We start from the raw sequence: 54,307 nt of genomic DNA on the forward strand, positions 1-54,307 counted from the left end.
CTTTTCTTAAAAACAAAAGAAAAGCAAACAGAGATCATAAAACTGAGGGAAATAAAATGAAGTTACACAAAATATAAACTTTCAGAACTGGGATAATAAAACAGCAACAAACAATCATAAAAGCTTACCGATCAAAAAACGTTTTAAGAAGAGATTTAAAAGACACTAAAGATGTTTCCTGTCTGATCTTGATAGGCAGACTGTTCCACAGTTTGGATGCTCTAACAATAAAGGCTCAGTCACCTTTGGTCACTGGCTGAGACCTGGGAATAGCTACCAGAGTGCCATCCACCGATCTAAGTGAACGCCCAGGCACATAGGGGGGTCAATAAGTCCTTGATGTAATTTGGAGCAAGGCCATTTAATGCTTTAAAAATGATAAGTAGAATTTTAAAATCAATGTGGAGTGTAACAGCCAGCCAGCAGCCAGTGTAAGTTGGCAAGTATCCGAGTGATATGTTCATGTCACTTAGTGCCAGTTAAAATCCAGGCAGTAGCATTCTGTACCAGTTGGAGTCGGTGAAGGGATCTCTGACTGATACCGGCATAAAGTGCATTGCAGTAGTTGAGGTCAGAGAAAATAAATGCATTTATGACCTTAATGTGAATTAGTAGGAGACAGAAACAATCTGAATTTTGAGATTATTTGAGTTGAAAAAAGGACAAAAGGATTGGACAACATTTTTCACTTAAGCTTCAAAACAGAGATCTGCATAAAAAATAGCAGACTGCTTAATGTTTTTGGTCAAGGGACCAAGCTTACTGTGAAGCAAGCTGGTAGAATTTGTTTGACCTACAACTATGACCTCAGACTTATCACCACTGATTTTTAAAAAGTTTTGGGACAGCTAACATTTAACATCACTGAGGCAGCCAAACAGATTTATCAAGGCTGCTGGGATTGTTGGTTTGAAGAAGAAGAAGGGACATATAACTGTGTGTCATCTGCTTGACAGTGGTGGGAGATACTATGGTTCTGAATGATCTGGCTGAGAGGAGGAAGCACCTTAGATAAAAATGATAATTTAGAAATTGGTCTGTAATTATTAATAGGGGATCCAAATCAGGCTTTTTCAGTAATGGTTGAATGATTACATGTTTAAAACATATGGGAAAATTGCCAGAAGTTAGAGAACTGTTAATATTTAAAAGAATAAAATGACCAACAGAGGGGAATATCTCTTTAAAAATCTTAGTTGGGATAACATCTACACCACAGGTAGAGGATTTCATTTGAGAAATTGTTTTGTCTAGTGCTGAGATGTTAATGGTTTTAAACTGGGAAAGTGAAGCAAGATCATCGTTGGAGGTGGGAAGATTTATTTTTTATTTTATTATCAACTTTAGTATTATTATTATTTATTTTTATTTTATTTGTTTAATTATCTTGTTAATTTCCATGCTTTTTTTGTTTGTGTTGAAGGACCCCTTGAAAACGTGATGGTGCATCTTGAAGGTATTTTCCAAAAAAGTTGCATTTTGACATAAAATAAACTTGTGCTACATAAAAACCAAAACAATGAGCTGAAAGATGCTGAAACGCTCTGTGGAGCTGAGGGGAACTACAGAGTTGATTATATGTTCTCTTTAAGTAAAAGTACTAATTATGCAGTATGACCACTTTCAGTGTTGTTTGGTTGTATATTAAGGTATTATTATTAATGTGTAAGCAACATTTTAATATTTTATTTGGTCAAGCTGTTGCTAATGTAAACTATTTTAGATTCTGTTGGGTGGTTTCATTTGTAAAAATGTATCATAATAAGTCGATCATATAATAAGTTGTAAGTTAAATATTAATCTGCAAATTAAATGCCAGCAAATACTCAAGTAAACTACATGTACAGTAAAATTGTACAATACGTGAGTAAATGTAGTTATTTTCCACCACTGGTCATTTTGACAAAAACTACAATGAAGAAATCTTCAAAGGTCCATTATGCATTATATGTTTATAACATATAAACATATTCAAATGGCAAGACAACAAAATGCATGCTTTACAGCTCTCTTGCCACTAAGTGTGGTTCAAGCCAGCTCAGACCAAGATGACTTTCCACACTGGAAAATCCAGACACATCCCTTAAGACATTTAAAAACCAGATATCCTCAGGTATTATCAACACAATATTCTGTTTGGATTGGCTTGTGTATGTTTTCTGTACAATATTGTGTATTCGCACAGCGCTGATCACTTTCACCAGGTGAAACCTCTTCTGCTCTTGCACTGCCCTCTGAACTGCTGCAATTACACTATCACATTCTGAACACTAGATTACCATCGCAGACACATTATGTTATTCCCATTTGGATACCTTACACTGATGCCACAAACTGCTCTCACACATGTGCTGTGACCAACATCCAACATCACATGTGCACATGTGACCTCATGTTGAATCCCTTTCTCATTCCTGAGCAATCAAATCCCAATTCTGACATCTGTCAAAGAAAGCAGGACTAAAAGTTGAAAAAGAGGACATGCAATTGCATAACCATGCAGTATCTTCTTCATCTTTGTGATGGCATTATTTCAAATAACTTCACTCAGGCCAGTGCTTTTTGGCACCTGAGTCAGGCCTCATGCATGGACCCCAGAGAGCAGCGCAGTATGTGTCTCCAGAAAAACCTCCCAGTGTTTCACTGACAGTCGGATGTGTCAGTGGGGCCCACCCTTACTTTGTCTAATGGACGAGGCTGCAGAGTCCAGTCACATGCAGGACAAACAGACACTGCATACATCAGGATCTCATTACTGGCTTACTGCACATATACACTGTGTCAAATAAAGTTTAGGCCCCAGGCTATGTTGTCATTTTTTCTGGTTTGTACTTTTTTCCTATATGTCCAACAGCCTGCATTCAGAAAATCTGAGCACATCATCTCCTTTCATGACATTCCAACACATAATCATCAAAAATTACTTAATCAGATTCTGTGCCTTATTTACCAAAGCTTGCACAAAACCTGAATGAACACAGCTTTTTCCATTTTTGGGTTCTTCCTGATTTATTTAGGCCATCTGCATAAATGTAGTTAGTCACAGTTTTCCAATCAGAATACCAACTAATGCAGCTGACTGTGATGTCTGCACAAATACTTTGCACCATGTATGTGACTAAACTCTTTTCCTCATACTTTCAAATCCGTTTTTACTATTACCTGCATATCTGTTACTGAGCCACACATCTGTTTTTAAACCACACATTATACTATAATAAATAAATTGACTGCATTATGAGGAATATGCACATAAGCTTCCTCACAGTGAGACCCAAACCCATTTAGTGACGGCTGATAAACCTCCACCAATTGACCTATTATTTTCAAGAGCTATGCAAAGGGTTTGAATGAGTGTTAATTTGTTTCGGGAGGAGTGAAAGCCAGTTACAGTCTGTTGATGCAGAATGGCTAATAAATCACACTTATGCAGTGATTTCACTTAATCCTCTGTGCATTCTTCATACAGCATGCTCATCCAAATCACCCCTGTGTTGCTGAGCCAAAAGTATAGTTCTCTCTGGCTGAAAGCTGTTGGCTTTGGCCCGTTGCATCAACCTGATTCCGTCTTGACTGAAAAATGTCAGCTGCAACCACTGATTTTTATAAGAGTAAATATTTCATTTCACTAAATAAATAAATAAATACATAAATACATAAATGGAACAAGCCTCGGCTATTAAAAATTTGCTCCACGTCCCTAACAGGGTGACAGCAGAGAGATTTTCAAGATGAAAGCGGATGTTTTGATGCTGAGTTGGCCGGCTTTACCACACGTCAAAGAAGCATGTAGTCCAGCTTCATTACATCTGGTCTTTAGTTTGATCTAGCAAGGAAGCTTTTTTAAATTATTTTTTATAGCCTCTCTGCTTGATTTAACAGTGCACAATAAATAAGAGTAGGGGGATGTCATGCAACAAATGTCAGGAGCCGCACTCAAACTCACGACATTGCTCTTATATGGTATCCTATTGCCTGCAGTACCAAAGAAAGGCCCTAGAAGGGCGACTTTAACAGTAACACATAACTCATTTAATGAATGCTGACATTTCTTGGAAAAGGCTAACTTCTTGTGGTGAGGAGCCCCCGCAACACATCTTTAATTCCAGCAAACCTCATATCAACTGCACTTTTCCACTAAAGAGTCAGTGAAATGTGAATGAGGCCTTCCTGGCTACCCACTTTGAGTAGCAGGCACACTGATGGTTAGTCTTTTCAGTTCAACAACCAATTTTCAAGACGTACTGTATGTTTTAACTGTGATTTACATTTTCCATTTAACAGTCATTCTCATGTGCTTTCCTCTTGCTTCAGCTGTGTCCTGCAGTGTTTCAGCTTCGGCAGTTCTTAGAGTACATCTATAAGACAGTCAGATATTGGATTGCTATTTCTGTTTATTTCGGTTACCTGCATTTATAAGCTTTTTTCATATTGAGGCCATGAACCTAAGACCACACTTTCATTTTATTGTAATGAAATGGGTGCTTGTGCTCCCTGATCCTGCACAACTGATTCTCTGTCAGTTTTACTCAACATACTATAACACATACTCCTGCTGATAAAGTAGTAGTTGTATGTATGTGCTTGAAACAAGAAATAACACATTGCTACTTGTGTCTGAATCAACTGTGTCGGCCAAATATGATGACACATTTAAGGAATTTGACTCCGGTTCTCAGTAGCTCCTAATACACAGAGCGCAGAAGACAAATTTACAGGATGACAGAGACAATATTCAGCTAAACAAAGATATGTAGGTCAAATAGTTACTACTCTATGTACAGGGTTGTGGTATAAATAGTGAAAGAGTGCAGCCAGTGTGAATAATCCCAGAATAAATACTGCATGGACAATAGATTACTCTGTTTACAAAGGTGGATTAATACTCCTATATGAAAATATATATACAGTATATACAGTTTGCTAAGACATGCATGTGGCATCCATATATTCACTGTCTATGTAAACTCTGCCCTCTCATCTTGTCTTCTGAAGGCAGTATATTCCCATTCTTAAAGGAGACTGTAACATCAAGATGATGACCTGGCCCAAGTAAACCAAATGTGAATGGTGTCTTTAATCTATCCCCACTTTTGCACTCACAAGTAGATTGAATTATACATCATCATCACCATCATTTGCACCCCTAAAACAGGATTTTGCCCAAAGTAAAGAAAAATCCAAATGTTACATGTTTAATCAGCATTTCACTTGGCTGTAGAGATGATTACCTTTGACTAATCTCATTTTGTCTGACTGAAGTATTTGTCAGATGGGTGTCTTAAAGTTATTCAGATACATTAGTGTTGACTTTGGCGACTTTGTAAAGGTGCTACGGGATTTGAAATAGTTAACACATGTACTGAAACTCTAAGTGAGTCTAGTTTCTCTAACAGTTCAGTTCAAAGTGTAAAACCTGCAGTGCTCCATCACTTCTGAAGCTACAAAGAGTACTTGCACATAATATACTCACTGAACGTTATGTTATTATCCCCCTGAGCCCCTTCACACTCTCTGTCTTTGGTATTTGAACATAAAGAGCTTCCTGAGCTATTTTACTGTATGTTTGGACCTCTTCAGACATGCACGTCCTCTCTTCAAGGTTATTTGGTCGTAAAGGGCATGAGGACTAAAGCACTATGGGACCTGTAAAAAGAGAGCTTGAAAACACTTCTCAGCAACCCCCAAGGTGGAGCAGTCACAGGATCCCATTAACCTCCTTTTAGGGGTCTCTGAGTTAAAAGAAAAATGATCAAATAATGTTTGGTTTGGTTCGAAGGCTCTATAAGGTAACATATCATAACAAGGTCTTTACTAACGAAACAGATCATTTTGTTATTTATGTGCAGGGATATTTATTGTTTCGTTTTTTGTTTTATTTTTTTTTCATTGAAATCGTCTAAAGGAGCTGCTCTCAGTGAATCTCTATTTCCCTCTAGTGTTGGGAGGAGGAAATTGTCTGAGATATTCTTTTGACAACTGATGTCTTGGTGTTTAACATCCACCCTTACTTTGATTAGTTTGTCAGTGAGATAGTAAAAGGAGCTTTTTGGTATTATTTTTTGTGAGAGGAGAAAGTCTTTCTAATCCATTATTTCTGTTTCTGTTATGAACTTTGAAAAACCTGATTGATGCCCTGGAGTTTGACTCACTTGAATGTGACTTTTAGGAACTCTATTGTTTACCCTGTTAATGTGACTTGTTTACTTCATGAATCTTGCTTTTATCAAAATTGACTTCATATCCAGAAAATGAGTTTTATACATATAAAACAATGTAACACAAGAGGCAAAGCTTTCCTGATTTCTTTCTTTCTTTTTTTTTTTATTTTGATTTAATTTTAATAAATTATGTAACAAATCGTGCAGAGGGTGTATATAATGTTTACATTTGAGATATGGTGCATGCATGAAAAATATGGCATCCTGGGTTAAGCGTCATCAGTTGAACAAGGGCACAATATTTAACTTAAACCTGGACTACTTGAGAGGAACTTTGAAGGAAGAGTTTAACAGGATAATGAGTCCAGTAGAGGAATGACTGTAAATGGGATGTGTTTTGTAATTTTGGAAGACACAATTCTTACAGAAGTAATCAAGCACCAGCCTCTATTTTTTATTTTTTATTTCTTTCCTTCTTTATTTTTGTACAGTGTTTTATCCCCTTAACCTTACAGATAATAACCAAATCCTGTCATTTTGATTAATTACTGACTGCATTTTCATTTTGGGGTCAATTGTTCCTCTTAGGTAGTTTTACATTCTCTATTTTTTTAAAAACATTTAAAAAAATCTTTTTTAACCCTTAATGTTAATTCTAGTTTTAATACCTGTGTATTTATGTTACCTTTTCACCAAATCCAATGAAACACAGTTTCATTTCTTCATAGGTAGAATTTGATACTGACAAGTAAACATGCAACTGTGGTGAGATTACAATAAAGGTCCTTGAATCCTTGAATAAATAATAATAATAATAATAATAAATAGTTACATCAACTTTTCTTACGCACATGCAATACATAACCAACAGGGGTCGCTGTCCACAAATCTATAGCGCTGTTTACCACAGTTGTTTGAATAAAACACAGCAAAGACGAAGCTACTCTGCAGCCGTGGTCATTCAGATTTAGTCCAAATTATACAATGATGCGACGTTATTGCTCAGACAGCAGTTATGTTTATTCTTGGTAAGATACTTTATTGAATTTAAGAAAAAGAGACCACTGTGCATGTGTCCCACTCCCAATTTAACGTCCTCGTGCCTTTCCTGTTACCAAATAAAAAGAAACGACTGAGAGGAGGGAAAATATTAAGAGGTCTCACTTGCTCACTATTTCGTGTGAGTGGAATAGCATTGCATCGGAATATGTTGCAAGATTTATTGCATCCTGTTGTTGACCATAGTTTTTCGTTTACTGGTTTACTTGGACCAAATTGCCAACAGAGTATATCCTGAGATGAAATGAACTGTTGTTTTTGAGGCTCTGTTGTTGCCATAGTGAGTGATTTGCCATATTGGTCACCATGGTAACAGAGCGGCTTGCGGTTGGGGTGTGAGATCAGTGTGTGAGTGTTACGTGCGGTCTTGCTGAGCATAAACGATCTTTGTAGCTACCCTGGCTCCAAGGCTCATACAGCCTACAACTCTCCATCGGGTCTAGGCGTGGCTTTGAGATGGGTGTGGCACCTTGTGCCGGGAAGTTTTCTGTCAACAGTGAGTTGTGATTGAAATCTAAAGAAGAGCAAGACCTTCAAGTGGCATGGACATAAAGTAAAGACTGTTTTCTTTCCCATCTTTGAAAGGTTGAAGGTCTCTGAGGCAGGACAGCTCTCTGGAAGACAGAGAAAGGTAAAAGTGTTGAAATTAAATTCAAAGTTGGTATCTGTCTTTTATGTATGTTACAGCCTAGGTTAGTAATAACATGACCTTTGTATTTAGCAGTCTGTAGAAATAATATTAATCATATTTTATATTTATTATGATCATTTGTTCAGCTATAATTCCTTCTAATCTCACCACCTAAATGCTGCTATAAGTCTTAAATTTCCTGGTGTGTTCTTCATGTTGTGGGGACATACATACAAGTCCCCACATGACTTTACAGTCATGTGGGGACTTGTCTACTTTATGGGGACAAAAAGCAAGTCCCCTTAATTTTAGGATGAATACTTGGTTTGTGTGTGTGTTGCCACTTATTTTTCACACTTGCAGGCCAGTATTTTCACATAAAACCTTTGGTGGTAAATAATAAGGATAGTGCTTCATCAGTGTTGTGTAATAACTGAAATGGGACACTGTATGATTGACCTGACCTTTTAGAGCATAACGATCTAATAACACAGAGTATGGATGTAACATGATATTACCTTGACTTTTAGGAAATGCTCTGACAAAACTAAAGCACGTAGGTATGGGCTGGTCAATGAATAGCTGAAAGATGGTGTCTCAAATCTATGAAAAAGGGTCATGTGTGCTGTCAGTAGCAAACGTTTGCCCTGTGACTGGCAGTTTATGGTCACTCCAGCTCAAAGGCTCCATTCAGGAGTCTAATCAAAGGAAACCTTTATGTACAGAGCAGGGTGAGTGCTGTCCCAGCCCAGGGCAGCACTAGCTGATAGCTTTGTTTGTCCAAGCCAAATGATGAAATATGCTGTCTCAAGTAAGGTGTGTGGGAGAAGGGTTGGTTGCTAAGTTGTGCGATTTTTACAGGACAATATGAGCCTCCTGCAAATGCTGAAATCCCAGTTCTTGAGCCATCTGATCATCTGTTATGTGTTCCTGGTCAGCGGCCTCATTGTTAACCTGCTGCAGTTCTGCACTTTACCTCTATGGCTGGTCAATAAGCAGCTGGCCCGCAGGGTCAACTGCAGACTAGCCTACTGCATCAGTAGCCGTAAGTACTGTTCTTACTCTCTGCCACATAAATGACAGTGAAGTCTGTTAATATAGTTTGTTTTGCTGCTGGCAGGACGAAAAGTCATGTTGGTGATCAGTTTCTTGCACTGATCACCAACATGACTTCACAAATGTGGTCAAACTACTCATTGCTCACAAAACACTGACTTGTCTACATCACGGTGTCTTCATGATCCTCAGAGATGGTAGCAGCCCTGGAATGGTGGTCTGGAACAGAATGCACGCTCTACACAGACCCAAAGAGTTATCCACTGTATGGAAATGAAAATGCAATTGTAGTCCTCAACCACAATTTTGAGATAGACTTCCTGTGTGGCTGGACCTTCTGTGAGAGATTTGGGGTTCTTGGGGTAAGAGAAAGTGTCCCAGAAAAAAAAAACAATGCTTTTTTGTATTTAGTGCCATTCATTGTTTTTTTAATATATATACCTTTCAATTTTGATGTTTTTCCAGAGTTCAAAAGTGTTGGCCAAAAAAGAGCTGGCTTATGTACCTATCATTGGTTGGATGTGGTACTTCCTGGAGATCGTTTTCTGCAAGAGGAAATGGGAGGAGGACCGGAGGACAGTGACTCAGAGTCTCCAGAACCTGCGAGATTATCCAGAAAACTTCTGGGTAGGTTTCACCCTGTTTTCAAGTCAAGACAACTGAGAGAGTGATATCACAGAGATCATTTCAGAGTAACACCGTTAATGAACTAATCTAATTTTCCGGGGCTAGTTCTTGCTTTACTGTGAAGGAACACGCTTCACACCACAGAAGCACGAGATCAGCATGCAGGTGGCTGAGAGCAAAGGTTTGCCCAAACTGAAGTATCATCTTCTGCCCAGGACCAAAGGATTCTGGGTCACCATCCAAAACCTCAGAGGAACTGGTGAGTTGTTGTTACCGTGGCAACCAGTAAATATCAGATAGAGGTGTGCTGGGTGTCTTTGAGAGGGGAAGGCACCTGATTTGAGAGTATAGTTAACTGCTGCTGTGTGTCTTTCCTTGTGTAGTTGCAGCTGTATATGACTCCACGCTGAACTTCAGAAACAACGAAATGCCAACCTTGCTTGGAATTCTTAAAGGGAAGAAATATCACGCAGATTTATATGTGAGGTACAGCGACATGTTTTGCTGTGAGGATGGTTGCAGTACAAGCAACCTTTTTATATCCTCTTAACTTCCCGTTTGATGTTTTTCTTCTTTATGCTTTATCTGAGAGATCTGACTTCCCTTCTTGTTTGCAGGAGAATCCCTCTAGAGTTGATCCCAGAAGATGAGGCAGAGTGTGCTGCTTGGCTCCACAAACTCTACCAGGAAAAGGTTAGAGTCTGTTGAAGGTGGAAATTTCAGATGGATACAGGGTTTCTGTGGAAGTCAGCCACCCCGATCCCAACGGCCTAAGCAGTAGTCATACTTATTAAGTATGTGGCATTTACTGTGAGGAATAGTGCCTCTGCTCCTTTTCCCTTAATGTTAGTGTTTTATTTCATGAAAAGTTTGATGGATGTAAGAAGGATTTTAGCAAAGCTGGTCTTTATTTCAGGCGAGGTGGACGTCCATTATAAAGTAGAACCTGGACTATAATGTGTATTTTGGTGAATTTGGCTCAGTTCTGTAGCTTCTCTCATTACTTTTCTGGTCATGCACTTTAAGTAACTCATTAATTTGAAGACTCTAATGTAATACATTATAAGAGGCCGTTATATTTTGGCTCCAACCACTTTGTAAAGAACTTGACAGCAACATTTATTTCAAAGAACAAACATGCTAATTTGAATGTATCCACAGGACAGCTTTCAAGAGCACTACATGCAGACAGGGCGTTTTCCAAGTCCCATAGTGAACCCCCCATGCCGGCCCTGGGCCTTGATCAACTGGCTGTTCTGGTCCTGCCTGCTCCTCTATCCCCTAGGCCTGCTACTGGCACAACTGATCAGCTCTGGATCAATATTGACCATCTTATCTTCTGTGGCTCTCTGCACTGCAGGTTAGTTTCATGCATTCAAGCCCAAGGTGACGTCACTCTGAAATGGGTATGTAACAGTCCGTCCTTCAGTTTAACCAGCTCCTCTTTGTCCAAACGTTCCATAAAGCAGCAAATTTGACAGCTCAAATGTAAGTTAACTTTTTTGGAAAATATCAGTCTTGGAAGCATGTCCTTAACAGCATTCAGGCATGCCCTTAAATGTGTTTACAAGCAAAGTTCATCCATCTTAATAGTTTCACTGAGATTTTAAATGGAGAAATGATTTTTTTAACAGCATGGGTTCATGAGGAGCATGTTGCATTTTCCACATAAATGAATGCCCGTGTTTGTGATTGGGGTTAAATTGTCAAATTCTGACATCAAACATTTTCACTTAAATTGTAACTACAGTAAATTCTGGATAGCATTGGTTGCTTCCAATCTCAAAGTAACAGATTACCTCTGTGATAGTTGATGTGTAGCACATGTATGACACTAATTTGGGCCTATATTACAGTCACTTCTTCTGACTTTATCTATTGCCTGATTTCAACTGCACAACTAAATTCAGATTGTTAAATGTCTTCATAAATTAACAATTTACTGTGGAAATAACCATGTCCTGTAAATGATCTCAAAACTGTCAGCACTTCTTTGTTACTTGCTTCTTTGTAATATTCTAAAAGTACTCTCTGCATCTTTCCCTCACAGCTTCACTGGCAGTTCGATGGATGATTGGCCAGACTGAAATTAACAGAGGCTCAAATTATGGGAATAAGGAGGCTCCTCTAAACAAGAACTAAGGGATCCTGACTTACTCTAGAGCTGCTACTAATCTACAAACTGCCAAACACCAGTCTGACAGGCCTCTGATGGACCAACAAGTGCAAACATGCCTCAAAGCACAATGCAGACTGGGTGTTCTCGTATGGATACACAGCGCCAGAAGCTCAAGATATAAGATCATAAAACTGGACAGTGCTGAGCAGCTTATGTTCAACTTGCTTTGGAGAAATAAAAAGGAATGTGAGATAAGATAAAATATTCTCCTCAAATCAAATGCAAATATTTGAATAAAAACAAGACAAACATTTTTAGTAGTAATTCAAACTGAAATTGGAGTTCACTCAAATGAAAATTGAGTTAATGAGTCAGTTTGTACATTGCAAATACTGTAAGAGCAGCAGAGAACCAGTTGTGTGTTGTGTGTCAGCGTCCTTGTGTCAGGGAGGGAGGGCAGGCTCTGTTTTTCCTCTTAGCTGGCTACGCTCCAGTCGCATGAACAGCTCGACAAACCTTGAAAATTGCTCCAAAAGCACCCGAAAGCTCCAACCTAACATTTACTTCACAGCAAAGGCAGTGTCTCATCTTAACAAACGGGTGGTGAAGCAGCACGCTCACTGTCCAACACTGTTTGGTTAGCTCTCCTTTTGGTTAGTCACAGAGAAAGCCCTTATCTTCTAAAATCAGCTTCTCTGGGATGTTTTTTTTTTCCCAACAACTTTATTGAATTGAATGTAAAACGGGAATATTAGTGAGAACAGGCATAAACACCATACAGAATAAATACATAGCAGTTATAAATTAAAAAATATATTAGGTGCATGTTGTGATAAACATGAGGAGAGAGTCAACACCTGAGTCATTGCTGTGTGGTTTTTAGTCTTACACATACTTCTGTTTTTCGTGTAGTAAACTTCCTGAAGGGGTAAGAGAGGAAGGGAAAAATGAAACCTAAAGTATGCGTAGCAAACATTTGCCTTGAACATACTGAACTGTCATTTTGTTTTGTGACTTTAACGGGTTTGTTGAAGGAAAAAACACCTCACAGCCAAACTTGTTTTAAAACCTGATTACTTTACACAGGTGCCATGTATGCTAATGAAGAAAAGATAACCTCAAAATCACAGTTTTGTATGCAGTGATACATAAATGATGTGGTTTAAACTATACAGGTCTGAGAAATAATAATAATTGTGACAAATATAACAATATTAATATATAATATGGATGACATTAATATATGAAAATGGTGTTATACAGTATGAAGCACTGAATAGTTGTATACATGAAAAGAGAGCATCAAGAGAGTGCTACGATTCATGCTAAATATATAATATTTTCAAATGTTTTATCACATGCTCAGCACCAGGACTACACAAGCCCACATATGCATTAAAAGGTAACTTGTTGGCTGATATTCAATTGAAATAGGGCCAAGAATTAAAAATATCAAAAAAAATAGTGACCTGGTGGTAGCAGGAAACCAACACATACAAGATTAATGTTTTTTTACCTGCTATTCCAAGTGTGCTCATCACCATCCTGTCAATGTGAGTGTTGTTCCTCAACATGCCTGAACAGCCAAAGTAATACAGCTAAATCAGTTTGGCTCCTTAAAACATGCTTCAAAAACATCATAAATGACCATAACTAGATTACTCTGTTAGGGGGGCCTCCATTATAAAAAAAAAAAAAAAAAAGTTGCTGTTGGACTTCTTTGCCTCCCTTGCCTTTGATGTAGGTACACCTTCCTACACCGGCCTCACCTGTGTTCATATACACATATACGATGCCACTGCTTGCATGTGTGTTAAGTTATGGAAGATTTATAATGCCTATATAATCAGATTAGAAGACAGACGAAACATTTAGCAGGTGTATTGTTCATCGTTATTGTTCAACAAGGACCAGCAAAGACCATGCCACGACTAAATGCAATACTGAATTATAGCCTGTAGGTGGACTGTTGATTGATTTATTTATTTTGGTACAGACAATGAGAGCACATCTTGTAAAAGAATCAGCCCCCACCCATTTTTAAAACTAATGATGATGGTGTACATTCAATATTAACTGGTTTATGTTTATGACAAAACTTCAGTGCTATACAGTGTTTTTTCTGTGACAATCAAACATATCACTGTCCTATCACTGTTACTATTTTTGTTAGTTTTTATTCCATCTTATAAGTCCCCGAGAAAACTGCCAGCCATCCAGTGAGTTTCTAACATTTTTCAGTCATGACCTCAACCTGGGCTTCGATCTGCTTTGATTTTGATGTAGCACGGCAAAGTCAAGTCTCACTGAAGAACAATTCATTCAGTTATTAAAGACAATAGGTTAAATAACTGAGCCTAGTTGAGCCAGTCTAGTCTTTATTTCAGGCAAGGTAGCGGTCTCCTCTATAAAATATGTGGACTGTAACATGTTTCTGATGGATTTGGCTCAATTCTGTTGCTTCTCTCGTTACTTTTCTGGTCATGCACTCCATAGGCTAAGTGACTCATTAATCTGATCAGGCTAATGTTATACATTATACAAGGTAGTTGTATTTTAGCCCTTACCAGTCTCTAGAGATACTGACAGCAACATTGCTTTTTAAAGAGTAAACCTTAATTGCCACGTTCTTCTTTTGGTATTGAGTACCACTTTCTAATGAGGCACCATTTATAACAGGAATAAGTTGTAACAATTGGCTTTAATAATGGTTGATTAATCTATAACTAATGCTTTATAGATGATTCATAAGCCATTCAACAGAACAAGTGATGGCAGATTCTTAAAAAAATAGAATACAAATATTTTCACTGTGTAATTAACAACTCTTATTTACCTCTTGGTAATATGTACATGGTGGAAAACAATAGACATGCCACTTTTTTTAAAAAAAAAAGATTGGTTTATTAATATTGTTTGTACATAGCAAACACTGTAAGAGCAGCAGAGGACCAGAAGTTGTGTTTGTGTGTCAGTGTCTGTGTCTGTTGTGTGGATGTTTTGTGTTCAGCAGCAGGGAGGGAGAGCAGGCCCCGTTTCTCCTCTGAGTTGGCTACGCTCCAGTCACATGAACAGCTCTTCACCAGCAACTACACTTGAACATTGCTCCAACTTGACATTTACTCCTTAGCAAAAGGCAAAGAAAAATACATTAAAAAATCCTTCCTAGTGCCCGCTCTTGCCAAATGACAAGTGATAAATTAATTTGAATATTTGGATGGTGTTCATTTCATCAGGTAAACCATCTTCTCCTTCCATTCAGTGAGGCTTACCACACCTTTTTCAGCCTAAAAGGGTGACTGAAATAAGATTCCTCCCTCCTCTACTCAACTGCCCCCTTGGGTAAACAGTTTAAAAGTGCCATAGATTATGTCCCCCCCGCCCCTCCCATTTGTTAAAAAAAAAAAAAAAAAAAGTATTCCTCAATGCCTTTTCAGAGGTCTCTTCACCAGTGAGAACAACAAATGTGGCAATAATTACTTTAACTTTACAATATTGTTTATACAAGAATTAAAGCCAATCCTATTCTTACAGTATGTACAATCTCCACCCCGCCCCTCCTCCCCCCAGTCCATGGGTACATAAAGACATGACCCTATATACTCCATAGGTCCAGTTGTCCTCTGAAATGATAATGTATTAGTTCCTCAGTTTAACTCCATGTGCCTTCAGCCGAAACTTCCACTTCTCTGCGTCCACAGTTCTTTTTTCTTTTGCCAACAGCATGTACAGTAGTGCTTTAATTTGTAAACGTAAAAGCCACAGAGGGGTTCCATTCACTCTTCATCCGTACAAACCTAAAAATAGACAAGAGACAGCAGCTGTAATGGGAACATGTTGCAGGATCATTTAACGCATCTGTCATCAGTTTATACTCAGACATTAAAATATATTTTCTTAAATGTAGGTGCTTTGCTTTCACTACAAAGTTTGAAACTCGTTTTACGCCACGACAATTAACTGGTGAAAGTTTTAATGATTTCACAAGGATTTAAGCAAAAAATGCTTTAAAAGGTACAGTGTGAGGAATTTAATGGCATCTTGCAGTGCAGCAGGCGCGTTGCAGCGCAGTTGCTGCCCCCCTTCCAAGTGTGTAGGACAACCTATGGTGGCTGCAAAACACGTGAAAGGCCCTCTCTAGAGCCAGTGTTTGGTTTGTCCATTCTGGGCTAATGAAGAAACATGGTGGTGTAACATGGCAGGCTCTGTGGAAGGGGACCTGCTCCCTCTGTAGATATAAAGAGCTCAATCTAAGGTAACGACTCTTATTTTCATGGGCTAATACACTAATCGAAACATAGTTATGATTATTTTATTCCATTTCTGCCAAGTCCGTTCCACTAAATGCCACAAAATTCTACACACTGCACCTTTAAAATACATGTCATAGTAGTGCCTCACCTTAACAAACGGGTGGTCTAGCAGCATGCTAGCAGTCCAGCGGCGTTTGGGTTCGCTCTCCAGACAGTGACCAAGGAAGTCCTTCCCCTCTGTGCTCAGCTTCTCTGGGATGGGGGGTTTATGGCCCATGCCCACTTTGTACATGATCTGAAAGTTGTGCTCATACTCATGCCAGGGCCTCTGCAGATTGAGATAAGGAAGTGAATAACATTATTTGCTTGTGGTTTTTCCTTCCCACACATTATTCTTTTTTTGGTGTAGTGAATTTCCATAGGTGGTAAGAGGGCAGACATAAATTTAAGACCTCACACATGTGGGCACAAATTTGCATTTAACTAGCCTAACTAGGTTTCAGTTTTGTTACTATTTTTCATAACCCAAATAAACCACTAAAACCACAACATAAAGACTGGATGTGGGAGCCACAGCTGATCTACAATGACTCCTGTTTGCGTTAAAAACAGAGCTACAATAAAAAAAAGAGAGTGATGCAAGAATTTCAGCCGGTTTTCCCTGTTCTGTAACTGAAAACCAAACAAAAAAAAAAGATGATTTTTTTTTTTTTTTTTTTTTTAATCACTTCTCACCTTTCCAGTCACCATCTCAATGAGGACACAGCCTAAACTCCAGATGTCTGCTGCTCGTCCATGACCTTCACCCTTTGCTCTTGTGATGACTTCAGGTGCCATGTATGCTGATTAAGAAAAAAAAAATGGAGAAAATAACCAACAGTTACAACTGTAGAAGTTATTAAGCAGTGATACAATAATGATATGACACAATGCAGCATGTATACTGGATTGAAAAAAACATATTGCTGCATAATCACATATATTCATATGTTGTGACCAATATATTATTATTATTATTATTATTATTATTATTATTATTATTATTATTATTATTATTATTATTATTATTATTATAATCATATGCAGTATGAAGCATGAAAATACATAAAAATGAAAAAGAAGAGTATATAAACATGCAGTTGTTTTTATTCACAGGATGTCCAAAATTTGCATCACGTAGTCATCACCATGGCTACACTACACACACAACAAAACATGTGGGTGGACATCCAATGGAAACGGGGCAACAATAAAAATAACAGACGACAGTGACCCCTGGTGGCAACATGCTGACACAATATATAATTTCTTACCTGCTGTTCCAAGTGTGCTGTTCACCTCCCCAGGCATGGTGTGAGTGTTGTTCCTCAACTTGACTGAACATCCAAAGTCACCCAGTTTAATCAGGCCTGATGATGTTAGAAATATGTTTGCTCCTGATATGAATAGAGGAGAGATGGAATTACTGGCGGATTCTGAGTTTTAGATACACTTTCGAATAAAATGCACGAGGGAAAGGTATGAAAAAGAGTATTTGACTCTGACCCTTGATATCACGGTGGACAATGCCGTGTTCATGGAGGACATTGATGGCTGTAGTGATCTGTTTACTGTAGAGCCTGATGACATGTTCCTGCAGCCCCAGTCTGGACACCTCCTCCAGTGTGCCCTCATCACAGTACTCCATGAAGATGTACATCTCCTCCTACAGGTGCACACGTGGAGATTAATACCCAACTGCTTCACCTGAGCCATCACTGACTGAGGAATCACGTGTGATGTCTGAACTGACATGAATATATGCCTCTTACCCGATGGAGCTCAACTCCGAAGTAACGCACCAAGTTTGGGTGCTTAATGCCTTCAAATATTTTCAGCTCGTCTGCGGTCTCCTTGATTGTTTTGTGATCATTTGGCTGGAATCGGATCTGGTTGAAAACATGGGAAATAAAATATAAGTTAATTCTACCTGCAGCAGTCGTGATTATACTGAAAACTATTAAACTGGTCTTGCAGGAGTACATACCTCCTTCATGGCCATTAGTTCTCCAGTGTCTACATTGATGCAGGTGTACACTTTCCCATACTGGCCCTCTCCTGTTATAATACACATGAGCAAAACATCACTTCCTGTATGTGCGTCAAATAACCCACGTCAAAAAACAGTCAGTAGTGAGTCTTACCTATCTTGTTGCCCCTCTGCCACTTGAAAGTCACCTTCCTGAGCCCAACGTGCATAACATTGTCATAGGACTTGGGTGTGTGACACACTTGGCCAATGATGTTGCGCTGCTTCATCACAGCGTAGCGTTTGTCTTCAAACTTGCGAATGGAGCGGCGGACGGCCTCCATTGGGCTTTGCCGTGCTGCTGTGTCTGAGATGGGAAAAAGGAAACAGGATTTAGTATAATAAATATAATATATATTAGCTATTAAAAAAGTTTAACAACATTCCTCACTGTATGTTGCAGTCTATATCTAACATGCCACATTATTCAATACTCTCACCCTTGGATTGGCTGATGAAGGTGCGGAGCTCCCAGCTTCTGCGTGTGGCGCTGTTCGGGTCTCCCTTAGGGTAGGAGGGTTCTGGAGAGAGAAATCACAAGAGAAAATTCAGCCAATCAGGTGGATTAACATGCACAATATGGATTGTACTATGCAGATCACTGACTGCACCTACCTTCTCTGTCCTCTGTGGGGCTGGAATGGCGGCTCAGAGATTTGAAATGCAACTCTGCTGCAACCGATGACAGACGGTCATTCTCATGAAAACTTGAACCCCTGCAATGATGCGGTAGAAATTAATAAAAAAAAATGTGGTTCAATCAAAAACTAATGAATCAGATGGCATGTTTCAATTTTGGGATTTTTCTATTAATGGCCAAAATAAGAATTAACTCAAAGTGCAATCTTTGTCAAGCCTGCACTTTGTATGATCTCAAAAATACTATGTTCTGAAGGGGACTGAAGGTATTTTAAGACTTCATATGAATTTTAAATGTCTCGTGAAGTGCTAAGTGGTCCCTTTATGCTGAATTGTTTGTGGAAAATTACATAGTGCATGAACTTGTTTCCTAAAAGCATCTCAATGCAAAAGCTATCCCATAAAATGGGACAAAAATAATCTCAAGCTAAAGGTGCTTTTAGGAAAAATAACAGACCTGCACTTGAAGTATTAAATACATTTAATAAATACTGTAAATGACATGAATCATACACTTCTATACTGAAAAATCAATATTAGAGTTTCAAAATAACAAACAAAAGTGACTAAACCATCTGACCATTCAAGGGAGACAGAGATTCACCTCATCCCCAGTATGAATTTGAAACCCATTAACAGTTCAGCAGGCATCAGTCATTATGCTGTTTAAACACGCTTGAAAGGTTAGATCTCTAGAGTGCATGTACTGATTTCAAAAGCACACAAATAATCCAAAAATCGAATTGCAGTGAATCACCAGCATCAAAGCAAGATTGATGTTAATAGCACTAAAAGCAGAATACCATAGCCCATTCTTTCAAAGAGGTAGTGTGTGTGTGTTTTTTTTTTTTTTTAATTTTCACACCATGCACAACAATCACAGTCTCTTCCTTTGACCAGTAAGACGACCGGTGTGAGGATATTGTTCTGATTTGGTGACAGTTTATGGAGTTTGTAAAAGGTATATTAACACTAATCACTAATAGTGATTTTAAAATTGTTGTTTTTGTTAAAATTAGATTTTAATAGGAATATATTTTGTATCTTACATCAATGCCATGCATATTATTTAGTTAGACTACAAGTCTACAGTGAGTAAAATAATCATATCTGAACTGCTATAAACGTTTTTGAATATGGGGGTGTGTCATAGAATTTGAAGGTTCAATAATCTAAATTGTAAATACTAAGATTAAAAAAAACAAAAAAACAAAACAACTAACTAGAGCTCATCTAGATTTACATCTGTGATGTGCCAATATAGAGCCTGGAAATGCTCAATATAAGAATAATGGCGGACTGACTTTATGCATACAGCAGTTAATCCAATTTCTGTCTTTATTCAAATGTATAGTATATGTTTGGATGTAATCAGAAGACTAAAAGCAGGAACTCAGCACTCCATCAGTGAAACCTTTAAATCAAAACTATTCATAAAAATGTAATAGAAGTAGATAGAAACGTAATGTAAGAGAAACCTATGTAATATAAAATATGGTCCTGCTTTCATAAGCGCTATGTTTTATTCTTTCCATCTTTTGAAAATCATTGTTAAAGCTATACATTGGCAAGACATCACAGATTTGATAGGAGGGTAAAATACTTTTTGGCTCTGGGCTCGTGCTAGTAGCCAAAAAGGATTTATTGAATCCTCTTGGATACAGAACAGTGTGTTAGGGCCTGGAATAACATTTTTCAAATCTTAAAGTGAAGCATTTCCATCTCTGGAAGCTTTCAAAATTAGCACTGGCTTTTGTTTTTGTATATGGGCCTGTGTTTTGCCAACATCTGCTACCAGGTGACTTGGGGGCAAGGCTACCTGACGTCATTGGGGGTGCTGCCGGGTGCTTTGGTGTGGCTGTGTTCCCCTGGGCCCTGCGGGACGGGGCGAGGGCCATTGGGGAACAGCTGGTTCCGGAGGTCACAGGGGAGACTTCGAGAGCTGTGTAGTGAAAAAACAAACTGAGGAGCTCTGCCTTGGGAAGTCGTTTGGCTTGAGTTGGATGTGTAAATATGTTTGTGTGTGTGACTGGATGGCTGGTTGAGGGACAGATGCACACACTCACTCACTCAGACATCACACAAACAAAGAAAATAGAAGGAGTATTAACTCTCACAAGCATACACAAACACACACAGAAGCTCACATCACACACAAGCAACATCAGGACATCAGAAACCACAAAAAGCAAAGATAATGAAGCACGAAAAGCCATGCAGGACAGAGAATTAACATATTAAAACACAGTAGCACACAGATTATTGTAAAAGCTTCAGCAGAACTGTCATCACTAACCTGAAACCTTCAGCATTAGGGATGAAAAGATTGGGGTTTGGAGGGTCACTATGGCAGCGAGGGACTTTGACGGGACGAGGGCTATTTCTGGGAGCTGGAAAGAAAAACACAAATGCTTAATTTAATCAAGAAGCATAAAAAAGGAAATACCTTGAACAGGCTATGTATTGATCCAGTGGAACTCATGGATATAGACAGTCAGCAAGCTATAGTAATGTATAGCAGTACAGTAGGGTACCACTAGCAAGAATGCAAGCTTTATTTATATAGCACTTTCCAAAACTGAAAGTTTCAAACTGCTTTACAGAGAGAAGAAAAGAGAAAGACGGGAGAGACACAGAAAACAAGGAGAAATGTGTTCAACCAATGTTTAAGTTATAAAATCAAGACAAAAGAAAAGAAAAGAAATGCATTTCAGGAAACTTTTTAAAGATATGCACTGATTTGGCTTCTCTCAGACTTTGTGGGAAGCTATTTCAGTGTTGAGCAACTACTACACTAAAACGTATTTTAAATAGAACAGGTTGCCATTATCAAAATCATTATGCCAATAGCTGCCCACAAAATGCTTTTAAGAATTAATTATAAAATATTCTTTTATATCATTTTTATTGTAGTTGTGGAAGAAAGTTGATCTTGTCTCAAAATATACATAGAAAAGAGACATAAGTGTTTTTACAACCACATACATTTGGTGCCAGGTGATTAAGTAACCATGTGGAAGCAGTGTGTTTTGTTGCTTTACTTAATCCGACCCCAAAACGGATGAGTTTTGACATTTAGTTCTGTGAGGCAATGCTGTAGTACCGGTTTGTGGCTTTCATCCTATTTAGAGCCTTTCCATTAATTTTTTTTTGTCTTAATTTGGTGGTGATCACTGTCTTTCATCAATTTCTATAACATCACTTTACTTTTGTGGTTGCATGAAATAGCAGGGACATGGCTGTGTCTGTCGTTCTTCAGTTGTCCTGTCTGGTTTTAATAATCTTTCATTGTTTTACCCCTGATAAAATTGCACAGGACGATCACAGTTTTCTACTTTTGGGCACAGAGCAGCAGCAGATAGTTGCTCAGGAGTCTGAGGGGTAGCTGGAATTCTTCCTCAACAGTGAAGGGACTAAAACTAACAACACACATGATCCTTTGCTATTCTACAGGAACTGAATTGTTATTTAATTTCCTTTGTGCCTGCTTTGTGTAACAACCATGACACCCAGGTTATAAACTTGCAACAGAATGTAGACGCTGATCCGAATCCTGAACTCCAGATATGGAAGTCACTAGCAGTTCTTATCATAGAGGAGCATCTTACCAATGTACAGGCCGGTGACTGGGCTGTGAGGTTTTCCAATCACATGTCCAATGCATTCATTCATCAAAGCTTGTAAATTCTGCGGCAAAAAAAGTCAATCCCGTCAGTAGATAATACATAAATCCATTATATTTCAAGCATTCACATTGTGCAGTTTGTAGGAAATGACAACGGAATCAAGAGAGGTAATTTTACCAGGAAGTCATCCTCTGGTAATGCTGATATGAAGGCAGGTTCAATAGCCTGAAGAAAATCAAAACCCTGAGTTGCCCACCTGTGAATGGAAACACAGCAGTAAATCAGTGTGTCCTAAAACTCTCTGCTGTTCATTTCTTTCTTTCCTTCTCTACCATTTCCATTATAGCAGGATGTGAGCAGAATGACAGAAAAAATAAAGAATACTGAACACAGCAGAAAAGGCAAGGAATGAGAAATTGGCAGAGGGGAGATGTCACTTGAGGTTTTGAAAACACTTCTATGGTCAAGGTGTAGCAGCCAAAGTTTTCATCACCATTCATGTAATGAAAAGCTAATATACAGATATGAAATGATAAAAAACATTTTTGAGATGCCATTTATGGTTTTCTAAGAAGAATGTCAGTTAATTGTGTTGTACAGAGCACTCGTCTAATGCTTGTAATTTATCATGGAACAGATTTGAGTATCCTCATCCTTCAGGACATGTTCTTAATGGTTCCTTGCCTCCTCCACAGTAAAACCAGTGGGTAACATGGTGGCACAGTTTTAAATAATACAAGAATGACAACTGACTCACTGATAAGTATGCCTATTTTTGTTTGCATAGTGGTCAAACCAGTTTTGTTCCATTAACCTGAAGACCTGACTATTATCATAATACAATGTTGCCATTGTTTCCCGTCACAGCACAAGGCAAAAGCTGTTGACAAATAGAGCCAAATAACATATTTTAATAAAGCTTTTGCTTTTACACAGATGATAAATATATCTGGTTTTGCTGTTAATAATAGTTCTGAAAATAGCAAACAGAAGGGTAAATGAGGACTTTATCACACAAACAAACCTCCATTATCTACTATGAACATACAAGATAGAAAAAGCTTTTATCATACTAAGTTTGTTTAAAGTTAAGGGAAACATTGATTCTTGGCTTTTATTTTGATTAGATTAACAGTTCTAGTAGGACAACTTATTTTTTAGTGAGGTAAATGCCCCAGTCAGTGAGCTTGTCTTCAACTTCCTGTCAGCAAAAGCATCGTCGAGCAACATAGTCAAACTTTTAAATGTTCCCTTGGGACGCCACACTAAATGACTGACCCTGTGCCCCAACCAGGGCCCGAAAAAGAGAAGTAAATGAAGAATGACTTCATGTGTACTGTATGTGTGCTGAATTAATGGTAAGTGATGCTTTACCTGGGCTTGGTGCCCCTGCCACTCTCACACTTGGTTAGGACATAGGTCATCCACTTGCGGGCGAAAGCTATGTAGCGTTCGCCGATCCTCTGCCTGAACTCCCCTGACATCAGGCGCACCACCTCCTTGTGGTACTGTGAATAACAAAAATGCAAATGAGACAAAAGTTTTATTTTTACAGTTTCACCTCCCACCCACATCAGATGACTTTACAATTAACTCAGTCCTCCTGCACCTGTATTTGGCTTTTGCTAAGTGTAACTTCCCTTACTTTACAGTGCCGACAACAGCCTTAATGTGTATTTTCGGTTTCACTGATATATTTGGTAGATGTTGCTAGAACCCAGTTGCTCTTAATCCGATGTAGGAAAATGTATTTCTGCATCTAATAAGTATTTGTGAGCCTTTAAGACTAGAAACCAACTATATCTCTAATTTGTCCATTTCTGATAAGCAGCTGTCATTAAATTACATGTATTATAACATCCTGACCTTTCACTGAGGTTGTCTGAAAATTTAAACAATAACTGTAATATGTATTTGGAAAATCTTTACATTATTGCCTACCACAACTGGCCTCAGGTGCTAGCATGTATTACTGTAATACTACTGTAATACTAAATACTAATGCAGTTTTGTTTTGACAGCCCTCTGAACCCTGCAGACTCATACCTCAAAGGCAAAATTGTAGCCCTGTATCATTGCCTCTCTGTAGTATTGCTGCAGAGTGGCTAACTCTGACTCCTCCACCTCATCCTCAAACTCTGTGGTGAACATGTACTCCACTCGGTCAATGGCAGTGCTGATCTTAATGCATAGCTGTAGTGCCTCATCCTGTAGTAGAAGAGAGAAAGAAAGGGAGGTGATGCAAGAGTGTGCAGGAGAAAGATAGAGAGAAAAAGACAAGCTATTTTTACATAAAAAAGGTACTGTAGAGCTGTAACGAAACCGCAAATTCAAAGCAACCAAAAAAAACCCAGAATTAATACCATCCATGTGAGAAATTGCATGTGGTATTGGGTCTCTGACTGAGAAAGTTTTCAACAGATGAGAAAGTTTTGTGACTTCCCTTTTGAGAATTACTTCTCAAATCTGTTCCGATAGTGGTCTTTTTTTGAGGCAGCAGAAATTCCTGGTAACCGATAGCAGTTTCAGAAAAGAACAGAAAGTAGGACACCAACGTGCACCTGTCTGTACAACAACACGAAATAAACCAGTGTTTTAAAGGTTACAAACCATAGCGTGTGGTTATGTGAGTACCTTGAGCTCCTCCAAAGCACTTGCGATGAGAGGCTGACTAGATGTTTGCTCCCGGCTAAGAGTGAGCACATCCTCCATGGACTGCTGAAAGGCTTTCCGCTGGGCCACCAGATGAGCCGACTGCATCACTATCAAGAGCATGTTCTCCACCTGAAAGCACAATGGATCAGTGGGAGGTTTGTAAACATCAGTCACACACATACGCACTCACACACCGAGTTAAAAAATGTCACATACCTTCATGGCCCTCAGCGTGTCGACAGTTTCCATTTGGGGAACCAGTTTGAGCAGCTCTCCATCCCACTGAGCCCAGTCAGAATCAGTCGTGGAGTCCCCTGCTCCGTGCTTACTCATGAGCAGGTAGGCCTCATCCTCTGCAATTTCATCCGGCTCTTTGGAGCAGTCTTTTCCCGCAGCAGCATTGAGAAGCTGCAGGATTAGAGGCCGCTGATCCTTCAAGCCACAAGGGACAAAAACTTGCAGCTCCTCCAAGCCTGGAATCTGAACCTGGAAACAAAAGGAGGAAGTTAACAAGGTTTGATCCAAAAGACACAGGAGAGAGATCAGAAATATAAAAACAGAAATGTGCAAAATTCCCTGAAACACACTTTGACATAGTTTCTCTTCTTCAGTGCTTCCAGGAGACAAGGCACCCCGTTAGTGATACTGAAATCCGCAGCAACCTCTAAGTCCTGCAGAGAGGGAAGCAAGCAAAGTGTGTGTCAGGACACACAGTCCCAGTTCTTTATTGAGCAGAAAAAAAACAGGGTCACAGATAAACTGCATAGTCAGTGCTGTTATGGCTTCCTGTTTCAAGGGAATAAAAGTTCTTCACTGCAGTCTCTCACCTTGCGAAGCATTTTGGCAAAGCCGAGAGCCTTGGACGCTCGTTCCCTGGCCTCATGGAACAACTCTTTAAGTGACCTACTGGTCTCAATAACTGACCGCCTTAGAGAATCAAAGTTTTAAAGTTAAAAACACCTCCAACAGGACAAACAATTTTTTAACACTGACTTGAAAAACAGAAATCTAATAACCATGTTATCGCCCTTACCTGATCTCATCTGAGGCTGTGCTGTCATCTGCACTTTCCCAGAATTCCCTACCACTCTTTTGCAGGCCAGCATCAAGGAACTCTCCAGTTGATTTGAGCAGCATCCCAGCAATGTCACTGCAAAGGAAGAACAGTCTTCAATTTCATTTAAATAATTAATAAGCATTTAACATCCTTAAAAGTGCAGTGTGTACAACTTAGTGGCATTTAGCAAAACAGACTTGGCAGAAATGGAATATAATATTCATAAATATTTTTTAATTAGTGTATAACCACCTTAAAATGAGAATCGTTTTGTTTTTGTTATCTTAGAATGAGAACTTTATATCTACATCTTCCATGGAGCCCACCAGGTTGCACCACCATGTTTCTACAGTAGCCCAGAAAGGACAAACTAAACACTGGCTCTAGAGAGGGCCTTTCATGTTTTTTGGTTCGAGTTTTGCAGCCAACATAGGTTCCCCTACATGCTTGGAAGGGGAAGGGGAGAGAGAGGGGGTATTCAGTTGGTTGCAATCTGCAACCTCACCACTAGATGCCACTAAATCCTACACACTGCACCTTTAAACCAAAAAAGTATTTATGTCAGTTTGGTTTCCAAGTACTCCAAGAAATGGGAATGGAATTTTTAACGATTTTTTTTTTGTATTTTTGCCTTTATTGGACAGTGGACAGCAAAGAGGCAGACAAGGAACAAGGGGAGAGAGAGATAGGTATGACATGCAACAAAGGTCCCTGGCTGGAATCAAACCAGGGACGTTGCGGTTATGTGGCATGCACAGTAACCATTTGGCTACAGGGGTGCAGGAATGTAATTTTTAAATCAATACATGCAAGATGGGTTGCAGAGCCACTGACCAGAAAAGCTTCCCGGACTGGGCCTCTCCTCCACGGATGTATGGAGTGATAACCTTGGTGAAGTGCCACTCCTCCTCTAACAGGTTCTTTAAGCTGTGAGAGGCCTGAGGCAGCTGCTGCAACATCTGGATCCAACTGTGCATGTAGTCAAAATAAACCTGCAAGAACAGTGACAGATGTTAGATGGATATTTCATTCACAACTTAGCTTCCAATAATGCATAAATTCACAAGCTTTTGTCTAGCAATTATTATACACTGATGGTAAAAATGGTAATTTAATCTCTATTCTAACTATAGGGAATAACAGTAACAAGGAAGGAAAATGAGGAGTCTTACCACAAGCATCTTGTGAAGATCTTCCTCGAACTCATCAATATTGGCATTTGTCTGCAAGCCCTGAGCATCAGCCACCACGCCACGCAGCATGAACTGATAGTACTGCTTCATCAGAAGACCACCTTTAAGAACCTCCTTACACTCACGCACCAACTGCAGAGCACAAATAACACAGACATTAGCACTTCAAGACAGCCCACCTGTGATGTAAACCATCATCAAATATAGTACAGGGCAATAAAATAGGAAATAGCATCATCGCATGACATGACAGCTTTTCATTCAATTCAATGTTTAAGGAAGTACTTGTAAGTTGTGATTTAATAGCTGCTTGCCTGTTTGATACTGAGCAGTGAAGGCTCTCCAGCAGGCCTCTGTTCAAGTCGCAACTTAAGGCATTCGTGAATGACGTTGAGAAGGACTCTGCAAAGCACGAGGAATGCTGGTCGGAAGGATGGGAGGTCCATGTCCAGCAAATCCTCCCAGGATACCTGGTCTGCTCCGAGTTCTGGTTGAGCCGAATCACTGCAGGACACGTGACGCGACAGCTCTGGCAGGTAATCACTGTACAGCATAGGGTCTGGGAATTCTGTAAACTGCAGGTGGAAGATAAGTCAAGTAAAATTAATTCAGCATGTCTCATAGCGCAACATAGCTAACCAGTAGTATATTTGTACAAATTCCTTGGCTTTAAAGTAAAGTCAAATTTATTTTTAGTTTTGTTTTGGTATTACATAAATATAATTATTGTAGCTACCCAATCTCCACCAGATGGAAATCTGTCTTGCCCCAGAGGGATACAAAGATTCTGTAAAGATTCATCTCTTTTGCATTGCATAACACTGTGAACATTACCAAAACTTTGACCAAGCCCAGAATTGTGCAAAGGCAGACTGCTGTTCCCACTTACTCTTGCTACAAAGTCACTGTTGTACAGCTACAACTTGTGTCTCCTCCTCATTATTTACTCCACAGCTTCTGAACATAATCACATTCAACAAATCAGCAGTCCAACAAGTGTTCACATTCCTCGTTCATTTCAAGGAAGGCAGTTCTGTACTTCTTTTGAACTCTCCATTAAATGGTCAAAGCTCACCATTCCTACCACCCACATGAGCTGATTATCCATTGCAATAAACTCAATAATGATCCTCTCCCTTTCCCTTTTTACTGCTTTTTTTCTCCATGTTTTCTAGCCTTTTCACTGTATGCTTATTGCTTGGCCTCAGACTTCTTGTAAGCTACTATCTGGGAGAACTCCTCCTAATACTGTTTCCTCAGGTGACTCATTTATTTACTAATATTTGCATAGCAAACATTACAAATAGCTGTTTGACTGCTTTTTCTCTCCTTTTTACAGCGAATCCAGACTGTAGTCATATTGTAAATATTTTGACAGATATTGCTATTGCGATATGACACAATTTTAGAGCAAATGATCATTTTTACATCATAAGTTTAATTTTCTCTGAGAAAAAAAACAATTAAAAACATGATGATATGATCTTGTTGGGGTCAGTGCCAAACAAACATGTTTTCTTACATCTGGAGAATATGATTTCTAGGCCAGGGCATCTCTGTAGCACCACAAATGGCGTTCACACATTTACCTTCATCAAAAATTGTAGTTTCTGCAATTTGGATATTGCACATGGACACATTGCAATTTCGATAATATATTTCAATTAATTGCTCAGCCCTAGACTGTAGACAGGACTGCAATATAGCAGTGCACCATATTACCATCATAACTAGGATGTTAAATGTTTAACATAAAGGGGGTAGTTGTAAATAATTACATCTATAAATAGTTGCTGACATATCTAATTTACCAGAATTGGCTTAGATTTGGTTTCTGTTTCTGAGCTGGCTGTTAATCATCTGTAACTGATCTCATGTGACCAGTAATACTGAGACATAATCTCGAGGGACAGAAAACTTGAAAATATTGAAGGCCCCCTGTAGCAAAATATCAGTAATAGTTTGTTAGTTTTACCCTGTGCGTGTATGCATGTGAGTGAGAGGGAGTACAAGAGTACTGAGAAGGAGCAGTCTGATTATGTACTTCTACATGGTCAAAGGTCAACAACTCTCAAACACGTTTTTATCTTTAAAGAACGTCAGAGCACGTTAGTCATATATATATATATAATGCACAATTAAAGATATAAATTTCTAACCTCCAGTGCAGGAGTGTGGCGGAGCAGCGCTGCCCTGGACCTCTGAAGAGAGCGGTCCATCAGTTTATGCAGTCTTAGGATCAGTTTACGCAGTCCCATCTGCTTCAGAGCTTTATCCACAAAAGGTCTGTAGATAGCTGTGGGGCAGAATACGCCGCCACCCCCGGATGCTTCCGCAATAACTGCTGTAGCAGTTGGGAGAAATTCATCCTCTGACAACAATCGGGCAAATTTAGGAGTCAGGGAGGGAGACAAATCTTCCTCTGCTACATGTCCCACTCCCCCCTCCTCCTCAGCATCCCTGTCCTCTCCATCGCTTTCAGCTGTGAAAGTGGCTGTTGAGTCATTCTCCTCATCCTCCTCATTCTCCTCTTCGTCATTGCCGCGGGAGCAGCGAGGTGAAGGGATCTCAAACACAGGCCACCCGATACGGGATAGATCATGCAGGCCCAGCACAGTGGCCATAACCCGCAACTTCTGGTTGAGGTCCTGGGTGATATTGAGCCACAGACAGAGCGCCTGCACCCTGCCCTGGAAGTCTCGCGCTGCATACTTGTCATAGTCCTTTTGCAGGGCCTGCAAAGACGGGTACAAAGCTTCCACAGACTCCAGCAACTCCATAACCCGCTTGACCTGCTCAAATGCCAGCCGCTGCCGCTGAAGGTGATCCCTGCAATCAGCACCAGAGCCCAGAGGCTCTGCTGCATTCATCGCAGTCGAGGGGCAGGCACTAAAGCCCCAGGGATCTACTCCACAGTGGTTGGTCTCTGCTACAGCAGGCTCCCTCTCCTCACCACAGACTAGATCTGGGACAGTGTGATAGTCCCCCTGGATTGTTTGAGACCCTGAACACACTCTCAAGCTATCGTAGTTGACCTTAAAGTGCAGCACCTCACTGATGATGTCAGGGATGGCCTGGCGGGCAGTGAAAAGAAAAAGATCTTGGTCACCGGTGGAGCGTCGTGCATGCCACGCTTGCAGCTCCAACCAAATGACCTCATTGTTGTGACCCATGAAGGCCATGTTCTCCAGGCCTCTCTGCTCTTTCTCCTTCCTCTTGGAGGACATAGACGTGAGCTTGAGCAGCAGCCGCAGCGTCTCAAAGAACTTGAGGCGGTCGGCGGGACAGTCTGTCCTGGAGGTCTGTCGGTGAGTCCGGGCAATATGAGGCATAGACACAGGAAGTTTACAACTGCTGCAGCCCAAGCTCAAGTAATGCTTCCTGGGATCCATGTTGAGGGCACCGAAAGGGCTCGACTTTGAGAGTGGATCCAGCATGAACGAGCCTTCAAAGGTCTTCTTGTGGTCTCTTTCTGTGGAACGCAGGGTAGCCCTCTGCTTCTTGCCGTGCTTGTAGCTGTGCTCCTCAGGGGTCTCTGCCGGCTTTGGACTCTCTTTCAGGACAGATGTGCTGAGGTCCGCTGAAATACACGCATACATTTCAGTCAGTAGAATGCAGGTAAAACACATTCACATTTTTTTTTTTTTTAAAAGCTATGTTTTTTTCTTGCTCTACTAACATACTTTTGTTGGGTGAACGACCAGTACTCCTTGCCTGGCTGCTTCTTTGATGTTTGCCAGACATTCGTTTCATCTGACGGGGGGTACAAGGAGGTGATGTGCCATACAGAGCCTCCTCTTCCTCACTGGGAGAGTCCCAGGATTCATCCACTTCAGAGTTCTGTTGGGATGCATCTTCCACTGGCTTGGCCTGCCTATCAACAACAACACACAAGAACAAAAAGGACAAACTATTGACATAGGCTATCTTTGCATCTAAATAATAAGCACTGTTGCCTGGAAGAGATGTCAAAGCAAGGAAATGTTTTGGCGTTATGAAACTATTTCAATCATTTCACAAGGAAACGAGAGAAATGTGTGAACAAGGTCATACAGTGCTTGATTGTATGCACCCATAACAGAGTGTGCAGCAAATCTCCTTTAATGCCACTGCAAACAGGTTGCTAAACTGCAACTAGACTGAATGTCTGCTGCTACCTATAGCAGACTGACGAGTAGTCTGTCCTTAATTGGAACCTGACTGACTGTCAAGTGTACAGCAGCAACGCTGTATGCATGGCCACAGCCGTCCAGACGCAGGATAATAAGCTGTGGGTTGTCTACTGGCACCCTTTCTTGGGCCAGGTAAACATAATGGCACAACAGAGAGAGAGAGAAAAGTAACTATCATTAACACTGTCTGCTAAGTCATAAACCAAACACTGAGACTCACTCACCCAAAGTGTGTAGAAGTGGTTAGACTGCATGCAAACACGGTGTAAATGCAAAAGAGTATTTCACTGACATGTGATTAAGGTAAATATTGAGCAACAATATTTACTTGTTGAAGACTTGGGTACCAAGGTAGCTTAACAACATATGTTGCCTTTTATTAACAGACAGACAGTGAATTTCAGCTAAGGTAAGGACACAGGGGAGCATGATGCATCTAGTTCTGCAGAAAGAAAATGCCGTAATCACTAGAAACACTTCCTTCTGGGAAAAAAGGAAAAGGGAAAAAAAAGAAAATCTGGAGTGCAAACGGCACGCCTTTCCAGATTACAATGTCAGAGCTTTGTTCCTTAATGCCTTTCTGAGGGTTTTTTTTAATAGGATTAGAGAGAAAGGTTAGAGGGTCTGACCCTGCCAACGAAAACAAAAAGAGAAAGAAGAGGAGAGGGCATGAAAACGGGCGTCATTCTATATGCTGGCCACCATGTGTCCCTCCATCGATCATCTGACTGAAAGACATTCCCCCACACGCGCCTGTTAACGTCTGTGTAGACGGAGTTGAAAGGGGCACGTCTGTATCACTTTCATTGGGGAAGTGAGTGTGAGTGTTAAAGGAGGGGGGGTTAAGCTGGAAATCACTTGCTTAAGCTTTTCAAGGAGCCACATAGAGAGAGAGAGGGTGAAGACTTCTATTGCCCATCTGCCCCACTGCAGAATCTGTCTCTATACCCCGACACACACGTACTGAGTCCCCTGGGAGCAGCTGTGAAACTACATGGAGAGCAGACAGACACCTGCTGCAGATCCTTCGAATTTACATGCAAAGAAATTCCAGATGCAACGAAGACTTCATGAACTAAACATACTGCAAAAACGTTGTCAAATAGCGCAACCATCTTAACCACGACAGTCTTGAAATTACAGAATAACTCTTGCATGAAAGAACACTGGTGCCTTTATGAGTGTATTGTATGGGAAATTGTGAAGGGGCTTGTTCAGCAGGAGCAGGATACGACAGCGATCTTTTCAGTATGCAGGCACAAAAGGCACAGTAAGCAATCTTGCGTGTGACAATAAGGCATTTATCACAACATCAACAGACATATCACTGTGTTTTAGCACTGCAAAAAAAAATTACAGGTATCAGGAAACCGCATAAAGAAAGCAGATACAGTAAAACGGTAAAAGCTAGAGGAGTAATCTATACCTGCAATAATGCAATTGAGTATTTAAAAAGAACTTTGCCATCAACCTCCCACTAGGTCTGTCACAAGTATGATCAGATTGTGCGTACATTTGTAAACATTCCAAAGCATGCTCGGGTGTGTGGTGTCTGAGGACAGAAATAGTACATGCATGAGAGAGGGAACGAGACCAAGTTTTAAAAAGACACTTCTCTACACAGAAGAGCATGACTAAATCACTCAGGAATGACAGCGGAACCAATGACGCCATCACTGCCAGTTGTTTGTTTGGTTGCCATGAGACACTTGAAGCACAGATTGTGCAGCAGTAAAGGCTGCACAAATTCCTCCTCTGAATTCTTTGCTTTTATCCTAAACCTACTTGCAGGCCGCGCAGAGAAAGTTACTGGCCTGCATGCCCTGCAGTTAACCATAGCAGCACCACAGTCTTCAAGCTGGCTGCCACTAGTGAATTATCACTGCAGATGGTGTCTGGCTGCTCTCAATGGCTCATCTGATGGCTCATTGGGGCTCCAATAAAGGCCTGTGGAATGCTAGAGCCCCTAGGCAGAAACACTGAGTGCATAATAAACAGCACAAAATCGAGAGTCTTTTCTGTATGGCGACTGAAGCAGTGATACCAAGGGCTGCCAGAGTCAGGGGGGCCTGACCTTTGACACCCAACCATCCACACTATTGTACCAGGAAGGGGCACTCTATTGTATAGTTGTGACACGTGGCCCGTGAGGCCCACAGCTGAATAGCACACAGCTGGTTAGTGAGCACGCTTGCTCACAATGCCCAAACTAAGGGGATTTTTTTTTTTTAGGGAGAGGAAAAGGAGGAGAAGTTGGCCGAGGTTTTGTAAGAGCACACTTTCCACTAATTAGGTCATGCTGGCATAACTGATGCACGGTAGGCTAAAGCCAGATTTTGATTACCCCCCATTGCAAAAAAGGATGTGTCTCCTGGCTACTAATTTCAGCCCACAGTTAACTGGTGAGGCAGTAAGAACATAAAACCTAATCATACACATGTGAAAGTGTAGCTCAGGCATATAACAGCATGCATCTCTGATCAGCTGCCAATCCCTGGTAAACATGCAGAGCTGATCAGAATTTGTACCATAGGCTGACAGAGTTCAAAATCAACAAACACAAAGTACTTGACCCCACCCTTCTCTGGAATAGTGCGACACTGCCAGGATTGGACCTCCCAGACTCTATTACATGCAACTGTGCAAAGCATACTGTGCATGCACAACAGGAATTTTTTCCTTTGCAAGACATGGAACTGTATGCAAACGGCCACTTTGTGCATTTTAAATGTCTGCTGTGCTTTCTATTTGACCTTATGAATTACTTAACACCAGGGAACATCCTCAGTCTAAGAAAAGACATAGACCTTACTGTACCAGTGGCAGCTCATGCCATTAACCACAAGTCACGTGATCTAAATGCATCTAAATGTAGACACTGCTTGCAGACTGTGTGCCAGAAGTAAACAGTGTAAATTACATGTTTTTTCACCTTATGCCAATTGCACCATAAATGCAGTGCAGGCAGCTGTCTGCTCCTCCTTTTAAATATAATCTGAAATTGTAGAAAGTGAGGGGCGAAACCGTCATCAGCCTCAACTTGCATTTCAGTTTCTTTTGTGCTAATCATAAATGTAAAATGAAATGGTCGAACATGTTATTCTGCAGTGCTTAACCATATTTCCTTCCCTTCTCTACCATCTGTTATCTCACATGAACGTATTCCGGTGGCATTTTAGCAGCATCAATTGCCACAGTTTTAGATTTCAAAGATCCTATTGTTAAAAAGGAAATAGCGGATGAGAGTGACAGAATGTGAGAGCTGCATTAATTTCTCTAAAGCAGGTGTGGGCAGAGACAGGACGCAGTTCGGAAATGCTAGAGGACAGTCCATCTGTATTCCACAGCCTGTGCTTCTGGCAAATGCAGTCATTAATGACTTCTAGCCATGAGCGTCTCCAGGGCTCCAGGCAACTATCCACTGTGCACAGTACACCACATCCTGAAATCTCTGGAATGCATGTGAGCCACAATGTCTTCAGACTGACTTTGAGAACAAGACATTATTGACAAAGGACCTCTGTGCTTGCAATGATAGCGATAGCCTTCAATTGCCACACAAGTGCCTAACTCATCTTTCTCAAAAAAAAAAAAAAAAAGTCAGTGTAAACTAACTTCACATTAGTATGAAGACAAACACTCAGGTGAAAAAGCAAATCTATCTGTCTGTTAATAAAAGGCAACATATGTTTTGCAAGTTGTGCAGCCTGTCATACCAGTCTGAAAATTGAAGTTTAATTACAGAGATATGCAATCTCAACCGAGGCTGAAGTAATGTGTTCCTGGCTCTGTTTTGTATACCCTTATTGTGTACAAAAGATTGGTACATTTCTAATCCCATTACTATAGAAATTACAAGTCCAACAAATTCTTCCATTGAACCAAATTTGGGCTCACGGTAATTATATTCTTTGCCAAATGTAGGCACAGATTTGAAGTCTTTAGAGCATGCTTTACCTTCCACCCCAAACACTGTGCACACACTAAATACACATGAACAATTAAAGTCTTGTATTCATGTCAACTTGAGATACAGACACGCCTCCAACAACAGCAGCAACAAAGTCATAAGTCATGCATTTTTCTTCATGCAACAAAACCGGACAGCAACCACATTAACAGGGCCAGTATTGCACAATCATGCGAGCTGTTCGTGTCCACTTCGGACTGAGTGGCCACAATGGTGCAACAGCAAAACAACTGGCTGGAACTAAATCATGGCTAAAATAGTCACCCAAAAAAAGTAAAACCGGGATTATTGCAGATGTCAGAGCTGACCCAACACGATAAATGCCCTCAAGACTACTCGCTCTGCAGGCAAACAACTGCATGTTAGGAGAGGGGAGGACAGGGGAAGACATAACAGCAGATTCCTGGGGTCTGTCGCCAGCGGTCAGGGGCAAACGGCGGCGTTTCGACTAGCAGATGCGCACATAAAACAATAACATTTTCTCAATGTCTGTCTGTACGCATTCCCCCGAAAGAAATGTAGTCGCTGTAACCTTGTTGCATTGCGAACACACATATCACGAAACATTTGTCGCTGCTCGTGCATCTGCAACGAAGTTAAACCACCTCCACGAGAAGAAAGAATGATAAAAAATACGCTTAACGTTTTACCATTTACACAGTGACAACAACAACAACACGAGCGCCAAGTCTAGCTCGAGGATTAACAATAAACAGTGGAGCAGCATGCTAGCTAAAGCCAGTGAAGTTTGTGCCTCGGTGTTGTGGTGAAATGCATGGTCTGGCAGTCACAAATAATCCACAAAACACACCTTCACGTCCACCTTACGGGCCAACAATGCAAAACTATCTCCAGCTCGGTCAGACTCTGTTAGTAAACTTGCGGGTGAACAATAAACTGACAAGCTAACAGTAGATATTAGCTAGCTTGGTCTCTTGACATGTTGCACTGTTACAGCCGTGAATAACCGCTTGTAATGTTACCTTCTCATGTGGCGAGCATTTTTTGCCTCTCTTCCAAGCGAGCGGAAATCAAATGAGAAGCAAATATCTATTAAAAGAATAAAACACGCCAGAAAATGTTGCTCCAAAAAGTTTGCAACTCCCACTGTTGCAAATGCAGTAACTGCACTCGTACCACTATTTCGCAGGAAGTCGGTTTCTGCGGGATGCGCAAGCGCTCCCATAGAGCCGACTGCAGTGTCACGTACAGCTCTCTATTTGGCAAGTGCGAGGTCCTGATGGTGTAGTGTCTGTTCAACAAATTCGCATACCTGCTGGGCTTGTTACGATCCGGAGGCTCCATAGCAAAGCAGTGGCTTCTTCTTCCTAGCCGTGCATGGACTAAACCATGTCTAAGCGATATCAGACAGACTTTGCACCGTTAAACGTTTGCAAAAAAATGCGGATATTAGTCTCTTTGAAGCACTTTCTATCCGCCGGCACAGTTGACTCTCGCCTGTGCATATGCCGTCGCCATCTTTCCAACGTTCATTGAGGAGTGCCACAGTAGGCTATTGCATTACTACGGCAACTCGGATAGGTCATCTGCGGTCATAGCTTTTGCAGCAGGGCCCCACAGTACTTGTTTTCATCCACAGAGTACACAGTCACAGATACAGTCAGAGTGAATCAGTTATCATATGGTCACCACGTGGCTGCAATAATGTATTATAATACTATAAATCACTTGTTGTGTGGTGCAATGGAACATTTAACGCCCCCCTTTCACTCAAAAATGTGTTTTTCTTCTTGTTCCCACAGTTGAATGTTTGAGTTTCATTATGCAGAATGATGAACGTTCAGAATTAAAAACTAGAAGATTGTTTTCACATTAATCTGCTGTAAGTGGTAAGTTTCTCTGTGCTTGTTGAAAATCCAATTTTAAAGATGCTTACCAGACATTTATTAAGACATATAAAAATACTCTGCTGGGAAACAATAATGTGAAATGATATGGTTTTTCCACAAAAAAGTATAATTTCCATGTATAGAATCTATAAATATGCAAAATTCAAATGTTTAACTGCTGGACACAAGATGTCTCATATATCACTGTAAAGTTGAATATTGGATCAGGATTTGCTTCCAAACTAGTTGTGAAGTAACAAATCATGCTCATAGTCCCGCCGCTTAAAATTTGATTTACAATGAGCACAAAGAAACTTTCCACTTTCAGCAGATAAATGTGAAAACAGCCTTCTAGTGTCAAACTCTGCACATACATCTTTCTGTACAGTGAAACTTAAACATTCAGCTGTAGGAACAAGAAGAAAAACATGTTCTTAAGTGGAGGGGGACTTTAAGGGGTGGGCCTATGAGCATGATTCGTGACATCACAACTAGTTTGGAAGCCACTTGTGCCAGTATTCAACTGGCACAAGTATGATGTGGAAACTTTAAGCCTCCAGTGCACATACACTGAGAGTGGACTTTACAGTGAAGTGGGAGACATCTTGTGTCAGCTGTCATACAGCATATTTTGCCGGCTTAGGCCATTTTGGGTTGTTACACCCACAGATGCTGACCGCAACACATGTTTGTGCAAAACACATAAGAACACACAACTCATGGCCAATGTCCTATATTGTCAACCAAAAGCATTGAAAATATGGCCAACTCAATCATGTGAGATTCAAAATCGAAAGCATGTGCTTACAGTGAGTGTGGGGAGTGCCTCCTCAATGCATATCCATTCCTTAAAAAGAAAAATCCTCCATGATCACAGTTAAGAGAGATCTTGGAACAGCAGGGTCTGACCTGGTTACCCAATTTCAGAAAGACTCATCAGATTAAAAAAACACATCTTCAACATCAGATGGCAATAAACAGCCTACAGGCAGATCACAGATATGCTAAAAAGAGATGAGTGCATGCTGCACATTGATTTTAGTGGAAATTACTTGTGCAAATACAGCAAAGAAATTCAATTGTTCCACAACAGGCAACTCTCCACACACGTACTTTACACTGCTGGAGACCAGTCACCTCTTGCCTTCTGCTCCATTTCTCCAAGTCCATGGCATTACCCTGCAGCTATTTGGGCCCACCTTGACCCAGTGCTTGGGATGATAAGGCCCTGAAGTAAAAAAAACTTCACTTCTTGAGTGATGGGCCAGCCACCCAGTATCGGCCGAAAAAAAAGATCCACAGAGCCATATAAACTAGGATTTGAAATTGTCAACTGGAATTACTCTGAGGCAGGACACTGCAAGGGGGTACCAGGGGCTGTTGGTGGAGCACTGAAGAGATCAGCAGACAGTGGAGTTATTCTGCATAAGTGAAGATGATGTCGAATCAAAGCCAGAGGTAAGAAAAGAACCTAAATGTACTCCTTACATTTTACAATTACCAACCTATATACAATTACCAATGTACATTATACACATGTATTTATTCATGTCTGATGAAAATCAATTCAGAGTAAATGACCTGCCTATATATTTAATCAATTAGATCTGTTGAAAGAGAATAAAACAGAAACTGACCTACCTACTTATCTATGTACTTACCCAGGTAGATACTTTGCACTTTATGTATACTTTGCACTTTACATATTTTATGTAACAGTCCAATGTTTTTAATGATTTTAATCCATGTTTATCTGTACTTTTATTACTTTATTTTATTTTGTTACATGTGCTGTGCACTTAGAGGGTTCTGCAATTTTCTTGTCTTGAACAATGACAATAAATCTCTATCTAGATAAACCGAAGCAGAATAAAACAGAGAGTGACCTAGCTACCTACCTACCTACCTATGAACTTACCCAGTTAGATAAACTGAAACAGAACCTACCTACAGTACAGTATGTGCTTATCCAGGTGAGTCTGCAGAAAAAAGAACAAAATAAAAAATGAATTACCTACTTATATACAGTGCTTATTCAAGTAGAACTACTGAATCAAAATATAAATACCTACCTACGTACTAGGGGTGTGCCCAAATACAAATACATTATTCGGCAAAGCACAAATAGTAATTTTTTTTTTTTTTTTTTTTTTTTTACATATATTTGTTTCATACAAATATTTTTAGAATTATTTGTTTTGGGGAAGAAAAAAAAATCCATGTCAAATAACAGTAACGCAGGTCGGTTACATCGCTATCTCTCTCCTCTGCTCTGCTGTTACGTCTATCAGCAGGTCTCAACGAGGGGAGTCACAGCCATGTGCTACATGACACACATTTCCCTATGTGGACATCACTCCCAGATTTGGGGGTGTTCTCCAGAGATAAAGCTGAGCTACTGGCACATGTAGGTTATTCATGAACACTTATTGTAACACTTTAATTTTCTAAAATTAAAAGCGTAATAAAAAACAAAAACAGGATTTTTAAGCCTCTTTCCACTTTTATTCGAATACAAATGATAATTTTGCTGCCTCAACAAGTATAGATACAAATACAAATACTGGGCTCTCTGCACATCCCTACTATGCACTTACCTGCCATTGCTCCAATAAAAGAAACAATGAGGGTGCATCAGGTGCTAAGTGTGTCAAAGGACAAACTCAAATCACATGACATCACATGTCTCTGCAAGAGAGGGGCAGGTATGTTGGACTGTCCCTGTTAGAGACAACTATGAGTGAAGAGGATAACCATGTCCCTGCATCTGACAGCACAACCAAAACCAGATGGCATCCAGAATTCATTGAGGCGAAACACATCGGAGAATGGTGTGTTTTGTATTATGATGACAAAGCCTATCCTGCATGGCTCATTATCACTGAAGTGGAAGAGCACAACATAATGGTAAAGTGCATGCCATGGAATGGGATAAACAAATTCTTCTGGCCCGGTCCCAGAGAAGACGTTAACTGGTATGCAGATCAACAGATTCTCTGTTACTCCAGAGCCACAAGTCTTCAATGAACGCTCTGTACAGGTGGACAAGGCTTCATGGAGGGATGAAGAGCAGTTGAGAAGAGCAGAGGAATTCAGTCGATGCCCAGCAAGGTGCAAACTTTTTTATTTTTATTTTTTGTAAATGCAGTACAAATTGAACGATTGTTGTGTTTTTTACAGCTCTATCACCCCACTATAGGTTAATTTATACTTCTACGTCAACTTCACATAAGCAACATGAAAGCACGTGTCCCACATGCTAAGCCTCCTCTTCCATATTCTGGTTGATCTCACAGATACTCTGCATAATTTGACTGTCTTTATAATCTTGAGATGAGGAGCTGTACAGATGGCTGTAACGCAGAATGTCTTCAGCTAAGCATTCTTTGAAATAATTTATTGTTTGTGAAAGTAGGTTTCTTCTCAGTTTCTCTCTGGTGTTTACCTGACTGTTAAGATGTACCTCTTCAAGAATGTATGTTTATGTGAATCATCACATAACCTTTTTATACCTACAAATAAATTCTAAAATGAATAAGCATGGGGGGAAATGATTAGTTTCAAATAGTTTGAAAATGTACTCATTTTAAAAGTTGAACAAATGTGTCCATCCTGTCGTCTTGATATTTTTAAATAATAAGTCAGTCATACTGTGTGTGTGTGTGTATATACATATATATATATATATATGTGTGTGTGTGTGTGTGTGTGTGTATGTATGTATGTATGTATGTGTGTATATATATGTATATATATACACACACACACACACACACACACACACACACACACACACACACACACATGTATGTATGTATATATATACATATATATACATATATATGTATATATATACATGCACTTTATGGTGTTAATAACACATCAGAACATCTGTCATAATTTATGCTGCTAATTTGTTGTGACCACGAACACTATAAAAAAAATCCCCACAAGAGCAGCCCTATTTAAATTATTAGTTTTAATGTCTTTCATCTGCAGCTTGATGAGCCAGTTCTCCCAAAACCACGACTAAACCTGTCTCCACTCCCCAAATGTATCTGATTTACAGTTATATCGGGACGTTTCTACTTCCTCATTTTATTACCTTCTATGGCGACAGACTAACAGGGAGGGAGACAGTAACAAAAGCTCTCTGACGTTTTTCGATGCTTTCTAAGCTATTGAAACCGAAAGACGTCTGAACCGTCTACCTGGGAGGAGAGAAAGGGAAGCTCTTACGTCACATGGCCCTTGTCACCGCCACATCACTTGCTGCCTTCAGGTAACACCGGAAGCTCGGAAATACGGGTACTACAGATTCAGGGATTTTTCGCATTCATGTTTTTGATCGGAAATAGCATCAAAAATGCATCCAGAAGGCTGAAACAAATAGTGTACTTATATCCTGTGTCATTTTTAGTAATGAAGTCTCAGTGCACTACTTTGTAGCCTGATATAGCGACAAAAGAAGAGCACTTAAAGCAGGGTTGCATTCGCTCCAGTGAATTAAAATTGAATTACTTTTGTAACGTTATCTTGCATCTAGTACTAGGTCCCTTTTATCTGCATACAAACAATTTCACACCACAGCTTCACAATTGGACTATCACGGATTATTCCCAGCCTAACAAGGCTACTCTTGTCATGGTGAAATACGACAGCACCTGAACGCCTCAAGTGCTACAGCAGGTTTCGCGGAGGGGGTAGTGTATCCTCATTTCTGCTTTGTCTTTATCAACATCCCTCCGTGTGGGATATATTTCGGCGATAAACCACGTCAGGCGGTTAAATTGATAAGGTTAGTTTACAGGGTTATCATATTTATTTAAACCTGCGGTGGTATAGGCTATCTCTTCAAAAATGCTTCAGTCTCTAGCCAGCAATTCGTGTGTGCGCTTGATACAGAGTCACAAATCGACGTGGTATTTTGTATCACTAGTCTTGGGGTATTTACTTTATCTTATATTCGGCGCTGTAGTCTTTTCTTCGGTCGAGCTGCCCTATGAAGACCTCCTGCGCCAGGACCTGAGGGCCATGAAAAAACAGTTCCTCCAGGAGAATGAATGTCTATCCGAGGAGCGTCTGGAGCGGTTTCTAAAGAAAGCCCTTGATGCCAGTAATTATGGGGTTTCCATCCTCAATAACGTCTCAGCTAACTGGAACTGGGATTTCACCTCTGCGCTGTTTTTTGCGAGCACCGTGCTGTCCACCACAGGTGAGTCGTTGCTGCTTGAAGGGTTAGACTGGACAGTGCAGGTGATGCTGCAGGTTGGAGTCTAGGCTACATATTCTAAACCGTCTTTGTGCTTATTGGGATCCAATTTTTGACTTACTTGTGTCTGCATTTCATCATGTTTGCAAAACACCATTTCCTCTGACTTGCAGGTTACCACTAGGCCACACAAACATGGCCTGCTTCACTGTAAATAGGCAGGTTGTGGTGCATTTCACAATGTAATAATTGGTGGTGATGTGGTAATGTGGTGCATGTTCAGTAAAAGCCCATCTAATGTCCCCTCTTTCACTATTACTATATTCTATACAGCACTGCTTATCCCAGGATCAGACTATAAACCTGTTTGTATCATCTTCAAATGAATAAAGTGGGTTATCTTTGGTTGTTTGTGTACAAAAGCTACAGCTGTATGCTTTCTTGTCTTATATTTATGAGCACAGTGAACATTTCTTTTTCTGCCAGCACATCTATTGGTTATGATGACATTTCTGTAATCTGCATCTGTTTTTTTCCAGACGTAAGCAAGTTTATCCCCAATTTGACTTTGACATTCTCGTCACCTTAGTCTAATATGTTTAGGCAAATCCTTTGAACAAATTGCTTTGTTTAGTTTGTTTTAAGGCAATGGGACTTGCACGCCAATGAGAGCAGAGGTTGTTGTCTTGTGTTACCTAAGCAGTGCACAAAAGTACATGGTTTGCAGATGGTTGTCAGTCAGACTACGTGAAGAACTTTAGTCTGACCACACGGCAGTAATTATCTTTGAGGTTTCAACATACATAATTATGCAGATAGCATGTACAGATCTAGCTGTCTGACTGCAGGAAGCTCTTTGTGTCTTGTTTTTGTCTCAACATAACTGTGTTGATTGCTAAACAGAGACATCTAGATCAGACAGAGCCCTGAGTCTTTGTTATAGGTTTGGCTTATTTTAGACTCAAACTATTTTTATTTATCTCAGTGGCATTTCCAGAATCATTTTGATCCTCAATACTAATAATGATAAAATAAACGCCTGCTCTTGATTATAGTTGGTTATTTTTTATCACCATTTCTTAGCAGTAACTGCAGATTGGTTGCGAAATACACAACTCGACACAATTAATTAAATTCTCACTCAAAGAAAAAGGGGTGGGAGTCAGTGTGTAGCAAAACATTGATCTTATTCCTAACAGAAGCATTGCTTTTACCAAATACCTAGCAGATGGTGAAAATACATTTCTTGGGTGGTTTTAAAGACGTATATCACAGACAAACATAATTTCCTCATTTGCACGCTCATGTTAGAGGGCTGTGGTATTTTTAACACTCTTGTTACGTTCACTTCTCTGAACTAGAACATGTGAGGTTTTAACAGCAATACCACATTCATATCAACGTGCAATAATGTAAAAACTGTTCTACTCATCCTTAAGAAAAACCGCTTTAATTGAGCATGCTTATTGTCTGCTCATCTGTTTAATGACTCTTCCGTTTAATTAATGACTCCATATGTTATAATAGTTCACAGTGTATTTGTTAAAAGGACAGTGCTATAAAGAGCACTTACGTTTAGCCAACATACCTTGTATAAAATAATATATACATGGCTTCTGTTATTGTATAGTAATATAGTCTATATTATATATGTGAATTGACTAATGGATTAGAATTTGCGCAAACATAATGGAGCAAAGTAGGTTCAGAAGAGTCATGAATTACAGAAGGGCTGCAACCAACAATTACTTTCATTATCAGTTAATCTGCTGATTACTCTCTCGATTAATTGATTAATCTTTTTTTGTCTATAAAGTGTCAGAAAATAGTGGAAAATGCCTGTTGCTGCTCTAAATTAGTAAGTAAGTACTTACGTGCTTACAATCATGATTGTGATGCAATCTTCTTCATTTACTGAGTCCTGGTACAGCATGTAAACATTAAATGAAAGTCAAAAGTTTGAGTTTAATAAAATTGTACACCTACGATTGAGTGTTTCAAAAACTAAATCATATGTGTACAATTTCAGATCTGAATCTATTTCTTTCTCATACTGTTTATTGTTCAAACAGTACTACATGAGATTTTGCAGTGAATACGCAGAAGATGTGACAGTGTGATTAGATGGTTGAAAAGTTCAATAGAAAAGTGTTGTACCTCCATGGAAATGGCTCCCACAGCAGCTTTCATGCCTGTAATCAAAATATTTTCTGGTATGTGTGTTTGCCTACAGGATATGGTCATACGGCACCACTGTCGGATGGTGGCAAGGCCTTCTGCATTATCTACTCTGTGATTGGCATCCCCTTCACCCTCCTTTTCCTCACTGCTGTGGTGCAAAGGATCATGGTGTTCAGCACACGGAGGCCGATCATGTACATCCATACGCGCTGGGGCCTGTCCAAACCTCTGGTGGCCATTGTTCATGCCACTCTACTCGCTATGTTGGCCGTCTCTTGCTTCTTCCTCATCCCTGCCGCCATCTTCTCATCCCTGGAGGAGAACTGGAACTTCCTGGAGTCCTTCTACTTCTGTTTCATTTCGCTCAGCACCATCGGCCTGGGAGATTATGTACCTGGAGAAGCTGCTAATCAGAGGTTCAGGGAGCTCTACAAAGTGGGCATCACCGGTGAGTGCTGCTTTACCGTCTGTTTTCATCCTGTGTTTTTAATGGTAATATGTGTTGCACTGTAAACAGCATTTATGATTTCCTGACTACATGTGATACTGGTGGTTTAATCACTGTAACCAGAAGAGATGATAAAAGCTGCGACTTGCAGGCAGTAGTGCTGTTCTCACATTTCTCGTTATCTTTATTGCTTCCTGTTTCAAGGAGGATGTTAAGACTTGGTTTGTTTGTATTGGAAGAACAGCTCTCTCTACCTTATATAAAGTATAAAGCAATCCAGCAGAAAATATCCTACAAAATCAAATCTTGTGCCACAAAGTGTAAAAAATGCAGTGTAGTGCAGTGCAGGAGAAAAATTGGGCCGTTGAGAGCAGAAAAAGGCATTGATTGATTCTTCTGGGTGACCTGTGCAGCTTTCTGTCAGCTGCACTGCCAGGACTAATGGTGACTTGATAACAGTCAAACCCAATTTGAACCCATGGAGTTTTGAGAAGCTGTTGGTGTGCGTAAATGTCGCGTACTACTTGAATGAACTGTAACCTGTACTTGTGATAGGGGTGGGCGGTACGTATCACCCAGAGAGACGTCATTCAGTAGGCACAATGTGTCAGCCTGTAGGAGGAGAGAGGACTATGACAGAGTGTGTTTTTGTGCACAAATGGCACCCCGTACATTTGTACAACTTCCTCTGTGAGAAATTACACGCAATGTAATAACATTTGGAGCATATAAAGAGAAGATCTAAGCACGGTCTGCCACAAATAATCATCAGTTTGTGTCATTTACTGGAGTGTAAACTCACATTTGTATCACAGACTACAGGCTCAACATGCCTCTGATAGTGCTGTAATGCTACCACTATTTATGCAAGTAGTAGTAGTAGTGCTAATACAGTAGTAGTATTGCACTTTACCGGTCTAGACACACCTTGGTTTTTAGGGGAGTTTGGGGTAGTTTCACAAAGAGGTTTTTTTAGTTTTGTTTGTCAGGGCAGTGCAAGATCTTACTGCTGGTCCTGAGTAACAAGCATTTACATCTGAATGGGGGATTTCCAACATTGTCCGAAAATGTTCTCCTCCTTTCTCACCATTCATAGTTAGCTATCCACTGCCCTCTTGTGTCTGTGCATAAAAACAACAGGTTTTGTGACAATAATAATTCTATAAGCCTGGTTTCTTGTGAGGGTTATAGAAAATGCATGCTTATGGTTTGTTTTCAGCATTTAATCAAACTACACATTACTCACTCTCTCTCTGTCTCTCTTGTCAGTCTACCTAATCTTGGGTCTGATAGTCATGCTGGTGGTGCTGGAGACCTTCTGTGAGCTGCAGCAACTGAAGCAGCTGAGGAAGATGTTCTACCTGAAGAAGGAGAAGCCGCACGACCGTCTGGCCATCTTGGAGCACGACCACCTGTCCTTCACTACTGTGTCCAACAGAGCTGCAGCCCACTGTGAGGACAAAACCCAGCCGTTTGTTAGTGTCCCAACTCTGTCCTCTCCCAACGATGACCCCATGATCCAGTAAATATCGACAGAGCAAGCAGCTATCGAAGGATCAATAAATCAAAGTAGGGGGTAATGCACACAAGACTAGATAAAATGAGTAGATCATAAATCTAAACTCTAGGTATCCTGCAAAGCTCCACCCTGCAAATTTTAGTATGTTAGTTGAGACAATCCAGATCAAGCAAAACTATCCTCTTTACACGAACCACAATAATGACTATACAGTACTATGCAGCAGAAATAAAATGTATGTACATTAATAAAGGGAAATTTAATATTTTATCAGTGACTATAAAAACATAGTCACTGATAAAAGAAAAGCCTTCTGCTGTATTTATGACTCACCGGAGCTAAGCTCCTTTGTGAGCTGTATTATTTATAGCATATGTAGGAACATTTTAGAAAGTAATTGGTCTCTTAAAATCTAGCTAAAATATAGGACAATTCTCTGTAGTCTGTCTCAAAAATAGTACATAAATTACTTATGTATCGTACAGTATAAATACTTGACAGGTATGTGGAATGTGTATTATCAGGTAAATGTTTTAAGGTGTACAGTATAGTGTCATCTAGAATTAAGACACCTGTTAATGATGAGCAAAAGTAGACAAAAATATAAAAACAACTTAACTATAAATCAGAAATATTGTGACATTATTATTTGTGATATAACTTTGAAACGAAAACTTTGTAATGTATCATGGCATCTTTATTTAAATACAGTTTTTGGGGGCAGAGCTTGCTGCAAACTGATCAAAGTTTGTTGGTGGTTGCGCTCTGTAATGCTCAAATGCACACTTGTCAATTTAAATGCCTTCTATTGATTTTGAGAAAGTTCCAGGAGCCTGCTTTCTATTGCATGATGTTGGTGCCTAGTTGACTGAAAGTGAGGTTGCAGTCAATGCTTTACAGAGCACATGAAATAATAGACAATGAGTTTTATGGTCAGTAAGTATTTGTGAATATGAAGGTTTGCAAGACAACAGGCTTTGTTTAAGAAACTGTCAAGAGGTTTTGAAATATTTTACTTTAAATTTTAAGCAGATTGTTTTTAAAAATGTTGTATGCCTTGTTGCTCGTTTTTGTCGAATCTCTGGCTCATCTTTAATTAAGGTGTTCAGTATTCTAGTTGCACTCCACATTGTCACATTTCATTGTGAGGGAACATATTTGTCTTCATGTACTGTATGTGTATTTTCTCGGCATGTCGCAGTGCTGTTTCAAAGTTGTCCATCTGTGATGATAAGCACTATAACTTATTGACTTGTCTGAATGGCCTTATGTGTGCTGACCTGTTGTGAAAAGGGAAGTGAGGTTAGCCCAACCTAAAAAGGGAACCACGAAGGGCTGGCCCATTTTACTGTTGATACAGAGAGCTTAATTTGCACATGTACAGGAGCCAGTCAGTAGTACAGAAAAAGAAAACAACAGTTTTGGATTTCTCTGAAACAAAGGAACACTGTTCCAAAGATTTCATCTGTATTAAAAACGGGAGATATTTTTAATGAAGCAGGTAATGTTACTTTTGTTGTGGATGATCTGTAAAGGCTTGACATTTGCTCTGGGCAAGAAAAGAGCAAGGAGAAACTATTTTACTGTTTGTAATTTGAATGTAGAGATGTATATTTTTAAATATGACATGAGGAAGGTCTTCAAATTTTTGGTAATTGTGTACTAGAAACGGTATATTAGAGAGACTTGACACAATGAATTAAAGCAGTAGGAGTGTAGCTAAGCATTCCACTTCTGATCATCTAAAACAGGTTTTCAATCTGCTCATCAACCAAGGCTTACTCACAATAATTGAAATTTAAATCAGTGCATGTACTCTTGCAAATTTATAAACCACTCCTCTATTTTTAAAAAATATTTCTGAAAATGTTCAGACAAAAATACTGATTTCATGCCATTATCCGTCCTCTAATATTCTGTTTGGCGCAAAAGGACGCCCACGAAAAGTGTAGCATTTCACATTGATACAGACTTATTTGTCACATATACTATTTAGTTCATTAAAAAGAAACACACATTTTTTTCTTTTAACAATGTCTCAGTCTCTGTATGGAGCTGAAGTTCTGACCTCATCTTTCTCTGCCACAACGCCACATCAGGACACGGTCGTAGCCTTTTATGAAGTCTTGAATGTAATGTTTTTTATTATGCTGTTTGCTACAGTGAGATTCAAGGCCTGACCAGAGTGCAGCATCTTTCCCTGCTGCTCTACTGGCTCTGTTAGTTTAGTAGTGTCATGTTTATTGGAAATAGTGTGTACAGGTGGCAAGGTGCCTGCTTGCAAAATTAGCTATGACTGTGTCGCCATCTGAGTTACCGATCTCCAACGCTGTATTTTATACATCAGTGGGATTTTAGTTCATTTTCCTCACCAGTCTGGGCCTTCGTGTAAACTGTGAAGCATTGATACTGTGTTCATATTGTCTGCTGAGAAAAAAGGAGAACTTGAATTTTGCCGAGTTGGGTTTTCTCTATTACTGTAATATGTTTCACTGTTAAGTAGATACATTGAATAGATTGATGTCAAGGCTTTGACCTTTCAGCGTTACTGTGTTCATCATCGCTCACACACAGTTTGTCTAGAAAGTGAGAGCTGTCAGGTGAAGTAGTTGTCTAGGGAGTAAATATTGTGTCGAGGATTACAACTGGAAACAAACTGACATTATTTATTCATGCTGACAAGACTTTTGAAATATTTGGAATTATCTGTACATATCTCTTCCTTTGTTCTGGTGCATGGGTTCATATGCACATTGAAGTACTTTAGTGTTACAGTATCCATATTGTTATACAGGATTGTCATTGAGCAACCATGGAGGTTGTATGTGAAAAGCATTTCGTCAAAAGAGCTGCATCCAGGAACTGTATGATATCAGTGTGTCTTAAATAAAGTGTTGGTTTATTAATCTGACTTCTCATTTCATCAAAACCGGTGTGTGTCTGTTTTTTGATCTGTCTGTGGTGTAACTGTTTACACTCAGATTCTTCTTCAATGACTTTATTCCTCTTTTATCCAGATCTCCTACTGCACTCACACTGAATGCTAAAAAGTATTGACACTAGCTGACAGAGTGGTGGCTCATGGGTGTTATGTTCTAATAGCAGTTCCAGCTGTCTGCCAGCAGCAACATGTGTGATTATATAACAAGTATTTACCATGAAAGTGTAATTCAAGTGAATGCAAGTAAGGGCGAGGGTTGTGGACAATTGCCAGGCTTTTGTACACACACACACCACTTGGGTGAACTAGAAAGAAGAGCAGTGAGAATGACAATGAATGTGATCATCTGTAGGGTTTTGGGTAGCTTTTTCAAAGACAGAATCTAATTATTGGTACTTGAATACACTATTACGGTCATTCATCTCCTCTTTGAATATGAAATGGATCTGTGTTTAGTACGCCTCCCACCACAGAAGAGAAATAATTAAAGTTAGAGGTGAACAAGAGGCTCAAAGATATCCCAGCAAGTGATTAACAGGAAGAGAGCATAAAAAGCAATGATTTGCACATCAGACTCATTATATGTGCACTTTTACAAGAAAGGACATTGTCCGCTAGTGAAAGAAACTGATTTATAATGAGAACCTCTGAAGAACATGACCCAAATCTCTTGAATTTGTAGGATATATTAGTGGCTTTGGTGTGACTGTGCCATATCTGGTGCAAGGATATATTTATAATAAAACTAATGGAAATGAAAGGAAAAACAAAATAAAAAAGCTCCTATCTAGCTATAAATATATATATTTTTTGTTTCTTGATCTGTCAATTATGCCTTTCAACCTCTGTATCCAGTACTACAGTATATTGTGTTTTATGGCCACAGGCCATAATGTCTCTCTAAGTAGAGTCAATCTTAACTGGGCTCCTCGCCTAACAAATTTTAAAGAAAGCAATGCAATGATTTTGTTTTATTCAGCAGCTGTATTTCTTCTTGAACAGAAGTTTAATTACTTCTGACATGCAGGCAACTCTCACTGCAGAACGACTAAGCCAACATCCTTGTTATCAAGTTGAACCACCTGAATAAAGATGAGGTGGAAGGCAGCTCCTGGCAAAGTATTTATTGGATGCATGTTGTGAGAACACAATTTCCTGTGGGTGCACAATAATTGGAAATAGCTGTTGAGGATGTTAGCCAGTGTGATACAGTACAAACCTGCCATATTCAGAGACAGCAGTGCATAGTAATCGTGCCTGTTCATTTACATAATGTGATTGTAACAAATCACTGTAATCAGATCAGAGTGCTTGTTTTAAAGAATATAATCTGAGTTTATATTATGGACTGTGCATATCTGGGAGTTCAACTTTAGAAAACCCTGTTGCGGAATAGCCTCAAAACACAACAACAGAACGACTAAAAACTGCATGCAACTGACGTCACGCCCTCATTCAATTTGTGCACTATAAATAATCATTTATATCAATGCACTGCTTATGTTTGAGCAGTGAAAGTATTGAGACACAGGAAAAGTGGACATGCTACATTCAGGGGTCACCATAAAGCTGCAAAATACTCAATGAATAAAATTTTGCTAAATTAGTGCAAAGCTAACTGTAAGCCCCATCAAACTTAATACTTTCAGTAGGACCCAATCCCATAAAAGCTAAATAGACAACCTTCACATAGACAATAAGTGCATGCAATAATAATATATAGTATAATTCCCCACTTAGATGTGTTTGATATATCAAAAAATATAACACATAATAGTTTTAAAAACTCAAAGAACGCATTGACTCTATGAAGAAGGCTAATCCATACACTCCAATTCACTTTTTAGAGCAGTGGTCTCAGCCTTTTCGGAAGTTGTATTTATTTTTTCAAATGTACATTGTACAAACTTAAAATATAGAATATGAACATAACCAAACATAAAAAATAGCTATAAAAAACTGCAGTTATAACACCCATTACCTGCAGGTGGCAGTGTTGCTGCTGCCATTGCTTTCTTTTCCTGTAGGTGGCGCAGGTTGAAATGTAGAACTACATTACAGTGCTCCCTTGTGAGAATCTGCAGCCTGCTAAATGGGAATATGTTTGTAGGTTTTAGGGTTTGTGGTTTGTGAATATGTTCCAAGGTACTTTCACAATATGGTTCCTATGTAAAGAAATGTTTTTAAAAAAGAGAAGAGAGGATCCCCTCATTGGAAATTAAACATCATGCTGCATGCACAAGCAAGGTCTGTACTTAGAGCAGAATGAGATTACATTTGCTTACTGCAGAGACTCCAACAAAATACTTTTCAGTGTTGGCATGTGGCCAGTTTAAGTGACCTCCACTTCAGGACAACATATTTAGTAATTCCCCACCCATCCTCGCCTTTACTTGCTTTCAGTTTGTTATTGCACATACTGTAAACACATACATGTACGATTGTCAGTAGACTAAGCCAGGCTGTCAGTCAGGAGTGTACTGGGGCAGAACAGGACTATCCCCTGAAGGCCCAGCTCTACACAGCAAACTGAAATGTACCAGCCGCTTTTTGTCATTAATATTGCTATTTGATCTCTCAACATGCGAACAGGAAACTACCTGAGCCTGAGCGGTGAAGATAAAAATAATTCAGCCTTATGTTTATACCTGGCAACAGGGAGGATTTCCAGAAACACATCATTACACTGAATCTATTTTTTGAGGAATTCTGATGCGGTTCTAGTTGCGTTATTGTACAAATTACGCAAGACTGTGTTCTAGCTTGTTGTGCGTGCATCAAACCCTCCAGCAAAGCCTAAGAGTAACACACACTACAGAAACGCCCAGGAGTGCGCAGTGCAATGCTTGACATTTCATCAGTCAGGTCCATTGTTGCAACTTTGGCTTCTCATATGCTAGTGCACCAGGGGCTTAGGGGTCATCCAGGACAGGGTTGTGGATTGGGACTGAGGCCACACTGGCATCTACCCTATAGCACTGCTTTCTGATGGTGGAGCAATTCTATTTATATCCTCACACCCACCCACACACACACACACACACACACACACACACACCCACACACACTGGGACTATGGGAATGCAGGAGGCCTCAAGCGCAAACATTCCCCACTGCCAACTCTGTAACCACTCTCATTTGCTACTGCAAACATGATGCTTTAATATGTAATGGGAGCATTGATTAATATAGATTTGCTTATATTAATGTACCCAAGAAATAACTAATGCAATATATGGAATTGTGCATTTGAGGGCCTTTTAGTCATGAGGGTTGTCCTATGTGCTTGGCATAAAAACTGTACATATTTGTAGAAACATTGCAGACACTTAGCAGGACATACACACTGCCCCATTTAACTCTGTCTTGAATATGTAATAAAATGTGAGACAAACTGACAGGACCAGAAGGAGAGAGGAGAGAGGAGAGGGAGGGGCGAATGGTAAGTGGGTGCTGCAGCCGTACTGTAGGCAGTCTCTCTCTCTGCAGTGAAACCTCCCTCTCTGCAGTGTGTGAGGTTTCAAGAACATCAGGGCTCACAGTTACCTCCCCTCATTCTTCTTTATGTCAGAGGGTTTTTTTCACTGAGGCACGAGCACATCCAATTAGTGTTTTTTCTTCAGGTGATGGATAACAAACATGAACACCGAAACAGGGTAACAGAAACAAACCTTGTACTCTGCTGTTGTTTTCCCAAGTGTTCAGACTTCCGATGAAGAAAGTAACAGGTTGAAACAACATCAGTCATGCTTAGATAGACGAATAAACTCTGCAGTCTGTCTTTTCCACTTTGTAATCCCACTAAAGCTGACACTCAATCAGATCTGACTTAGCAAGCAGGTGAACATGCTGAGAAAAAGTCAGTCAGTCAAATAGCTTATGGCCAATACAAAATATAACCAAACATATCCATATGAAGGCTAAATAATGGCTTATTTAATTACCATGTCGATTACTTTTTGCTATAAGAGTGCCTTTACAATAACCTCCAACTGGCCTGATCCCCCATGTCCATGTCCTTGCCAAGTCTTCACACCCAACAACTCACCAAAAATAATTGGTTATAAATATTCAAAAGAAGCAATCATTTGTTTCAAGTGGCAAATGTCAGACAACCTTCAGGTCTTCAGGAGAGGCATGGCACTGAATCGCCCCTCGTCAACATGGGGTGACCAATTACTCCAAATCCCTCTGGCAAATTGGGCAACAAAAATGCAAAGCAGACATTTATGATGGGAGACATGCACACTGCCGCAGACACAAAAAGCAGGGGGATTTACATATAAAGAACAGAGGACAGATTTTGAATGTATTAAAGGAATTACCCTATAATATGGCATACTTATGTGCTTTGTAAAGGACGGAAACCAAGAGCTGTATGTCAGTTTTCATAAGATTTCTTCTATGCATTCATATTTATAACAACATGGCTGTGAATGTCTAATGGTCAAAAGTGATATGTTTCAATGGAGATGACCACTGATTATATTTATTTGATGGCTGTATGCAGAGCAGAGTTCATCATCTATGTGTAGATGAAAACATTTTACAAACTTTCTATTGTGAAGTCAGCTGAAAAGCACCTTTGAAGTGCCATTGTCCTGGTATTTCAGAGGTGTCTTTCAATATTAATAGCGACCCAACAGAGGACGGACTTTGCAAAGATACCTCCAGAGCTTTAATCATATATTTTTGACGTGTTTTCATTTGTCAGCACATCTAAAAAGGGATTATCTAAGAATGGAAATCAGGTCAGTTAAGGCTGGCCAGAAGAGAAGACAGAAGATACCAATCTTTCCCTCCCACTGGACCTGTTTGCCTGGGTTGCTAACTGGTTCATGATGTTGACACATAATAGCATCAGCAGGTC

The 54,307-nt window shown here is 39.8% G+C and overlaps 3 protein-coding genes across 6 annotated transcripts; 2 read left to right on the plus strand and 1 right to left on the minus strand.

Moving 5' to 3' along the window:
• The first annotated feature begins 7,095 nt into the window (after positions 1-7,095).
• agpat4 (1-acylglycerol-3-phosphate O-acyltransferase 4 (lysophosphatidic acid acyltransferase, delta)) lies at positions 7,096-11,964 on the plus strand. 2 transcript variants are annotated; one of them, XM_044372642.1, is made up of 10 exons: positions 7,096-7,716; positions 7,806-7,851; positions 8,713-8,896; positions 9,100-9,269; positions 9,373-9,534; positions 9,640-9,793; positions 9,918-10,020; positions 10,152-10,227; positions 10,696-10,894; positions 11,585-11,964. In XM_044372642.1, the coding sequence occupies exons 3-10, from the start codon at positions 8,719-8,721 to the stop codon at positions 11,674-11,676; spliced, it is 1,134 nt and encodes a 377-aa protein (XP_044228577.1). In that variant the 5' UTR covers positions 7,096-7,716; positions 7,806-7,851; positions 8,713-8,718; the 3' UTR covers positions 11,677-11,964. The 2 variants fall into 2 exon arrangements, with proteins under 2 accessions (XP_044228577.1, XP_044228576.1); XM_044372641.1 differs by having other exon boundaries at positions 7,097-7,851.
• Positions 11,965-15,051: 3,087 nt separating this feature from the next.
• map3k4 (mitogen-activated protein kinase kinase kinase 4) lies at positions 15,052-36,795 on the minus strand. 3 transcript variants are annotated; one of them, XM_044372640.1, is made up of 27 exons: positions 36,560-36,795; positions 30,828-31,018; positions 29,304-30,724; positions 27,459-27,719; positions 27,124-27,276; positions 26,786-26,943; positions 25,928-26,044; positions 25,722-25,821; positions 25,482-25,565; positions 25,111-25,380; positions 24,874-25,023; positions 24,286-24,447; positions 23,614-23,747; positions 22,417-22,495; positions 22,222-22,300; positions 20,910-21,003; positions 20,433-20,555; positions 18,590-18,690; positions 18,415-18,495; positions 18,090-18,281; positions 17,933-18,003; positions 17,718-17,834; positions 17,452-17,611; positions 17,220-17,342; positions 16,642-16,748; positions 16,055-16,234; positions 15,052-15,450 (listed from the first exon to the last, which is right to left on the minus strand). In XM_044372640.1, exons 1-27 carry the CDS (start codon positions 36,589-36,591, stop codon positions 15,430-15,432), a joined length of 4,761 nt encoding a protein of 1,586 aa, XP_044228575.1. In that variant the 5' UTR covers positions 36,592-36,795; the 3' UTR covers positions 15,052-15,429. The 3 variants fall into 3 exon arrangements, with proteins under 3 accessions (XP_044228575.1, XP_044228573.1, XP_044228574.1); XM_044372638.1 differs by lacking the exon at positions 36,560-36,795 and adding an exon at positions 36,270-36,444; XM_044372639.1 differs by lacking the exons at positions 20,433-20,555; positions 36,560-36,795 and adding an exon at positions 36,270-36,444.
• A 4,935-nt stretch (positions 36,796-41,730) lies between these two features.
• Positions 41,731-49,402, plus strand: kcnk1b (potassium channel, subfamily K, member 1b). The gene is made up of 3 exons (XM_044373452.1): positions 41,731-42,351; positions 44,582-44,977; positions 46,247-49,402. Exons 1-3 carry the CDS (start codon positions 41,997-41,999, stop codon positions 46,501-46,503), a joined length of 1,008 nt encoding a protein of 335 aa, XP_044229387.1. The 5' UTR covers positions 41,731-41,996; the 3' UTR covers positions 46,504-49,402.
• The last annotated feature ends 4,905 nt before the right edge of the window (positions 49,403-54,307 follow it).

This window comes from Thunnus albacares, chromosome 14 (genome assembly GCF_914725855.1).
Source record: "Thunnus albacares chromosome 14, fThuAlb1.1, whole genome shotgun sequence".
Lineage (NCBI taxonomy): Eukaryota > Metazoa > Chordata > Actinopteri > Scombriformes > Scombridae > Thunnus > Thunnus albacares.

What these genes read in the sequence shown, in the direction of transcription:
- agpat4 (XM_044372642.1), top strand. Translation starts at nt 8,719, where the DNA reads ATGAGCCTCCTGCAAATGCTGAAATCCCAGTTCTTGAGCCATCTGATC. An exon ending in ATTATCCAGAAAACTTCTGG is followed by an intron (nt 9,535 to 9,639) that starts GTAGGTTTCACC and finishes TTCCGGGGCTAG; the next exon opens with TTCTTGCTTTACTGTGAAGG. An exon ending in CACGCAGATTTATATGTGAG is followed by an intron (nt 10,021 to 10,151) that starts GTACAGCGACAT and finishes TCTTGTTTGCAG; the next exon opens with GAGAATCCCTCTAGAGTTGA.
- map3k4 (XM_044372640.1), bottom strand. Translation starts at nt 36,591, where the DNA reads ATGGAGCCTCCGGATCGTAACAAGCCCAGCAG. An exon ending in AGAAGAGAAACTATGTCAAA is followed by an intron (nt 25,381 to 25,481) that starts GTGTGTTTCAGG and finishes TTTTGTTTCCAG; the next exon opens with GTTCAGATTCCAGGCTTGGA. An exon ending in AGCACCCCCAATGACGTCAG is followed by an intron (nt 18,691 to 20,432) that starts GTAGCCTTGCCC and finishes GCATCATTGCAG; the next exon opens with GGGTTCAAGTTTTCATGAGA.
- kcnk1b (XM_044373452.1), top strand. Translation starts at nt 41,997, where the DNA reads ATGCTTCAGTCTCTAGCCAGCAATTCGTGTGTGCGCTTGATACAGAGT. An exon ending in CACCGTGCTGTCCACCACAG is followed by an intron (nt 42,352 to 44,581) that starts GTGAGTCGTTGC and finishes GTTTGCCTACAG; the next exon opens with GATATGGTCATACGGCACCA. An exon ending in CTACAAAGTGGGCATCACCG is followed by an intron (nt 44,978 to 46,246) that starts GTGAGTGCTGCT and finishes CTCTCTTGTCAG; the next exon opens with TCTACCTAATCTTGGGTCTG.